We start from the raw sequence: 64,659 nt of genomic DNA, 5'->3' as shown, positions 1-64,659 counted from the left end.
CCTATCGTTTGTAATGTATAGTTTGTATTTTATAAATTCAAATATAATTTTTTGCGCTAAATTTACGGTTGAATTTATTCAATTGGTCGAATATTCAATTTTTTAAATACACTTTTAAAATAAGAAGATAATAAGGATAAAATAAGAAAATGATATGATATGGTTTTTTGGTAGAAATAAAAAGATATTGAGGGCAAAATAGGAAAACACAAATTACACCATGATTGGTGGTTATTTTGTGTTTTCCCTTTATTAATAGTATAGATATTCAATTTTTGAAATACACTTTTAAAATAAGAAGATAATAAGGATAAAATAAGAAAATAATATTATATGGTTTTTTGGTAGAAATAAAAAGATATTAAGGACAAAATAGGAAAACGCAAATTACACCATGATGAATGGTTATTTTGTGTTTTCCCTTTATTAATAGTATAGATATCATCCACCTTTATAATATAATTTATTTCTTTATCTCTCAACATAACAATTTTCTTCACCTCTTATATATGATATTGTTGAAATAGTTCGAAAATGGGTATGATAATATACGATTTTAGGATGAAAATTGATGTCTTTGAAGTTATTGTAACATTAATTAAATACTAGAAGACTTGTGTGTTAGTTTTTATTTTAACTTTAATTTTTATGTTGCCCATTTTCAACTGCATAATGCTTTTTATGATTTTTGTCATGTATTTGTGATAGCTAATCGGCAACTCCAGCAATTAAAGTTGTTCAATATATTGATAACATAAAATTTGTTGAAATCATTAATTGCAAGGGTGTCGTTGATTGTGAATTTTGGAGTGATTGATTTTGAAAATGAAAATGATAATAACAAATATGTTTTGAGGAAATGAAAACATGAAAATAAAAATTGATTTTTGAAAATAGGAAATAAAGAACATTTCTTGAAACCAAACACATCCTAATAATTATGATTTTAACATTTTCTCCTTGATTTGAAAATTTTCTCCACAAATCAAAACATAAATGATTTCAAAACTCATTATTTCATCTTGACTCATTTATCATTTTTATCCTCTTTTTATGAGTCAGACAAAATTAATTTTTCATAAGTGTTTTTAAAACATCATATTGTTGAGAGTACTAATATAATGATTGATGATTCTCTAATTAAACCATATATATGTTAAGTTATATATATATATATATATTATGAAGAGAAATCACTTTACTTGAATTAAATTACACTTATTATTAACAATTGATTAGATTGGGTTGGGCTAGCACGAGTAGTGCATGCCCTTACTATTTGTGGATACCCGTGCGAGTATTCGCAGGTACCAAATAATTTTTCAATTTTAGTTATATTCTTATATATTTTATAATAATCAATGTATAAAAATAATTATCACTTGAATAATATGATATATATATATATATATGATAATTTTATGATTATAATACGATCACTAAAATTTATTATGAAATAATAATAAAATATAAAAAATATAATGTTTTTTGTACAAAAAATATAATGTTAAAATAATAATATAAAAATATATAATATTTAATTAAAATATATACGAGGATACTTACTAGACAGGTATTATGAAACTCATAAAAAATATAATGTTTTTTGTACAAAAAATATAATGTTAAAATAATAATAATAATATAAAAATATATAATATTTAATTAAAATATATACGAGGATACTTACGGTACAGGTATTATGAAACTCATTTTCACCTATAATATTTTTGTAGTTATTCATTATGAATATTTTGACGGATACTTACAAGTAGAGTATTTTTGTCATCCCTATTAGAGATGACAGTGAAAACCAAACTTGTAGGTACTTGTTCGAACTCTACCCAAATTTAATGGGAAAACGCGATGTGATTAGATTTGGATTTAGATTTTACCAAAGTTCAATTTTCAGGTTCGAGATTAGTACAGTTGATACACTACCCCAAATCCATCCTGAACTCATTAAAAAATAAAAATAAGAGTGTACAGTTGGCACAATTGGTAACTAAGATGATTATTCAACAGATTTTGAAACTAAGATGATTTTCCACATCTTTTGATACTAAGATGATTATAAAGCACAAGACAGTGAATTCAAAATCCAAAAGAAAGGGTTGAACACTATTGGAATTCATGGCTTTATTGAATTCAACATCTGCTAATAATACATAACACATTATTAAACATTTGATAACAATGATTTCTTAATTTAGTGGTTGACATCTTGGAAGAGTGTTTCAGTAATGATATTGTAGTGAATTGCAAGATCTCCCTTCTCATCATTTTTGGAGGGATATAGTTTTGAATAAGTAAACGTTTTCACAGGGAGGTTACCAAAATCCTACAGGAACGATACCATTGTTTTTAATCTCGTTGAGTTTAGGTTTGGATTATCTATTTTGGGTTCGAGGGTTGGGTAAGTACAAACCTGACCATAATCTACCATGTTGCTATTCCTATACCTATATGTAAAGTTAGATTTATCTTAAATCATTGATTAATAATAAATGTAATTAGTATAATTTAACTCAAGTGTAGATTGGTTTTTTCTCATATATTATAATAAATATAATAGTGAGGCAACATATTATTATATTTTAAAATATAATAAAAAAGCATATATATTATTTCATTATTATATTAGATATATTAATACACATTACGGTATTGTATGGTTGTTTGGGATGGAGATTTGTTGTCCCCAACCATGTCCCTAATCACATCATTGACCAATCATAATGAAGCAAAATTGATAAAATTATGAATATTTAATTTTTTAACTGACGTGACATAATAAAATTAGTCTGAAACAAGGTTTGAGATAGAGTTTAAAACAGCAGATCCTTGTCCGGTTGTTTGACTTAAGAGAAATCGGATGAACCAACCAAAATAGTGTGAACATGAACGGAAACTCATAAATTAGATTACACATCTGCTTTCTTTCCTAAGCTTTAATAACTATAACAAAAAAACAAATAAATAAACTGAAAATAATAATAAACAAACGAACCATAATAAGAAGTCATTAAAATTTTAATAGAATCTTTATGATTAAAATATGATATTATTGTTATAATATTTAGAAAGAAAAATTTGTTTATGCTTTATTTGGTTGAAAGAAGAAAGTGAGAAGAGAAAATAAAGAGAAATAAAAAAATGAAAAATTGAGTAGATTTAATATTGTTTAGTATGAGTGAAATAAAAAAGAAAGAGAAGATAAATAAATATTCTCTTCTCCATCTCTCTTCTTTGGTTGAATGTAAGATAAGAGGAGAGAAATATATAATATTTTAAAAGACAAAAATATCCTTAAAACAAAAAGAATAGAAATGTATTAATAAAGAAGAATTATTAGGATATACTTGTCATTTTACATCATCAATCTATTTCCACTCTACTTTCTCTCTCATTTGATGAGAAAAAAGTTATTAAATTTTTAATAAAATCTTTAATGACTAAAATATGATATTATTATTATTATAATAATCAGAGGAAAAAAATATGTTTTATTTGGTTGAGAGAATAAAGTGAAAAGAGAGAAACGTGTGAGAGAAATAACAAAAAGAAAGAAAAAAATGAGAAATAAAGTAGATTTTTATATTATTTAGTATAAGTGAAGTAAAAAAGAAATAGAAGAGAATGAAATATTCTCTTCTCTATCTCTTCTTTGGTTGAATGAAAAGTAAGAGGAGAGAAAAATGTTATATTTGAAAAGACAAAAATATCCTTACAATAAAAAGAATGAAAAATATTAATAAAGAAGAGTTATTAAGGGCACATTTGTCATTTTAACTATCAACCTCTTTTCACCTATATGGTGAGAAAAGATTTTCCATAGGTCCAGCATATTTTTATATATAAATGTTCTATTAACACAAGAATATATTAACAAAATTTTGTATCCTCTGTTTTGTTTTGAAAGGACTAATAATAATAATTAATGAGAATAATATGTTTTGTTATGAGATAATTTATGTCATCATCCAGTAAAATAAAAATACTACATGTATACTATTTTGTTTAGTTTTAATAATATTTATATGGATAATAGAATCATGTAGTTTCCATGGTTTAAGTTAGCTATTGCTATAACAAGTTCCCCACTGATTCTGTTTCTTCTTGACTTTTTGATTTTCATTCCCACCCTTTCCACTTTTCAGTTTCAAAGCTCATTCATTCTAGAAATTTTTGTCATTTCACTCATCTCAAGTAAGAATCTCTCTCTTCATAAAGATGTCTGATTTTTCTGAAATTGGTACTAACAGAGAATAAGCTTGTGATTTTTTTCATAAGCTTTTGTGAAAAAACAGAGCTTTGTGTTTGAGTTATCTTAGAGAGTTAAAGCTTCACAAGCTTGCAAGCTTTGACTTTTTATAAGTTTAAGCAACCCCAGATTTTTGTATGAGCCATGTTTTATTTCTTTTCTATTTTTAACATTTTATTGATGTTAAGGTTTCATGAAATTTCCAATAATATATTATTTCATTTTTATGTATATGATTATGGTATTTCTTTTAATGTTGAATGGTTGTTTGTTTCATTCATCCCTTCTTCAATTTTTACAGGAAAGTGTGATGCAAGGTCTAAGAATCCATGGATATGCCTTGGCTGTTTCGTTTTGTTTTATCATCTTCATAGCAGCCTCACAAAGAATACACCCTTCTGAAGGTAATTAAATTTGTACATTTGAATCTTCTGTTTTCACTTTGTATATTTGAATATTATATGTAAAAATGTTTCCATTCAGTCCATACCAGTGTTTCAAATTGCACACCACATCAAGTGATGCAGCTGCAATATTGCAGTTGTGGTGACCGCCGCAACTGCATCATACCGCAATTGCAATGTGATACCGAATCACATTGATGCGACTGCAACAGGCCACAACACAACCGCATTGAACCGCATTTGGATCGCATCATAACACTGACAATTGGAGTTAAAGTATAGAGACCAATTTAAAAAAAAATGCATGTATAAGGACTGAATTAGATTTTTTTATGTAGAGACTAAGTCCAAAATGATTGTAATTTATAAGGATCAAATGTATACTTTAACTAGTTTATGTGCAAGTTGGAAAATAGGAAGGGATTTGTTATCTTGATAAGACTACATAAAGTATGCTACATACAATCATATGATTTGGTTTACAATTGTTTCATTTGTAGGAAATGCACTGATTAAAATCAAGAAAAGTTTGATTGATCCAAAGGACAATCTGAGGAACTGGAATAAGGGTGATCCATGCAAATCAAACTGGACTGGAGTTTGTTGTTTAAATAAAGTAGGGAATGATGGTTACTTTCATGTCCATGAACTGTATGACTTCTTTATCCTTCTAAGTGCTTCGAAAGTTTTGTCACACCAAATAAGTGCTTCAAAGTTATAAAATGCCAACAAGGAGTGCAAAATTAAGTCCATGAAAGATTTAAAATGTCGCCAATTAAGTTAGAGAAGGACCAATGTGATGAAAATTTAAAACTTTTCACTTTTATCTTTGGAGTACTGAATCATATTAAAAAAATACTTTTAATTTAATATTCTAGGAATTTCTAAATTCTAATTGTTTTTCTGTTCTCTCAATTTTACTGAAGCTACTTAATGACTTTGAATCTCTCTGGAAGTCTAGCACCTCAGCTTGGTCAGCTATCTCATCTTGTGATACTGTGAGTTGTGTCATTTTATATAGTTGTTCTTCTCTGGAAAAAAATGCATCAGAAGAGTAAATGATACAATATGTTAATTGTTTTATGCTTCAGGAATTTCATGTGGAATAATCTGACAGGCGCCATACCAAAGGAGATTGGAAATCTTAAATCATTGAAACTGTTGTACGATCTCTTTACAAAAGAAGAATTTTCAGAATTTATCCTCGTAAATTTTTATTTGAGAAAGTCATGTGTCTGGGATTTGTTTTAAGAGGTGATCTTATTTGCGTAAGTATGTGTGTGGAATTAACTTTGATCTGCTTATGATTCTGATGAGTTTTAGATAAACTAAATGCGTCTCTTTGTATCATAAATTTGAAGTTAGATGAGAAGTTTAATTTCCTGAGTACACAACGAAGACATATGGTACAATAAGAACTACTCTATAATCCGGAAATTTTCTGACGTTTTTCTTTATGTTAGTGTTCATCATTGAAGAGAAGTGAACATGCTAAGGTAGGGTTTGGTGCACAAAAATAATTGGTTGGAACATGATAGAGTATGATATAATGTTCTATTATCTTTCGTACCACCCTTCTCAATAGAACAAAGATGTTCTACTTTTAACTATTTTTCATATTCTGTCCCCATCATAGAATACATCAAACACAGAATATAACCCATGTTCTATTTGGTCCAATTCTAACATGTCTTCCAAACGTTACCTAATGAAGCAACACATGAACTTTTGTGATTCATCAAGCAAAATAGTAAATATTGGTTCTAACATATATCTCTTTTTTCTTTTAACTATTATATTGCATATGCAGGCTCCTGAATGGCAATAACTTATCTGGTAAACTACCAGATGAGCTTGGCAACCTTTTGAAGTTGGATAGAATCCAAGTCGACCAAAACCAGTTGTCAGGTCCTATTCCTGAGTCATTTTCAAACTTGGTCAATGTTAAACACCTGTGAGTGTGTATCTCCAAGCCAAATGCATCATGAACTCAGGTTAGAGCTGGATTCCTTTAGCATGCTGACATATGTTTGGTTTATTTGTATCTTTGCAGCCACATGACTAACAACTCTTTCAGTGGTCACATTCCACCCACCCTTTCAAAGCTACGTAATCTTAGGCACTTGTGAGAACTTAAGCCTTCATTTTATGTAACATTTCCTTTGTGGATTAAATTTTTCATTGCGATCTAAGATTTGTCAGTGTCTGCTTGTTGGAATGAATTTACAGGCTTATCGACAACAATAACTTATCTGGATATCTTCCACCAGAATTCTCCATGTTACAGAATTTGCGCATAATGTTTGTTCTACTTCCACATTGTTTAGTTTGGCAGCATTTATTAACTTATTCATTTTATTTGTATTTATTACAGTTATTGACATGCAACTACTTGATTGGTTCCAAGTATTATTGACTATTTGATCATATAATGCGACAGTCAGCTGCATTATCGAAGTAAGGGCTCGTTTGGTGGACAAGGATAACAGAAACATGATATGATAGTATGTCATATTCCATTGCAGTCCAGAGTTTGGTGGGCCAGTCGGATAGGGTAGGGCTATCCTGTTAGCCTATCTTAACTGATCCTCTTCACCTAGTGTAATTTCTATCCTATATGGTGAGTTGGGTTAGAAATTATCAGGATAGTATAGTTTCCCCCCTCATATCCTTACACCTTAACACCACTGTCACCATCAACACAATAACATTGCCGCAGCCACCACATCAATGCCATCATTTTCTGATGCGCACCAAATATTGGACAAAATAAAAGCTTATCTTGCTCGTATCGTATGTTGTTCTTATGCTTCTCTCTATTCTATCCTGTCCACCAAATGGACCCAAAAGATTAAGTTTTTTTCTTGCTTTTTTGGTTTGGAAAGATGGTTCTCACTTCTTCTCATTACCTCACAAATTGATGTGTTTAGTGGCTTCTATGCACTCTAGTAAGAACTTCACATACATTCTTATCTTTTTTATTTCCACATTCTTCATTTGTTTCCCTTGCAGCCAACTCGATAACAATAATTTTAGTGGGAATGGAATTCCTTCTACATATGCAAACTTATCCAAGCTAGCAAAACTGTAAGTTCTGTTAGTGATAGATACTTGTTCTTTTGTTTGTTTTTAATGTAAAATTTGATTTTACATAAGGATGCTTTTATGTGGTCTGGTATTGTATACCTAATTCTTTTGTCCTCAAATTTATGTTATGATATTAGATACGAAGTGAACTTTTCCATGATTCATGGCCAATTATGAACTCTAGTAGGATTTGAAGGAACATAAACTTACCATTAAGATTTGAATTATGACCTCAAGGATATATATATATGATTTTTTTGAGCTAATGTTTCCTCTTTGAACTTTAACAGAAGTCTAAGAAACTGCACTTTGCAAGGAGCTGTTCCAAATTTCAGTTCACTACCCAAGCTTAAATTTTTGTATGTTTTAGTATATTGTTCCCTATGATGGTGAAATTATTTTAATTTCTGTTATGGCTACCAACTAATCAGTAATTGTTTCATGTTTTAGAGACCTTAGCTGGAATTGTTTTACCGGACACATACCATTAAATAAACTTGCAGATGGAATGACGACCATGTATGTAATTAGCGTTTTTTATTTACAAATTTTGTATCTATCATGTTCTTGGTTCCTTATCTACTTCACAATATCTATTTTTTCTTAATACAAGCCATGATCAATTTGAGTTTAGTATGGTATTTTTATTGCTATTGCAGTGATCTGTCCAATAATTATCTCAACGGAACTATTCCTCAAAGCTTCTCATATCTTCCTCATCTTCAAAAATTGTGAGAAAATACCTCATAAATCTGTAATTTGTATATAGTTATTAAAATACAATATCTTGGGGTATCGTAAATATAAATCTATTATGAGATGCAAGTAGCTGTCTAGAATCTAGTGAGTCTTTAACCTTCTTTGCATATTGGTTTTGACATGTTTTTGTTATCAATGACAGGTCACTCAAGAACAATAACTTGTCAGGGTCCATCCCTGCTAGCATGTGGCAGAACATAACCTTCATTATGAGCGCTAAACTTTTAATGTAAGTTCTCAGTTCATATCACTACTTCTCCCTCAAAGAGTATGATTATTTCTTCGAGCTAATATACTTTGACTATATTTTTTCCAAAGTGTCTTCAATATGTTTTGTCTTACCTATGCAGTGACCTCCGCAACAACTCACTTTTAGATGTTTTGGGAAGTCTGAACCCTCCAGAAAATGTCACCTTGAGGTATTCCCATCTTATATGTTCAGTAATGCATTCCATGCAACCACCTCATATGATACTCTCTCTATTCTTCAATTTATATCCATAATGTAGCATACATTCTATTTTCAATTTTATTTCATGGACACTTATGTTTTGAATTCTTTAGTTACGTTCCTTAGTTACATTCTTTCTGATTCATGGTTATCATGGGAAAAATATTGATACAATTATGTTTTGCCTCCTAGTTTTTATAAATTAAAAAATAAAGAAGTTCTCATTGTTTCCTTTGCTTTTACCATGAAGGCTTTCTGGAAATCCTATTTGCATCAATTCTAACATGCAAAATATTGGTCAATATTGTGAACCGGAAGAACATGTTTCTGTAGAGTTAACAACAAATTCAACAGTTGTATGTCCGGTTCAAGCTTGTCCAGTGGACAATTTCTACGAATATGCTCCCTCTTCCCCAGTTCCTTGCTTTTGCGCAGCCCCTATAAGAATCGGATACAGGCTGAAAAGTCCGAGTTTTTCTTACTTTCCAACATATAGAACTTCTTTTCAATCGTATATAACTCAGTCCTTAAACATGGACTTCTATCAATTATCAATAGATTCGTATTCTTGGGAAGAGGGACCTCGTCTGAATATGTACTTAAAGTTTTTCCTAAGTACAATGAGTCACACTCCAGTGTGTTCAATGTAAGTGAAGTCCGTCACCTTGAAGGCAAATTTACATCATGGAATTTTCCTCCAAATGATTTTTTTGGACCATATGAGCTCCTCAACTTCACTCTTCTGGGACCTTATGAAGATAGTGAGTTTCTTAATCTCCGCATCTTATTATTCTATGTTATCTGATACCTTGAGTAACTAACTTCTGCCAAATTTACTATATTCTTACCATTGCATCCCATCAAATATATTTTCACCTCAAATCTGAAAAATATAAATTATTTTCTTCCAGTAAAGTGATTAATAATTTAACATGCATAATGCATTGAAATTTCACACTAGTGATTTTATTGTTGTCAATCTTTACATTATTATAATTTGTCTCTTTTTTATACCACTTAACTGTGATAGTGACAAGGGGAATGAGGAAATCTGATGTGATCTAAGATGTAGTTTGTTTCATTCTTCGTATCTATGAAGCACAGATACGGATACATGCGTCAGATACGATACTATCCAATACGTTGACACGCATTTTTTCTAAAATTAGGATACAATACGTTCAGGGATACGTGTATAAAATAGTAAAAAATACATAAAATATGATAAAATTATAAGTGTAAATCAAAATATCTAAAGTAGAAAATATAATGGAAATTGTAAATCATTGTCCTCCAAAATTTCAAGTACCAAAACTGGAAAATATAGTAGAATAATTCATAAAATTGATAAAAGGTATCCTATCTTATCCTATTTTTTTGTTGAAAATGTATCAGATACATATCTTCATCTTTATTTTTTATTTTTAATTTTTTTAATTTTTGGATACTCTAAGGATACGTGTCTGACACCGACACGTGAGGGTGTTCAACGTATCTGTACTTTAGAGCTTCCTATAATTAGCATTTTTGTTGATGAATCAGATAGAGTACATCTCACAACTGATATAACTTCTGTTATTCAGAATTTGGTAGTAGAATGTATTTCCTGTGTTGAAGTTCTCTAATTTAACTCCTTTTCTTCTTCTTAATGTTATTGTAGTAATTATTGATACAACAAGGAGAAAAGTTAGTAAAGGTGTATTGGTTGCTTCTACACTAGCAGCTATTGCTTTTGTTTTAGCAATATCTGCATTAATCTTTGTTCTGATTTCTAGAAGGCATGTCAAACGCTTCCATAAGCTTTCCAGAAACCATACATGTAAGCATTCATTCTAAGGCTTTGTAGAAGAAGATGGGAATTTGGATCATCTTGGAATAAGGAGACTTATATGCTTATTTTTTTTTGCAGCCTCTAGCATATCTATCAAAATAGATGGTCTGAAAACATTTACTCTTAAAGAATTGGCTCGTGCTACTGACAAATTTAATGATACAAATAAAGTTGGTCAAGGAGGTTATGGAAATGTCTATAAAGGCATTTTATCTGATGAAACATTTGTGGCCGTAAAGCGAGCAGAAGAAGGCTCCTTACAAGGCCAAAAAGAGTTTTTGACTGAGATTGAGCTTTTATCAAGGCTACATCATCGAAATCTTGTCTCACTGATTGGATACTGCGATGAAGCTGGAGAGCAGGTATATAACTTGTAGCTGCACGTTTGTTATGCATAGAGTAAACCCTGAATATAGTCCTTGAAAATGATGTGTGTTGAAAGATTGGTGTCACAAAATAAACCCCCTTAGGTTTTAAAATGTTGGTGACATTTTAAAACTTTCAGGGACTTACTGTGCCATACAATGTGTTTACATTTCAAAACTTTCAAGGACTTACTGGGCGATACAAATCCTCGAAGGACTGAACTGGTGACATTATTTTTGGAGGACTTAAGTAATGGTTTACTCATATATATCATCTTTCAATTAGTTCTGCATAAACACAAATGAGAAAAAAATTTGTTCTGCATGGTGATTAAACAATGCCGCAAATTAATATAAATGTTAATCTAATTGTTAAGTTAGAAGTGTTAACAAGATAGAAAGCAATTTTTATACTAATTCACATCCTGTTTGTTTCCTTTGGTCTGTTGAAGCCTCATCTTATGTTGGTTCTTTCTGTTGATCTTGTTTGGTCTGTCTGTTCTGTTCTGTTAAACCCAAATTTGATATGAGCATATCACTAATAAAGGCTACATACTTAATCACTCATGCAAATGAATTGCATGCTGTAACAGATATCTATACTGAATCTATCAATAGATATGCACGTTATGACAATATGAAGAAAAACAGCTTATCTTTGGAACTCAAACATGTAACCTTAGTGCAGACATAAGTTTTGTTGAGAATGCAATTATTATTGTTAACTTGGCATGGAAGAAAATTTGAGTTGTTCAATATGGAGCCACCTTGAAGAAACTTTTAGCATAAGATATTTACACAGCTTGCTTTATTAGTGATAGCCTTACTTTGCTATTAAGTTTGAAAAAATTTATTATTAGTTGTAGCCTATAAAAGGCTTGCCCATGTACCGAGTTTATTATTCCCACAAAATAAATGAAATACAGTTATCATTTGTATAGGCCGAAAGTGTTGTGTGGGTGTGTTTAGTAGGTCAGCTAGTTTTGAGTTCAACAAGTTTTTCCGTATATATTAGGGTGACAGCAATGCAACTCTCATATACTCTTTCTTCTGTTTCAGATGCTGGTTTATGAATTCATGCCCAATGGCACCCTGAGGGACTGGATTTCTGGTATGTAATTGTTAGCATATTTTGTATTAAAAATGTCAATGTTGTCTATGCCAAATATAAATAGATAGATATCTACAATTTTATTTTATTTGTGCATATTAATCTCCCTTTTCATGTATCATGCTCCAAGTTTTGGGCTTCATGTTTAAAAATATTGTATATGCTCCAAGTTTTTGGGCTTCATGATTAAAAATATTGGATATGCTCATTCAATTTTGAAATCGTTTTGGTACATGATTAAGGTCTCTTTACTAAGGTTGATAGCTTTTTCAGATGTAGAGTCTGATGTTTTGATACAAATGGTGATGATTTTTATGGTTGAGGAAAATTAAGACTTTAATAAAGTTATGAACTTCAATCTGCATGAAAATGTTCTTAGAAACTCAAAAGTCTCATTTTAATCCTAAATTTGGAAGTAGTAATGTAGAATAGAAGAAATCATGATTATAGGTGCAGACTCACTCTAATTCATAACAGTCTTGTCATTCCATCCTTATAAATAAAGAACAAGAAGATAGAAGCTATGGTCTAAGTGTATGGATTCTGTGATGTATCAGGTAGGAGGGAGAAAAAGGAAAGCCTAAGTTTTGGTATGAGGTTGCAAATTGCAAAGGGTGCAGCCAAAGGCATACTATATCTACATACAGAGGCCAACCCTCCTATATTCCACCGTGATATCAAAGCGAGTAACATACTCTTGGACTCCAATTTTATTGCTAAAGTGGCCGATTTTGGACTGTCACGGCTTGCACCAATCCTAGATGATGAAGGACATCTACCTAACTATGTGTCAACAGTTGTGAAGGGGACACCGGTAAGTTTGTTAGAGAAAATTTGGAATGATATCATATCCAATATTGAGTTTTTGAAACTTATTCTGAGAATTTTATGATTACATATATCATGCGGCTAACACCTTCTATGCAATTTAATTATGAGAGTTTTCTGACTTGTTATAGAGCTGACAATGAGCTAAGGTGAGCCAAGTTTGGCTAAACTCAAGTTCAGTTCGATGAAATTTGCTTAGCTCAATCTTAAGTTTAGTAAGAACACGAGTTCATTTTGTCTGATGAGCCGAATTTATGAAAGTTCAAGCTTTGCTCGTTTATGAAAAAGAGCCTGGCAGTGATATAACTTTTGCATCACTTTACTGTTAAAAGCAATGCAGTGTGAATATAATGAATACTTGGTAATTTGCTTGCAGGGTTACCTGGATCCTGAATATTTGCTGACTCGTAAGTTGACAGACAAATCTGATGTGTATAGTCTGGGAATCGTGTATCTGGAGCTTTTGACAGGCATGCAACCAATATCACATGGCAAAAACATCGTTCGCGAGGTACTTATTTTGTTCCAAAAAAAATGTTCATCTCACCACTTTCAATACCTATATCACAACCATCTATAATGTTGTTTTCAAAGAAAAATTCTCGATTACATCATAATTTTATTCTTATAGTGCAACCACAATGTGCACAAAAGGGAACATTTGAATTTCCTATAGGTTCTTAAGTATAAGTTGTATAACAATAGTACATGTTAAATTTAGTTGTCGAAATAAGACGATATTGTGGTGATGTGTCAGGTTAACATGGCTCGTCAATCGGGCATGATATATTCCATAGTAGACAGCAGAATGGGTTTCTATCAATCCGGTTGCTTGGACAAGTTTCTAAATCTAGCACTCAGTTGTTGCGAAGACAATCGGGAGTTGCGACCATCAATGGTAGATGTTGTTAGAGAACTTGACGATATCATTGCAATGTTTCCAGAAACAAATGATACTAATAGTTTCTCAGATTTCACTTCCGATAATTCTTTCTGTAAATTACCACCTTCATCCTCATCATTGGCTTCAACATCATCAAATGTGACTCGAGAGGACGAACAACAACAACAAATGACTTGGTATGTGTCCGGTAGTGATCTTGTTAGTGGTGTTGTTCCCACCATTGCTCCTCGCTGATTATTCCCCATTGCATTGTGATTATTCTTGGCTTAAACGATATTGTATTATGTGAAGGAAACTTAGGCTTCATTTCCTTGCATAGAAGAAAATAAGAAAGAGAAAGAGATGAGTAAGATAGTCCAAAGAAAGAGAAAAAAATAGATTTTTAAAATGTTTAGTATAAGAATGTTTAAGTATAAGAGAAGAATAAAAGGAAAGTAAGAGAAAGAGGTGTTTTTTCACTCAATCTTTTGTTTGTTGAGTAGAAGAGAAAAAGATATGTTATGTTTCAAAGGATAATAATATCTTTAAAATAAAGAAAAAAGGGATCTTTTTGTTTTATTATTGTTTAAAAATAAAACATTAATTTTAGATTATAAATTTTATTAAATATTTTTATTATAATTTCAAGTAAATTTTCAATTACTATTATTTTTATATTAACTTATATATGTCAATAGTAGTTAAAACTTAAAACCATGTTAATAGTAGTTAAAACCAAAAGTGGAGAAAAAATGAAAGATAAATTTGACATTTCATGCAAAATCACTATTTTCTATCCGCTTTCTCATCAAAGGTGAAGAGAAAGAATTTATGGTGGACTTCACACAATTTTGAATCTCTAATTTCTTTCTTTCTTCACAACCAAAGAGAATAAAGTCTTTATTTCTTTCCAAACTCTCATACTATTTTCTCTCCAATTCTGCTCTACCAAATGCAAGCTAATATAGTCTAAGATATAAATAAAAATATTTAAATAAAGAGAAAAAAATATATGCACTAATAGTGTAATAGTTTTATACAATGTTAGTTCATCACTCACTATTCATTTTCAATCATCAATGACGTTTCAAATAAAAATAATACAAATGAATGGTGAATAATATATTAATTGTGTATAAATTTTTATATTGATAGTGTATATATCAAATTTTTATAATTAACGCTCAAAACCACAATATTATGAGCATTAAAATAAAGGTGTTCTCTAATCTTGACTAAAGCTATGAAATCAGTAGTTGATCTTGGCTCAAACATGTTGAGGCATTCTCTTCCGCTTTAACTTAGTTACTAACATGTTTTTGTTTGAGATAGTTTAATCAAAATATATTATTTTACATTGATAATCAATATATATAATAATTGCCTTAATTCATGCACGTTGTGTTAAAGTGACAATTAAAAGGGATACTTGAAATATATTATAAAAAAGTATTTTACAATTGTAATATTACAAAGGTTACTGGCACAATGATTTTGATAAGCTTAAATGTCTTTATAATATATTCTACAAACATGATTTATATTCTTTTTTATGTTGAATGCTAACTCATATTTGGCTTTATAAGAAGAAGAAAATGAAAAAGAAAAGTATATTATTAGAGTTTCAACTTAAACACTTAAGCTTTATATTCTTTCTTTTTTTTGTGGTGAAATGTTTTTTTGGGTACTATTAAAGGTATTCCTTAACTCTAAGGAATTTATCTCTTTCAGGGTATGTAACTATAACTCTCAACCAATGTCGCTATTAAGAATTGAACCTTTGAACATTTAATCTTTCAAAAGATCTAGCAGAATCTTATATTACAGAACCAATTTCTTGTGGGTTATCTTGAATGATTTGATTCAACAAGGAGGATAGACACAAAGGTTCATTTGTGGTATAACATTATCTCAATTAAGATGAATAAATTATACGGTCACTATGACCCGTTAATCCTTGCAAGGAAAACAACAAGACTATTATATTATGCCCCTTATCCAAAAATATGGAAGGACATGTGTAGTTGGTCCATGCCAATCTCCACAAAAGTAAGGGGTCATGTGGAAGTTCGGTGAATTAATGATGAAATGTTGTATCAAGTTGATGAGATATCACATGTTCTACCAATTATTGGAGTTGAACCATTGCATACTTTACTCGATGAAACAATAAATGAGTTTGAGCGTATAGTTGATGTGATTAAAGAATCAATGGTTGTGGTTGGAATGATCAAATGAAAGACATTTCTACAAAATAGAGTATTTGGGAGGGAAGCGGGACAAGGACTATAATGAATATGATAGTCATAGGTGTGATATGTTAGAAATTTAGATAGTCATAGGTGTGATATGTTAGAAATTTCCTTTTCATTAGTAAATTACAAATGTTAGGATATTAAATCTCATGACTCTCACATATAATATAAAACAATGATATAAAGTCATATATGAATTTATGTTTGTAGATCTATTCCTTTCGTATGCCTTTTGGAGAGAGTTTTGGTATGATGATATTCCTCAACCAAATCCTGAATTCCTTTTGGGACCTTCATTTTCTCTCTGGTGGGGAGATGTGAAAACTATTTATGATTTGGTTTCTTGGGGACCATAATCATTCATTATGCGTTAACTTATAGGTTCTCATTATCCCCTTTAGGCAAACTATTTGGGGATCCACTCTTTAAGCTCATATATTTTATTTGTTTTAGAAGTCACATGGATTGTCAGAAATTAGATCTCTTGTTTTGAAACCTAAAAATAAATAGCTGATATAATTGTATTAAATATATGATGTTCACCTTAATTAGAAATTATGAATTTTTAACAATCTCTCACTCAGACTTCATATTTTTCCTGAAACAATTATATCACATATTTTTTAGGTATGCATTCATATGCTATTTATATTTAGACTTCTCCTTAATACAATCTGGTTCATCTCATATATCAACTATGGAACCAACGCGATATTCATCACATTCAAGCGTGACTGACCATGATGATCATCATATTAATATACTTAATCACATATCAAATATGGATGAGTGACATGAAAATTTTATGCAATGTGATCTCAAACATGCCTATTTCAAATGTGTCTTTCTTTATTATTTAGTGAGATCAATCTAAGATATTGATAGTGTATATATCAAATTTTTATAATTAACGCTCAAAACAACAATATTATGAGCCTTAAAATAAAGGTAATTGTGTATAAATCATTGCAACATAATAGTTACAATACACAAGTTCAAAATAGAACAATAAACCATCAACCTTTTTATGCATAAAACTATATAATATCCAAAGTAAATCATAAAACATATAAACTCACACTGAACTATGGTACCCTATGGAACAACACACATATAAGCAACATACTCATGAAAGACTTTAGGTATCAAACCCTAAGTTATTAGATCAGTTAGCATAAAATTTGTTCCTATATGTTGAAAGTGCAAGTGTCAAAGTATTGCACTATTAAATTGCCTGTGTTTTGATGAAGAGAAAGATTCATTGTAAGCTTGAAGATGACTCAACAAATCCACATGTCATGGACTCAAGGATCTCATATCTAGACTAAGTCCTACAAGAGTCATTTTTAGAGTCATAGATATGTGTCTTAGATATTGAGTCTAGGTTAGGTAAACATGGGTGCAATTCTCACAAGTCTTAAAAATAATCAAGTCATTTACATGAGACATGTCATCTAGACTATTATATGTTCATGTACTAATCATACATGTTATTTGTGCATTATATGCATAATATATTGGTAAATCATGTATAGTTGATAAGCATAACATATAGGTAGTTTACCATTTTATCATTTAACTGAAAAATATGCCAGTTAATCGATTAAGGAATGAGTTAATCTATTAACGTGAATTCAGTTTTAACATATAACTGAAAAACTGAAATCAGTTATTCTCAACAGCCTGTTAATCGATTAAAAGAGCACTTAATCGATTAACTGGGTCTTAGAAAGCTTTTCTATATAAACTGTGTTTTTAGGTCTTGCACCATACATCATATCATTCATTTTAGAATTGCTAAGTTGCACATTTTTCGTGCTCATTTGTATCATTTTAGGTAGAGAGAAATACATTGTGAGATAGAGAGATAGTATCATGTTTAGAGTTTAATTGTGATCTAATTACATGTGTTAACATTTGCTATCTTCTTTTGCATGATTCTTGCATTTTTTTAGAAGAATTCTAGGATAGAAATTCTCCTTATTTGTTTTCGCACATTAATTAACTCATACATATTCATGCTCATTTGTGAGTCTTGTATAGGTTTTTAGTCGAGATTTAATTGTGATATTTTGAGCTACATTGTGCTTGATAATACTCTGTTTTTTACACTGTTTTTGTGTTGTAATAAGGGAAATCGTCTATTGGTGTCGTACCACCAAAGAGACTCAATGAGTCTTCATCAAGACTTAGAGGTCTTGAGTTTAGAACGTTTCTTGGCTGAGGCTAGATCATAAGAAATGTTTTCTTAGGCGATTAGGTGAGTCAAACCAAGAAATTGGGTTCTTGGATTCAAGAAGGGGGCATCTAAGTTTGTGTATTGGAAGTGTGTATGTAAATACATTCATTTCAATATTAGTGAAGAAAATCTCTCAAGATCAGAAGGGGAGGTCTGGATGTAGTTTACAAGTGGACACGCAAACAAACCAGGATAAAATTCCTTGTTGCAGACTCTTTCTATCCTTAATCTCTTTAATTTCAAGTTGTAATATTGCCTAATTTTAGGTGATAATTTGCATACTGTAAAATTGACATATTGAGTTTAATTATGTTCAAGTATATTTACTTTATCTGTATCTGATTATCGGTGAGTGGCTGAGTGATAAGCCACTTTGCAACATGTTGTTTTCTGTGAGTTAATCGATTAAGACAAAGTGTTAATCGATTAACTGGGGCTTTTTCCAGAATAGGGTTTTGGTGCAAAAAGTGGTAATTGGTAACCGCGATACCTATTCAACCCCCTTCCCCCTTCTAGGTGTGTTATGTCCACTGATACCTAACATATGTTCTATGGAAATTTGTCCATTTTGAACACTTTCTTTAACAACTAAAAACTTGATGTCAATAAATTTTGACTTTGTATAACTCATATTATTGTCAGAGTAAAGAACCGCGGACTTGTCATCACAATAAATTCTTGGTGGTCTTTCAATATCATTGACTACACATAAGCCAATGACAAATTCAGCAATCATATGTCATGGTCTGATGTTTCAAAACAAGCCATGAACTCTGAAGTCATGGTTGAAGGAACTATGAGCGTCTATTTAGCAGACTTCCAAGATATAGCACTTCAAGCCAATGTAAACACATATCTATAGGTGAAGTGTCTTTTGTCTAGACATCCAGCAAAATCAGAGTTAGAGTACTCAATAATCTCTAAATTCTCAGACCTCCGATAAGTGAGCATGTACTCCTTTATTCTCTTCAAGTAACACATAACACGTTCGACTACCTTCCCGTGATGCATTCCAAGATTACTCAAATATCTTCCCAAAACTCCCACGGCAAACACTATGTCAAGATGTGTGTAAACTTGATCATACATTAGACTTCCTATTGCCTATACATAAGGAATCTTTTACATCTTGTATTTTTCAAGGTCATTTTTGGGGCATTGTTCGAGACTAAACTTGTCTCCCTTAGCTATAGGAGTATCCCTGGTTTATTGTCTTTCATGCCAAATCTATATAGTACTTTATCAATATAGTTTTCTTGTGACAACCTTAAGATACATTGAGAGCGATCTCTTAGTATCTGAATACCTAACACAAAAGAAGTTTCCCCAAGATCTTTCATTTTAAAATTCTTCATTAGAAATCTCTTGGTCTCATGTAATAGTCACATATGGTACATTGACATATAATACCAAGAATATAAACTTACTCCCATTGAACATGCGGTTCACGCAATCATCAACTTTATTTGCCTCAAAACCATATGAGGTAATAACTTGATGAAACTTGTGATTCCATTGACGAGAAGCTTGTTCAAGGTCATAGATTGATTACTTTAATTTACATATCATAGACTTTGAGCCAATTGAGGCAAAGTTTTATATTTTTTTTCATATATATCGTTTCTTTAGTGTCACCATTTAGAAAGTAGTCTTAACATTCATTTTATGTAGCTCTAAATCAAAATGAGCTACTAGTGTCAATATTATTCTAAAAGAATCCTTCGAAGATACTGGAGAGAATGTTTCTTTATAATCAATGTCTTCTTTCTGAGTGTAGCCTTTAGCAACTAGATGAGCTTTATATTTGTCAATGTTATTCTTCAAATCCCTCTTGGTTTTAAATATCCATTTGCAACCAATAGGTTTCGCACCTTCAGTTAATTCGATAAGACCCAAACGTCATTATCATGCATAGACTTCATCTCATCCTTCATGGTATCAATCCCCTTTTGAGAGTTAGAACTTTTCATGGCTTGACAGAAGTTCAATGGATCTTCCTCTATTAATCTGATGTCTTCCTCATATTCTTGAAGAAATACAATATAATCATTAGGAATTGCTCTTCTCATCTCTCTAATGGATCTCCTTAATGACACTTCTACTTTTTGAGGTTGTTGAATTTATTCTATAGGTACTTGAGGGAGAACCTCATTGTTGTTTTGTTCTAGAATATTGTCAAGAATAATATTCTGAACATTATCTTCTATTGTCGAAGTTGTTCTTTGAATAGTAATAGGCAAAAGAACTTGTTCACCATTAGCGAATAGTTCTTCCTCAAAGACAGCATTCCCTATGTTCTCTTCTTTCCCAAAATCAAATTCCTTAAGAAATCTTGCATTTCCCGTCTAAAAAAAATTCTTGAAGTGGAGTCAGAAAATTTATAGCCCCGGAAGCGTTCAGCATAGCCAACAAAATAACAGCTAAATATTCTTGAGTCAAGTTTTCTTTCATGTGGCCTATAAGGCCGCGCCTCAACTAGACAACCCCAAATGTACAAGTGTTTTAAGCTTTGTCTTTTAATAGTCCAAAGCTCATATAAAGTTTTGTTAATTGCTTTACTTGACACCCTATTATAGATGTAAATGGCGGTCTATATGATTCCCCCAAAAAGACCCTGATAAGAAATAATGAGTAATCATACTTCTCACCATATCCTTAAGAGTTCCATTTCGTCATTCAGCAACACCCTTCATGCTAGGTTTGTCTGACATAGTGTATTGTGAAACAATTCCACATTCTTTGAGGAAAAGCGCAAATAACCCTTTCACATCATCCTTATTGTTCTTTCTTTTCTTATTCTGAAAAGTCATAGCCAAATGAACACTTTGAGTCTTATCTTTCTACAATCTCTCTTCCTCTTACACACAATGAGATCTAAGCTTATTGAGAGATCATTTATCCTTATGAGTGTTATAGCTCACTTTCGATTGCCCAAAGTATGCAGGAAGTGTGATAAAAAATAAGTGCACAAGCAAGACATCACCAAGCTCTAACTTAAGTGACTTGAGTTTGGATACGAGAATAGACATCTCAATGATGTACTTTCTTATGTTCTCTATGCTTTATACTTCATGGCGATGAGTTTAGTCAAAAGACTACTTGTCTCCGCCTTTTCATTGTTGGCAAAGTATTGTTCTATTTCTTCAAGGAATTTTCTTACATTTTTTTACCCTCAGAAATAGAACCCCAAAACGCTTCTGGAATAGAGTGTTTCATGATCATTAGGCACAATCGGTTAGAGCGTTCCCATTTCTCAATTTTAACCTCGTCGAGGATTTTCGGAGTAGAAATAGAGTTCTCCATCATAAGTGTCGGATCTAAATTCACACAGCCGAGAATAATTTATACGACTTCATTCTAGGCCTTAAAGTTTGTCACATTTATCAATGAGATTTTATTAATTTGAGCAGAAATATTTACAGTACTGGTAAAATAACATAAAAGTCAATAGAAAAAATAACAAAACAAATTGTAATCATTCTTACAATTAAACTCACAATCAACTTTAACTCTTAAATTCAAATAATAGTGGGCACATCAGGAGTTACCTAGCACAACATTAATATTCAGTCTTTGGATAAAAATATTAACTTGTAAGTGGTACAGTCAATGTAATAATCAAATATTGATAATCGGACATTTCAAACAATATGTCTTTATTTAGACAGACTTACTATTCACGTGAAAGACATATGATTGTGATATATTTATTACCACAAATATATTTGTAATTTTATCACAACAGTAATATTCCTTTGGGTCGATCACTATTCACATAAATTGCAAACATACAATTGGTTTGATATTTCATATCAATTGTTAATGATACTCTTGTTGTAATAATGAAACATTGATCATAATGCATGTCATATAATAAACTATTCTTTGGATTGATTTATAATTTACATATGCAACCTTATAATAATCACATGTTTACTATCACATGTGTGTATATAATCAGACCAAATAATAATCTTCATTTGAGTCGATTAATACTTGCATGAATATATATATATGCACTAGCATTTGACATTTTTTGTGAACAACTTACATAAGAGATGTCACTTTGGCGACTTTTTGTTTAATAGGTTCACTTAAAATGTCAAACAATTTTATAGTCCAAAAGAAAAAACTATTTAGTTGAGTTTGATTTAACATTAAATCCAAAATATATATTATTTATATGCACATATAAATACATATATCCACTATAGCTTATTTGCAGCATTATATCATTCCCACCACAAGGATCTGTGTTTCAAATTCCACTTATGGTCATTTTGATTTTTACATTAAAATGATGTTATCATTTTATACATGACTAAACATGGTAGGATACACTGTCCAAATGGAAATAATGCTTTAATTATAACAACCCCTTCATAATGCAATCATCCACCAACCAGTGCAACAAACAATGAAACATTGTAACCATTTCCGGCATATAACAACTAATACATATATTTGTAACATGAAGTGTTATAACCATTCAATGTCTCTTGAATTAATAACATGTTCACATTTACAAACAAGCTATATAATATATAAAACAAGACATTCACGTAATAAACTCATCACAAAATACCTAGCACAACATCAATTTTTAGTCTTTGGAAAGAGAAATTAATTTGTAAGTGATACTCTTAATGTAATGATCAAATATTAACATTTAGTTCTATCAAACAATAATCTACATGGAAAAAACTTTGTAATTGTTACATATTTATCATCACAAGTATGTTATTATTCAGTCAGATTGTATCTTCCTTTGTGCCCAACACAATCCGCATAAATAACTTCATATTCATATGTGTAATTTTAATCAATTTCCACAATAGGTGTTACTTTGGCAACATATTGTATCGATTATTTTAAAATAGTTACCAAACAACATGAGTCCATTATAAAAAAAATTAATCTTCGAATTAAAACGTTTAAATTTAATATTTTTTATGATTAACAAATCTAATCCCACAATATAATTCTAAATTAAATATGCTCAATTTAAAACTTAAAGAGCATATCTTATGTATATATTTGGTCAATTATTTCATACATATATGTACACTTTAGCACAATATATATTTAATTGTAAGCATTACGCTTAAACATAATATATATAAATTAACGTTAATCCTTATTTATGTTTCTTAAATCACATCAAATCACATATTTGTTGCTTATGATGATAGACACACGTTTTTGATGCAATAATCATATTCAACCAAAATTGAAAACAGGAAGTACAATACATAAAACCTCAAATATACATGAACATATTTGATCAAATCATAATTATAGAACATACATGCACATATTCAAGATTGCATAATACTCCAACGTAATATATATATATATATATATTTATATTGCTCACATAATACATATACTGCAATATAATGCAAAAACACGCAACAGTACATTCACAGTGTAACAAATCATTAGTAGTATTATTGGCAACAAATTAATGAAAAGTGCTTCAGAAAAATGACGAACAAATGCAATCTACACTGTATTATATATTGCCAAAAATATGATTGAAGTGATTTTCACAACATTATCAATTAGGAGAGTTTATCATTTTATATTTAAGCATAAAATTCTCAAATTAAAATTAGGATTTATACAAAATTTGGAAAGATACTCATTATGGAAAATCATAAAATTCAGAATCTTCCTCAATTGAGTTGTGAATTCCTTTTGGGAACTTTGTTTCCTCTCGGGTGAGGAGAGGTGAAAACTATTTGTGATTTGATGTCTGGAAATCATAATTGTTCCTTATACGTTATGTTCTAAGGTTCACATTATCTCCTATAGGCCAAACAATGGGTATCACTTATTAAGCTTATTTTCGTTATCAGTTTTAGAAGTCTTATGAATTGTTAGAAATTAAATCATTCGTTTTGTAACCCAAAATAAATAACTGTAAAATTGTATTAAATATAAGATATGAATTTCGAAGATCATATTTAACAAGATTCAATGTGTATTTAGTACGTATTGATGTTTTATATTTGTTGCTGCCATTTATTTATATGTCTGCTAGAAGGTTTGTGATTTTCATTATTATATTATGCTCCTTGTTGTTTGAACAAAATTGTTAATAGTTATCATCTTATGCTAGTTGAGTTAACTAAGTTTCATGCAAATTGTAATGATGTTGTTCCATTCCGATCCAAAAGCCACGTCATGGCTGGTCGAAATTGTTAGACTTCGACTAGGTACCGAGTAAGATAAGTTCACTTCAAGCACCTTTAAATTTAGATCAGTCAACTAGACAATTCAAAAAAAATATACTATTGATTAAATAAGATCTAAATGACAATATGAGGAACAACTACCTATGCCATAAGACTCTTTGTCCAACAACCGCTCATCCAACCCAACTTTTCCTATCCAGAGGAACAAATGTCTTTGTTTAATTCTATTACATGTTTATTACAAGAAATCAACTAGAAACAACAATGAGACCACACCAAAAATAAAAGAAAGGGATGAGACATCTATTAATATCATAATAAAAAAATGTCTTTTCACATTATCTATTATCACATGTCAGTTTCTTATTCATTTTTTCCTCCAAAATGATCCAATCTCCTTCATGTGTATATTCTAACATTATTTTTTTCTTTCCTTATTATAATAATATTTAACTCATTATTGCATTTTGTACCTATCTATCTATTAATTACATAATAAAAAAAGGTCATCTCACATCATTTATTGCCACATGTCAGCTTCTCATTCATTTTTTCCTTCCAAAATGGTTTCAGCCTCTTCATGAGTACATTCCCACACTATATATTTTATTTTCTCATTATAATAATATAATAATATTAAATTCATTATACATTGTTAATAATTTCAAAACAAAAAACATGACATTGAATCTTTATCTATGATGTCTACATTGTATATTCCATTTCCTTTTTATAATAATATAATAATACTAAATCCGTTAATGCATTTCTTAATAATTTTAAAACAAATTCAAATTGTAAATTGTCATTTATTTTTCTTATGTATTTGAACAGGTAAATACCCAAGTAACACATATATTCTTATTTCTTGACAATGCAACTGTAAATGTAACATGTGTACTTTAACTACACAAATGCACATGTGTTCTTATCAATACAAATGTATAGATAACATGTGATTTTAACCATGCGAATGTACGAATAACATACATGTTCTTATCCGTATGAATGCACATGTAATATATACTTGTATTCTTTTGTCATGCAGCAAAAAAATACTATCAAGTATTAATACACGAATAACTTATATAAAACCATATATTGTCCAATCTAAAAGAATTTGCACAACATTTTATATGTATCATTCATCATAAATAAACAAATGGCCACACAAATGGTATCATGTTCACTTGAGATGATAATTCCAACAAATGCTGCTTGTGACAAACAACTATAAATATAATCCAGTCCTATGCTTGTTAATTAAAATAAATATTAAAATACCATGAGACATATGACATGTTCACAACACTTTCATCATCTTACACCTATAAGCTATAACCTCACCATCACCACCACATGTATGTATATATATATTCCACACTTCTCAAAACTGAGTAATGCAAGAATAAATCCAATGGTTGAATTTCAACAAACCTATTCTCAATACTCCCAACTATATAATCTTTTTTTCCTTTTAAAAAAAGTAGGGAGAAAATAGGAAAACCCACTAAAATGCTAACCAGCAAGAACTGTTACCCAATTTTCCTTGTTTGTTTCATAGATTCTTCTTCATCATTGATTGATATAACATATTTTCATTGAATTTACACCTTTTAGCGTCCGGTTTTGGCACGTTTCATTCCACTGGAATTGAACGGAGACACACTACCGCTTGGTCCGGGACTCTCTTCCCTCAAATTCGAATTCAGCAAAGCTAATTCCCGCAACTGCTGCCTCTTGATAAAGTCCTGTGACTCCTCCTGCGCATCAAAAGTTCATATCCAATACAAATTTTGTAAACAAAATCATAACTGAAAGATATTGATCTCCAACTCAATCTCAAGAAATTGATTGATTCTAGGAAGCATGGATGTTAATATGGGAGACGGATACAACACGATACAGTTAAGTTCATATAGAAAATTTTTACAGAATAATACGACAATCATTTCTAAGTAGTGCTACATAGATTAATTCGGTATTATTTTTTGTGCAATGATGGCTCATATTCCAATGGACATGACATTTTCTCAACAAAAAAACAACATAAGTTATCAGTTTGGATTGGCAAGAGAATTATATATTTATGTGTTATATAAACCTAATGAGAAAATAACAATAGTCACAAACATATATCATTATTCTCTAATACATAGAGTAATCATTCAACACTCGCGAGGACATACACAAATTGACTGAACCTCGTTGACAAATTCTTTATGTTATTCTTTCTTCTTCATATTCTCTTTTAATATTTGATTGTTTGCTTGTTCACAACAATTGATATCAGATGACTATTAATCAGGTGCCAAAATCAAGGTGGATAAGTTCTATGGAACTAGTAATGATTTGCAATAACATCTCTACACTTTTAATCAAGTAATCAACAACTTGTATAAACTTGATATGAAGGTTGATGATGATGTCTAAGCGATACTTTCACTATGTTTTTACCCAATTCTACGAACACTTGGTGACAACATTGGAATAACAAAAAAACTCAATCAAACTGGAAGATATCACGACCACACTTCTGTCATCCATTCAAAGAAAATAGAATATGGGGAGGGTCTCAGCCATTATTTTTGTGTGAAAGGGAGCTAAGTATGTGGGATGAAGCAATGCAGAGGAGGTCCTGAGAGAGGGAAAAAACATAATTCCAAGGGCAGAACATTGGTACGATGCTATAAGTGGAAAAAGATTAGATATTACAAAAAGAATTGTCTTAATTAAGGAAATCCTAACAAGTTGGGTGGGAAATATGGAGCATCTATACTTGTAAGCGTCACATAGAAAGATGACTCTGATTACAATAGTAAAGGTGATCTACTATTTATATCATCAAATCAAAATGCAGATTAGTGAATAATAAAACAGAGAATGGTCAACACTTACAGGACATGCAATTTTGGTTTCATGTATCTAAGTAATAATAAAACATGTGCAGTTGTTGGCATGAGAGAAATCATAATTATGATGAATGATGGTAGTGGGACTTTCTGTGAGGTAATACACATACCAGACTTGAAGAAGAATTTGATTTCTTTGGGAACATTACAAGCCAAAGGATTCAAGTATTCAACTATAGAGCTCATGGAGATAGTAATACTCACCGAGCATGCAAAGGCGCTCTAACTGTAATGAAGGGCAAAAGGACTGTTAGGAATACTTACAAGTACGTGGAGTTGTTGGAGTGTATGAAGAGATTCCAGTATATTCATATCATGATGCTACCATATTGTGGCACATGTGTTTAGGTCATATTAGTGCCCATGACATAATATCTATACAAGAAATGACTGTTCAATGGAGTCAGCATATACAAGCTAGATTTGTGTAAGTATTGTGTGCTTGAAAAACATACACGAGTTAGTTTCAAGAGTGACCAACACAAAACTCAGGGCATTTTAGATGTTCAAGGTTTGGAAGGCAGATGTAGAGAAGCAAATAATACAAAAATCAAATACTTGAAGTCAAACAATTGTATGGAGTACAAAGACTTACAGTTTTAGAAATTTTGTAAGGAACATGGCATTCAAAAATACTTTCCAGTTAAGAAGATTCCTTAGCAAAATGGTGTTGCAGAAAGGAAGAACAGGACCTTCCAAAAGTTTTTGGGCAAATGCATTTAGTATGACAAGTTATGTCATCAATATATTACCACAGGTTTCATTGGATAGTAAAGTTGCAGAGGAAACATGGACAAGTAACCCAGTTAATTACAACATTTTTGCATATATTTAGTTGTCATACTTATATACATGTACCTACTAATAAATTGTCTAAACTTGATATTAAGTCAAATAAGTGTATATTCATAGAATATGCCAAAGGTGTGAAATAGTTCAAGTTCCGAGATCCAATTTCCATAAAAGTGGTATTGAGTTGAGATGCAATATTTGATGAAGATTATATACTAAAACAGTCAAATTTGATAGAAAGGCTCGGATAAAATGGAGAAACTTTGATATCAAATATGATTACAGTTAGCAATGAAACAGTTCAAGTAAAGAAAGACATGGAATCATGCATTAGTTCAAATCAAGAATATGATGATCCTCAGACGGAAAATTCAGGTGTGCAAAAATATCTACATGCCATAGACAGGAATAGAAGTCCTATGAAACAGTCGGAACAAAGAACATGCCTTCAGTTGCTCTCCATATTAGCTTAGGAGGTCCATGTAGCATTCAACAGACTGTAAACAGTCGGAACAAAGAACAACAAATGAATGTTAGGAGATAGAGTCTTTAAACAAGAACCAAATTTGGGAGCTTATCTCACTGCCCCAGACAAGCTGCAATTGGTGAAAGTAGGTGCACAAGAGGAAGACAACAATATAAAAAGAAGAAGGAAAGTTCAAGGCTCATCCCATAATAAAAAGGTATTCATCACAATAGGGAAATCGACTACAATGAGATTTTCTCCCAACAGTGAGACACACTTCTATTAGGGTAGTACTTGCCTTGGTAGCCAGACCGGATATGCACTTACAATAAATGGATGTTAAGACTATCTTTCTCCATTGTGAATTAGAAGAAAATTTTACATGACACCACTAGAAGAGTTTAGTGCAGCTGGATAGAGTCATTTGGTTCGCAAGTTGTAGAAACTTGTATATGGGTTGAAACAGTCTCTTAGACGGTAGTACAAGTGGTTTAACACTTATATGTTAAAGTTTGGTTACAAGTGTTATAGGTATGATGATGTGTTTATGTGAGAAGCTCTGATTATCACTCTTATTTTTCTGCTACTTTATGTGGATGATATGTTGATTGTTGTTAATCACTTGATTGTATTAATGAGTTTAACATGAAAATTTAGAGGTTGCTAAGAAGATTCTTGTAATGAAGTCTCATAGGGAAATAAGAGCTAGAAAATTATGGCTCTCCTAATAAAACTATGTCGAAAAGATCTTAGATAGATTTGATTTGAGCAATGCTAAAGAAATGAGCAATCCATTAGAAAATCACTTCAAACTTTCTTTAGACCAATGTCCAAAAACATATGAAGTGAAGAAGTACATATCAAAGGTTCCATATGTCAGTGTAGTGAGTTGTTTAATGCATGCTTTAGTTTGCACTTGACCAAATTGGCACAAGAAGTTAGTCAAGTGTGCAAGTACATGTCAAAACCAAGGAAGCAATATTGGGAAATAGTCTCCCAGACAGGTACAAGCAGTTTGACACTTCTATGTTAAAGGTTAATTACAAGTGTTATGAGTATGAATGTTGTATTTATGTGAAAAGTCTTGATGATGACTATTTTATTTTCCTGCTACATTATGTGGATGATACATTGATTGTTGTTAACCATTTGAATGACATTAATAAGTCATGTTGGGCAAGGAGTTTGACATAAAAGATTTAGGGGATGTTAAGAAAATTCCTGGGATGGAAATTCACAAGGACATAGGAGCTAGAAAATTATAATTCTCCCAACAAAACTATGTTGAAAATATCTTACAAAGATTTCATATGGGCACTGCTAAAGAAATGAGCACTCCATTGGCAAGTCACTTCAAGTTTTCCTTAGACTAGTGTCTAAAAACAGATGACGAGAAGTATATGCCAGTGCAGTGGTTGATTGATGTATGCTATAATTTGCACTATACCATATTTGACACAGACAGTTAGTCAAGTGCACAAGTACATGTCGAAACCGATGAAGCAGTCAAATGAATTTTCAGATATTTGAAAGGGACTACAAATCTCGATATCATGTTTCACAACCAACAAAGTAAGTTTTATAGTTGTTGGTTATTGATTGGACAACGCATAAGACTTTGATGATAGAAGATCCATAACAAGGTTTGTCTTTACCCTTGTAGGCAGACCAATTACGTGGAGATTATTAATTCAATCTGTTATAGCCAACTGAAGCAGAGTATATGGAGTTTTGTTGTATTGTGAGAACCAGAGTGTTATCTTCTCAGTAAAGAATCAAGTGTATCATGATAGGACCAAACATATTGATATGAGATTTCAGAAGATCAGAGAGTTGGTAGCTTGTGGCAGATACTAATGCAAAAGGTTCACAATTCAGAAAATGCAGCTGATAGGATACTAGACCATGGAGCATCCATAACCCAACCATGGAAAATGTAGTTGATGATATTCGCCAGGGCGGAAATTGTTGTCATATAGAAGAGCCGGAAAAAACTAGACTAATTCGGCCTAAACTCGTGCAAACCACCTGAACCATACTGCTCTGAACTGTCTGGAAATCCATGATGAGCAGAATGACCACAAATTGACCGGTTGACTTGCCTTAACCTTTCATGGTTGTGGTTCAAACCCAGCATCCTTAATGCTTAAGGAGCACACTTTACCACTAGGATAGTGCATGTTTGGTGTTATAAAGCTTCAATCATATATTTACTATAAACATGCATCATTTTCCAAATTTTATTGTTATATTTCACTATATCTTATTATATTCAGTGTACAAAGTACAAACTAATATATAATAATCTAACCAATATACAATTTAACTTGCCCACTACTAGTTGAACCATTAGTACCTTAAACAATTTCATGATCTACAACAATAAAGCCGCTATACTACAAAGTGGGGTCGGCAATATAGATTGAACGACACCATAATACTCTATTGTAAATCATGTTCATTAACAAAACATTGAGTTCTAAGTACTTTTTTATCATTCCCCCTTTTTGATTTCTCTCGTCCTTTAAGAATTTGACTATCTTCCATTTAATCTAGTCTCATTACAGAGGCTTCTATCAGTCTCCTCCCCAATATAAATAACATTGGAAGAATTTCCAAAAAATTGTGCCACAATGTATGTTTCTTACGGATGATATTGTTCAAATGGGAGACTCGATAGAGGGATTAAATGGGAAGCTAAAAATGTGGAGGCAAAATTTAGAAGCACATATTTTTCGCATGAGTTGAAGTAAGATAGAGTGTAAGTTTAGCAAAAGACGGACAAACCTACTGTAGAGGTAAAGATTGGAGACTATATCATACCACAAGTCACTAGATTTAGGTATTTTGGGTCAATCTTTCAAGGCAATGGGGAAGTTGATGGTAATGTAAACCATAGAATTCAAGCGGGTTGGATGAAATAACGAAGTGTTTCATGTGTCATGTATAATACAAATGTACCACTAAAGCTTAAGAGGAAGTTTTACCGCACGACTATAAGACTCATAATGTTAAACGAGACTGTTGGGTGATAAAGTGTCAACAAAATAACAAACTTCATGTAATAGAGGTAAACATGTTGCGTTAGATGAATAGACACCCTAAACAAGATAAGATTAAAAATTGTTGCATTTAGGGAAAAGTTGGAGTAACTCCTATTATAGAAAAGATGGTAGAATTGTGCCTTAGGTGGTTTGAACATATATGGAGGAGACCGTTAGATAAAATGGAGGTTAGTCCAACATATAGAGGAAAGAGAGATAAAAAAAACCTTAGGCAAAACGATGTGGAAAAATTTAGATATCATTGCTTTGCCAATGAACTTCATATAACAAATGTGAACGTGTTGTGTTAGATGAATAGACACCCTAGACAAGATAAGATTAAAAATGGTTGCATTTGGGGAAAAATTGGAGTAGCTCCTATTGTAAAAAAGATAGTAGAATTACGCCTTAGGTGGTTTGGACATATATGGAGAAAACCGTTAGAAGCTCCAGTGAGGAGAGTAGATAAAATGGAGATTAGTCCAATATATAGAGGAATGAGAGATCAAGAAAAACCTTAGGCAAAACGAGTCGGAAAAATTTAGACATCATTGCTTTGCCAATAAACATGATACATGATAGATCATTATGACATTGTTTAATCCATATAACCGGCCCCATCTAGTACAAATTTAGGATTAAGGCTTGTTTGTTTCATAAGATGTACTTTGGAGTTTAGAATGAGGTCGTGTTTGGTTTAACAAGGTGTTCTTTGTTTTTTTATTAATGATTGCAAAAATGACAAAATGTTTTCATTTTTGTTTCAAGTGTCTTGTATAAGTAATTGAAAAAACCAGGAAACAAGATAACAGCAAGGTGGAATTTTTCCAACAATTTATTAAAGGTTTGGAAACAGATAACGTTTTCTGATTTCTCAAACTAAACAAGCTTTAATTAATCAAATTTGTAGTAGCTCCAGTAATTCAGCCAAAACGTATTTCATTCCTCTAAAGCACAAGGCACACTTTGAGGAAAATATGTAAGTGGAAAATTGTTAATGAGTTATTATCCAGTCACCTACTTTATTAAATATACCGTGAAAAGTTCTGTTCATCACATCAAAGAAGCAAATAATGGCATATTCACATAAACAAACAATCCAAATTGTAAAGTTCAGAAAATGAAGGTAAGTTGCACCTTTATGTTCAGTTGAGAATTTAAAGCTTTTGAGCATGAACGGGTCACTTTTCTGGATATGGTTACTGCCTGATCTTGGAGAAATATAAAAGGGTGAAAGAACTTACCACGGGCTTGAGGAGTTCTTCTATAATTTCCTGAGCCTGTCTGAGCCTCATGTCAACAACATTAGCAGGTAAATCGGCCTCAATCAAAATGTGCAGCGGTTCATTGAGATGCTCATAGCCTGGCCTTCCTCGCAATTTCTCTTCCTTAAGATTGAAAGATTGATCATCTCAGTTGTAGATTGAAGTACACAGACCAATCACAAGACACAGAAAATGATATGTTTGTGTTCATTACCTTGTCTGCATCCTTTATCGATCCTTTTCCTCTAACAAAAACACGGCAACCAGTAGTAGCTTCTACCCTTTTCAAAGAATTACCTCTTGGTCCCAGAAGTCTTCCAACAAAATTGAACTGATGCAAGAAGGAGCAATATGTTTTTATTACTTTTAGTTGACAAGTCGAAAGAGCATTAGTTCCGGAAAAGATGAAGTAAATTTGCTGGTATCATTGTACAAAGCTTACATTGGGGTATGTATCAACTGGAATCTCCAAGCGCAAGATTCTCTTAACAGTGTATGAACTAGGACTTGCCGGTGCACTTTGCCAATCCATTGTCATGTTTGGGGGTCCAGAAAATCTCTGATTTTTAAAAAGAAAAGATGTTACGGTATAAAATATACAGAAGAAAATGAACATGCTAAATTGCAAGAACAAATGATGAAGCCTTTCATTATAGAAATGAAATCAAGAAGCAACTAGCATTCGATCTAAATAAGCAAAGCAATCAGGAGGTTACAAAATCTGAAAATGAAAAGGTTAAATATCAAAGTTCTCTTCATGTCATATAGTTCTCTTCAATTTTCATGGATAACAATAAGAACAATACAATAATAAGTTGCTTTGGAGGCACTCGTTGACTTCATGAAATTGTTTGCAGCACAAATTATTGTTACTAGAAGGAAATACTGGATCCTTTAGTTATTCTGTTATGCATTGTTTCACTTGTATATATATTTCTTCCAATCTTCGGAGCATGTATAAACTTCTAGCCCGATATTTGTGTCTAGTGTTTTATCATGAAAGACTAATTACAAAAATATTAACAACCTCAGCATATCATTATGGCATATTACTTTCTCACATATACAACAAAAAACATATAAAAAGGTACCAATATGTTATATAGAAAGACAGGAACAGACCTTACACAAAAAAGGCGTCATTCAAACTAAAATGACAAAACATCATCATGGCGGAGTTCATGTATATATGAAGGTCATTTGACTACTGTAGTATAAAGTATCAACACGTGAAATGTTGAATATCACACTAATGTCAATATATAAGACAGATTTATGACTTGGATCTCATAGAAGATTGGATGACAGGAATTGTCATCTTCTATGCCAAAACCTCAATGAAAGAGAAAGTGCAAAGTTCGAAGCCGGATAGAAAGGTTTGTTCTTTAGATCCCTCTACAGTCTTCACTTGAAAATAATAATTTCATATCCCTTTTGAAGGTGAATTTGAACTACTGTGCATTATAAGATTAATACCAAGACCATCATCTGATGTATTAAGACTGCAAGCTCCACAAGGCTCTATATCTCTCTCCCCTAAAGGCCACCTTTATGTGTTCCCTTTCATCTGAGACTAGCAGACTTTTATTGCCGCAGGGTTCAGCTGAAGAATATATATGGTGTAAGATTTTCGGTACTTTTGTAGAGTCAACGGCTTGTGAAGGAGTTTAATGCTAAATTCTCCATGCCAGCCACTGACATTGGTATCTTGTATGGGATAAAGTGATTTTATTTTCTTTCTTCCTTTGTGGTGCTCAGCTAATGCCTAATGGCTACTTTGAAGGTGTGCACCGCAAATGAGTATTTGCAACTACCTATTTCTTATATACATGAAATTTTTACTTTGTGGTGCATAGGCAAAGAGAAACCTTTACTTAGATGAAACGTTTACAAATCAATTATTACTTGTTTCTAGGAGGATATCTTATATTTCTAATATTTAATCACACGCATATGCGCGCACAGGCACACACAGACATATCAAGAAAATTATTGCTTTTATTAAGATATTCAAAATTCGTAAATAATGTATGGGGTTAAAGTTCAGTAATGTCCTTCTCTCCTATCATTTAGCATTCCTTGAATTTTAAGATCTTTCCACTACTTTAAGCTGAATAGCCAAGCATCCTGCTCAATTGTACTGTTTTACTATTATCAGAGAATGAATACAGCATTGAAGAATCCATGTAGCCTACCCTACTAAGTGATAATAAGTCTTCATTTTCTTGACGGTGATGAACTTTTGAAAATCTCATAAAAATCAGACAAGCATTATGTAAGCTTTATCATAGCTAATATAATGCAGCACGGATAAAATGGACATGTAAAAGACTACATGTACAAACAATATTTCTCAATGATAGAATCATAATATGATTAAAGGCAGTAGTCACCTCCTGCTGAAGACTATTCCATCCGCCTAACCCTGTCCCGGTAACATTTGACATGAGATTTGAAGAAGCCATAGGACTAGGGCTTCTATGCCTAAGTCGGTCGAAGTCACCAAAACCTTGGTTTGACAGCATTCCAGAAACTCTTAATATTTCTGCAGATAGAGAAAGCAATGAAAAACCATATGTAATGAACAGAGAAGGAACTTTAAACAGAAAAATGCAGGAACGAAGAGATGTTGAGTGATGAACTACATCAGAAAAGATATCATTTGATAATAAGAACAGTATTATAGAAGAGAGGGCTACACAGTCATAAGTACAAGAAGGTCTACTGAAGTCAACAAACAGTCCTTGGCGTACTATGTATCTGGTTCACCTTGAAACGGGTCTTCTAATAATGATAATGTAAAAATTGACAAAAATCAAGGTTTGTGATGAACTGAGGATGCAAAATTGTGGTTTTAATAGTCTTCGCAATTGTATTTCCCAGCAATAACACACAATGTAATCGCAATTTGCAACTGCAATTTAGAACCTTGCACATAGTATACCCAAATTAACCGCATTCCTAATAACTGGTAGTTCGTTTGAAGGCCCAAACTGTGAGTCAGCAAAGATAGATTTTATCAAATAATTAAAATCAGAGATTTAGAGTAAAAAGAAAATGGATTAGAGAGAAAGTGAAAGTAGTAAATGAATGATGAAACCGCGATCTAAGCACATCAACCATCTCCATAGTGATATACACCTCAAATTGAAAAATAAATAAATAAATAAAAAGATCTACAAGGGTATGTTTGCGAGTTGGATTTTGGAATGGAAGAAAGGGAAATAGAAGACTTCAAAATCGTCTCACATGTGTATTTCATGGCTCTAAAGCCTTTCATTTCCCTCCCTTCTATTACAATATCCAACTCACAAAAGGACCCTAAAGAGAAAGTAACCTTGATTCAAGAGGCGAGTGCATATTGGAAGAACTTGCAAGAAAGGTCCAAGCTTTTGATGTTCAGCCAGCAACTCAGAAAGGTACTGACTGCAAAAACATTCAAATCAAATGAAACAAAAAGTGTTAAATCTTGATCAAAAACAACAACAACAAAAACATAAGATAGATGCATACCTGTCCACATCAGCATGGGTTCTAATCTGTGGAGAAGCAGCTCTAACTGGGGAGAAGTTGTTATTATACAATCCTGACATCTTTTTTTCTCTCTTAAGATTGATTGATTTTATTCAACAAAACCAAACTAAACAAAACCTTAAAAATATAAAAACAACATCAAAAGGAGATTGAGGGTCTAGTTCAGTTCAGTTCTTGCAGAATAAAAAGTAGGGAAAAACAGAACCATGAATCAATCAATGAACTACCCTCACTTCTCTATCAATTTTACACAAAATGGAAACCTACCCATTTATATTATTTTTATTATTTTTCTCCTCATTTTCTCTCTGTCTCCCACCCTTAATATATTTTTTTCTTTTTTGTGATTATTATTTTATGCAATTTCCTTTCTCTCACCGGTTGAGTTGTAAAAATAGAATAAGGACAAATAATATTAATAAATACTAAATTATAAAAGTTGAAGACAGTGGACTGGAACAGGAAATAGCACAAGTGTGCACCTAAAATTAAGGTAACAATTGTAAAATATAGATATTATACTTGTATGATTTAATTTATTTTATTTTATTTATACAATTCAATTATAATTAAATTTAGAGGAAATTGTAGTCTTCTTAACTTTTAGTCGAATTACACAAATCATCTCTACATTCTTTAAACATACACAAATCATCATTAATTATATACATATATTATACTGGTCATCATGTAGGAGAAATAAATGTAATTTCTTAAACAAAAAATAGTGACAAATGTAATTAAGTCAAACAAAATATAGTATATTGGGAAGGCAAATCCAAATATTATAACAGTCAATGTTTATTCATTATTTTTGGTTTATTACAGAGTGCATCGATAATTCTAATAAGATATTTAAATCACTATTTTACTTAACTTAATTACATATATCTCTATTTTTTATTTAAGAAATTATATTGTCACTCTTATATGGGTGATTAGTGTAATGCTATATAATTATGGATGATTTGTGTAAGGTAAAAAAAATTAGGGTGATTTATATAATTTCAATAAAACTCATGAAGTGTATTGTAATTTATTGTGGATTGTGACAAAATTATTCATAATCTATAATCATTCAAATCGAAGAAAATTAAATCATCCAAATTCTTAAATTAGAGCTAATGAATTTAAATAAGTGTAATACAATGGATAAAAATAATGATGGATGAATTTGAATCTATCTATTATATTCAATCGATACTCGTGGAAAAATCTATTTGAATAGATATTCAATCTATCCACAAAAAAACAAACATTCAAAATTGCTTCTTTATTTTTTCAATTTCATTTAGTATCTCAAATCTCACTTTTTGTGTGATTCTCACTCCCTCTATGAATTTTTTTATATTTTTCATTATTATTTTGAATTTTTTATTAAATTGAGATGACATGTGAATCCAATTAATATTAAACATTTAAAAAACACATTTTAGAAAATGATTTTTAAAAGTGTTTTTTTAAATGATTTTTAGAATAGATGAATTTGATAACTTAAAATATAGATTTATGTGAATTATTAGATGACTTTTCATATTTATTATAATTAATTCCAAATTCATCCATTTATTACTCATAGTCTTATTACATATAGAAGATCAAGTCCTAAAAACATACTTTTTGCTCACAAAAATAAGTAAAGTTGTGTCAAACCCTGTTGTGTGAGAATTTCGTGTAGTTAGTCACCTTTACTCCCAACAAATCTGAGGTAAGGGATCTAGCCCATAACAAAGCAAAAAAATCTCAACATCCACTAAATAATTTGGGCCTTGGTCTTAAGTTCATATATCATTCGTGATTTGGAGTTTAATATATTCTTATCCACCGCAAATACGGGTCAAGGTACCTCATCTTAAAAATATTCAAACGGGTCATAAGTTATAAGTGGGTGCAAGGTTACACACATAGAGTGAACTCGAGATTTTAAATTGAAGGGCTCTAAGAAAATAATGATCATTTGATTTATGATCCACTACATGCACATCTTATAGAACAACCAAGGAAAGCATTCACAACATGATTTCTTTGTCTCTTTCGTAGTAGTCAATACTCTAAAGATCCCACATGATTTTTATGAAATATTTATATCTATATCTATACTATATATAAAGTCAAAACTTGAAATAATGAACACCATGATAAAATCATATAATCCTAGATGACTATAATTAATATATCTCACTTTAAGTTGAATATTATAATAAATACAAAAATTATAACATGAAGTACATCCAATAAAAACATTCTAATTTTCTAAAATAAAAAATACAAACTTAATAAGAATGTGAGTCGGCAGACATGAAGTTCTGTCGACACGGTAGTATATATACTATTAATAAAGCCAAAATAAATAATAACTATTATAAACTTCCACATGTTACTTCCATTGCTTTCATTTTTATATTAATAAATATATTATTAATCTTTCGCACATTTTCTTATTTATATTTTCACTCTCTATTGAGTTTATATATTGCATTTCTTATATTTAAATTATTTTTTCTTAAATAATATAATATGAAGATAATACATTCTATATCAGAAAAAAATAAAAATGCGGATATATATCTATATTATATTATTAATAAAGGGAAAACACAAAATAACCATCCATCATGGTGTAATTTGTGTTTTCCTATTTTGCCCTCAATATCTTTTTATTTCTACCAAAAAACCCATATAATATTATTTTTTTATTTTATCCTTATTATCTTCTTATTTTAAAAGTTTATTTAAAAAATTGAATATTAGACTAATTGAATAAATTCAACCGTAAATTTAGCGCAAAAAATTATATTTGAATTTATAAAATACAAACTATACATTACAAACGATAGAAAAGCGGGTTGACAGGCATGACAGTACATGTCAACACGCTAGTAAACTATAAAGTCAAAACTACAAATAACAATCATGACATAATTTTTCACATTCCAAAATTATCATTTATAACTTCTCCATTAATAACCATCATAAACTTACAAATATTACTTTTTTTTTCTTAAAAATACATCATTATTTTTCCACAATTTTTTTTTCTTCAATTCTATATTTGCTTAATCTTCTTACGTTTTTTGTCTCTATTGAGTTTCTGTGTAACATTTCTTATATTAAATGATTTTTTTTAAAAATGTAACACACAAATAATATATATCGAAAAATAAGAATGCGGGTCGATACGCAGTGCTGATCGATATGCTAGTATATATTAGAATAATATTATTTATAGTTTCACCTCCTTAAACCAATCCATGTGAGTTAGTTCGTGTTAGAATGTGATTGGTAATATAAAAAGTAACTTATAAGTTATATATTTAGTTTGTTAATAAAAATAAGTTATGTGTTTGGTAGTTTAATTTATTTCAATAAACTCAATTAATTTGATTTAATTAGTAAACTTATAATGATCTTCAAACTTTGTCTCTTAGGTTATAAGCTTATAAGCTAGTTATGTTTCTGAAGTTGAAATTTAAGATAACTTATGGTCTAGGAAAGGAAATTAAAATTATATTACATACTTATAATTATAATTATGATTAGGTAAAATCCCCTTAAAATAATAATCTTACAACTCAAAGTCACAAGTAAAATTTGTTGAGGGCATTAACACTTATTTATTTTTTTCAAAAAATGTTAATCAATTAAGATATTGATTAATCCTTTACATCTTTGCAAATAAACCTGTTAATTGATTAACGACATGGTTAATTGATTAAATCAATTTTTGTTTTGGAGTATTGGACGTTTTAAAGAAATGTTAATCAATTAAATAATTATAATCGATTATCCCTAACAGAATGGTTTAAAATTGAATGGTATTTTACCACGCTTTCTCATATGGAAAGGTATCTGGGTGATACAAAAACTTGATGCAAGATTGATATCCATTTTTCAAGAGTGATTATATGAAAAGAGAGGAAGAAACTTTCATGTGAAAAGAGAGTTTTATGAATTTTTGAAAGAGTTTATTTTCTTACCTTTAAAGTTTTCAAAAATTTTCCTTTTGAGAATCTTAATGATTCATATTCATCTTTGAGTTTGTGAGATTCATTAAATGGTAGTTTGTTTTGATTGTTAGTGTATAATTAACATATTTGTGAACACCCATTTTTGTCCAACCTAGAAAAGTTCAAAACTTTTTTTTTAAATAATTGATTTCTCCAAAAATTATAAGCAAATGAATTTTTGAAATAAAAAGTAAAACAAGTACTAAAATGGTTTAATGGGTATTAATGGTTCAATAATGGCCAATTATTATACATTTTTAAAAAAAATTATTTTAAAACAATTTTTAATGACTTAATAGTCACCTCCAATCCTAATTATGGAAGGATTCTAATTTCTAAAATAAATCAAATAACAAAATCCTTATAATTTTCATTTTCTATTTAATTATAAAATAAAAATGGACTCAAAAAATTCTTTTTGACATTTTATAAAAGTCAAATGATTAATCTTCACCTATTCATAGGTAATGTGATAATTTTGAGATTTTATGTTGTCACTACAATGTTTTCTATCCAATAAGAGATTTTCAGCCAATGTTATTAAAATCGTACCAGTTAGCAAACCAGTCAGGGTACTGGTATAAAGATACAGTAGTTCAACCGGTGCTTCAGTAATTAAACCACATGTTGGTTAAATCGAAAATATTTGCTTACATTTATTTATATATATATATATATATAAACCTATAATATGGTAGATAATATATTAACAATATATATATATAGTATAGTATAAACACATTTTTCTCATATTTTAAAATCTTTTATATTATTACTATATATATATATATATATAGTATAAACACATTTTTATTTTATATTATTTATTAATGTCTTAAAATGTATAGATAACTTGGATAAAAAATGGTAATATTGTAATCTGATAACATTGTCTTTTCACTAATTCCATCAAAACCAAATCAAACTCAATATATAATTTAATCTTTATCCAAATGAAATCAAGAGGATAACAAAGAAAAATATTTCCTCCAATCAAAACCCTCCACATGTCAAACACTATAACTTTCTCTCTCTCACTTTGTCCTTCCCCCCAAACTGTCTCTCTCCCGTATTTTCTAACTTTGTTTTTCAAACAACTTCTTTCCCTTCTCTCATTTTTTTCTTCTTCATCCCTCTCTCCAAATTCTTCAAATCTAAAACTTCATCAAAACCATACCATGTTAGATCAATGCCAACTCATTTTTATCTTCCCCCTTAACTCATTTTTTTTAAATGCAACATCCAACTGATTCAAGGCCAACTCGGCCGGTTCACCGATTTTGAGGAATACCGGCCGGTTTTGGTCGGTTTTCACCAGAACTACTACATACTCGGTACAACAACCACCGGTAAGGGGTCCGGTTCGTCAGTTTTTCAGTTGAACTACCCGTACGGTACGATTTTATCAACATTGTTTTCAACTACTACTATTTTAAAAAATCCAAAAATTACAATATATTTTTCGATTTTATAAAAGATTTTATACTATTTTTAGAGCAAATGTATATTTTTTAGATGTCCCAGAACTCAAAAATAATATAAATTTGAATTATAATTAATTTAAAATTTGAATTTCAAAATATTATGAGTGATTAAAATCACTTTTACTATTAGTTAAACAAAATTTGACTTTCTTTTCCCTTAACTTCTTGTAAGAGATTAATGGGGAGATTCTCTCTGTATTTGCGTATATGCAATTTCAAGTGCTATAAATAGGAGGTTAGGTGCATCGAGGAAAAGGGGGAGAAAAACATTCTAGAAAAAAGCAAAGAAAAAATCCAAGACAAAATGATTCATGAAATTAAAAAAAACAATTATGAAAAAAGTAGAAAAGTAGAGAGTAAGAAAGAAGAGAATTTGCCTTGGGAGCTTTGCAGAAGGAAAGGAAGTGGAGACTGGTTCATATGATCCCATGCGGACGAGCGCAGCGGAACCAATATGCACTCATCCTTCCATAGTGGATCGGCCAACAGCTCTAGCATCAACTTGACGTTCATCTGTAGCCAATAAAGTATCTACATGTAGTCGCGTTTATGTGAGTCTGCCCGCAGTGGAACTGAGCCTCCGTGTAGGCGTAGGATCACATGTGATCGAGCACACCGCATCTTTTGTGCACCCGCTTTCCAGCCAATATGCGGCTTCCACCTGGATCCCGCATGCCGCACATGGATCTCCGCTAATCAAAACGTAACATGTGTCCCATTTTTCTACACCTGTAGTACACCATATCCTAGCCCAATCACGTATATCATTTTTCTTTTATTTTATCTATTTCATTACAATGTTTTAATAAATAATAAATTATTTTCTATAAATATATTTTGTGACAAAAAGTAATAAATTATTTTGTGACAAAAAGTAATAAATTATTTTTGGCAGTAGTATAGGTTTTGCAATAATATATAAAAGGATATAAAATAACAAAAAGTTAAGAAAATATCTTTTATATAGCAATAATGAACAAATTTCCAAATGGAATAAAATTGTTTCTAATTATAAACTTCAGAATCACATTACTAAAAACTCAAATAATAAAAATTAGTTACTTGAAAAAAAATATTTTATATGAATTTTTTTATAATGATATAAGTTTTAAGGATTAATCAAAGATGGAGGAGGGTCACGAAAATGCTTCTTGTCCTCAAATCATCTTCAAATAGTCGCATTACGACGTTTCTTTTCATTGATTAATTCCTAAAATAAAAAATATTGTTTTTAATTAAATTAATAATTAATAATAATAACAGTAAAATCATTTGTACTAAAATAAATATCGAAATCAATACTTTACAAAAAAAATTGCTAATCACATCCAGGATTGAAGGATGGTCACCACTGATGACTTCTTTCCATCAACTCATCCTTCAGACGGTCACACTACACTGTTTCTTTCCCTAGTTAAAACACTCAACCAACAATCACACTCCACCTAAGACCTATGTAGCATTGATTCTCTATTGACCATAGAGATACGTTGAAGCAATGTCTCACATTGTCAAACACAACAAAATAATAAATAAATTTTGTCCTCTTTTAATAATTAAATAAATAATCAAATATTTTTAAAGTATAAAATAAGTCATATAACTTAGTGAGAGATACCACTTAGAGCGAGCGAATAGCATGCTAATACTTTTCCTATGCCATAACCGACTTGCGAACCTATATATCAAAAATCCAAAGCCCAATCACATTATGACCATAAAATATAGTGTCAACTCTAAGGAACTCGTGCAGCCAAAAATCATGGCGCGACAATTAGCAACTCCACTAAGGATTGTTTTTAAGATAGTCTGGCCTATAATCACTACAATATGAATAATTACACTTTTAATTATCACTTTTAGAGAAAGGTGTTTCGAGGTAAACTGGGGTAGATTTGGATGGGTGAAAATCTATAGTATCAATCAACAACAGACAACAAGAGTCACTTCAATCGAGTCCATAAAAGTTGGTAAATTTCGTTCACAAAATATAAAAATAAACCATGAGTGATGCATTAGAACATTTGTGCAAGAGTCTTACCCCTCATTCGATTACATTTAAAAAAATATAATACGCATATCATATATGACATAAATACACTAAAGCATTACTATATCAATCAATATATAGTCACATTCATACATTAATTATTAAACTACAAACATGAACATGAACTTCATTCATCGCAAATATCCAAACAATTATATCATTACAATTATATTTAAAATCAAGCTTTTTGGGTCTTGTACCTCAACGAACATTAAAAATCAAGTTTTTTGGTCATGTACCTCGATAAGCATTTAAAATCAAACTTTACAGGTCCTGTACTGTGATGAGCATTCAAAATCATGCTTTCCGGGTCCTATACCTCAATGAGTATTTAAAATAAAGCTTTTCGGATCTTTTACCTCGATGAGCATTCAGAATCAAGTTTTTTGGGTCTTACACCTTGATGAACATTCAAATCAAGCTTTCTGGATCATTTACCTTGATGAGCATTCATAATCAACCTTTCCGGGTGATGTATCTCAATGACCATTTAAAATTTAGCTTTACAGATCCTATACCTCGACGAGGATTCCAAATCAACCTTTTTGGGTCTTGTACCTCAATGAACATTCAAAATCAAGCTTTCATATGCATGTACCTCCACGAGCATTCAAATCAAGCTCTTCAGGTTCTGTACCTCAATGAGCATTCAAAATCAAGGTTTATGTGTCTTATACCTCGATGAGAATTCAAATCAAGCTTTTCGGGTCCTGTAACTTGATGAGCATACAAAATCAAGCTTTCCGAGTCATGTACCTTGATGAGCATTTAAAATCAAGCTTTACGGATTCTGTACCTCATTGAGCATTCAAAACCAGGCTTTTAAGGTCTTGTACCTCGATGATCATTCAAATCAAGCTTTACGGGTTCTTTACCTTGATGGAGATTCAAAATCAAGCTTTCCAAGTCCTGTACCTTGATGAGCATTGAAAATCAAGCTTTTCGGGTCATGTACCTCGACGAGCATTCAAAATTAAGCTTTCCGTGTCCAGTACCTCGATGAGCATTCAAATCAAGATTTTTGGGTCATGTACCTTAATGAGCATTCAAAATCAAGCTTTTCGGGTCGTGTACCTCGATGAACATTTAGAATTAATCTTTCCGGTTCATATACCTCGGTGAGCATTCAATCATGCTTTTCGGGTCTTGTACCTCAATGTCCAATTCAGACTTTCCAGGTCTTATACCTCGACATGAAATTCACTCCTTTCCGATCCTCTACCACGTTGTGAAGTTCAACCTTTTTGTGTCTTGTACCTTGACATGAAATCCAATCTTTTCGGATCCTGTACCTCGACATGAAATTCAATCTTTCCGGGTCCTATACCTCAACGTGAAATTCAAGTTTTTTGGGTCCTATACCTCAATGGTTCCTAATGGCAAGCGCGTGAACTACCTCAACAAGTCCCTAGTTCATCATGACAAGCATGTGAACCGCTTCAATAAATCCTTGGTTCATCATGACAAGCACGATAATTGCCTCAACAAATCCCTGGTTATCATGGCAAGCGCGAGAACTGCCTCAACAAATCCCTAATTCATCAAGGCAAGCGCAAGAACTAACTTCAATAAATCCCTAGCCCATCATCATAACCTCGATCTGCTTCATCAAAATTCGGTACATTCTCAAATGGTTCTTTTTAGCCTTGACAAAATAGAGTTCATTTCTTACTAGTTACTTACCATGATTTCTTGCAAACCATAGTTTGCTTACTATCATGTAAGCAATAAGTAAAAAGAGACAGTTGTGAACAACCATTTTTGTACGGCCGAGAAAAAACCTATAACTCTTTTTCAAAAAATAATAATAAAGTGATTTTTTTTTCGAAATTATATTGTAAATAAAATAAAATATAATTAAAACTATTTTTATTGATTTTTATAATTAAATTCGAATTTATAAAAATAAAATAATAAGAGTCAAATGAAATATTCTTTGAATTATGCTTTTCATATTTTGCAGGAAAAAAAAGTCAAACCAAATTTGTGAATTGGGATTAGAATCCCTTAAAAGATGCTACCAACTTAATCCAAAAATATTTTTAGTTTATTATTTCTAGAATTTAGGTTATATTGATTATAATATAAATAGAAAGTATTAGGTTTCATAAACTCATTCCACAAAATTCCAAAAAAGTAAAAACAAAAAAAGAGGAGGAAAACAATTGCCTCGGAAATTGTGCAGGAAGAAAGAGAAAAACAACCAGGTTTGTGTGATTTAGTGTGGGTAAGGGCAACAAAATCAGAGTGCACCAGTCCATCTCACTGTTAGATTGATCTTCGTCACTAACATTCGTGTTGACCATTGGCTGCATGCAATAAAACATTGCCACACAGTCTCCTTTAAGGTATTAGGTTTCATAAACTCATTCCACAAAATTCCAAAAAAGTAAAAAAAAAAGGAGGAGGAAAAAAGATGGCTAGGAAACTGTGTAGGAAGAGAGAGAAAAACAGTGAGGTTTGTGTGATCTAGTGTGGGTAAGTGTAGTAAAATGAGGGTGTACCAGTCCATCTCACTGTTAGATTGATCTTCATCAGTGACATTCGTGTTGATTATTGGTCACAGCCAATAAAACATTGCCACATAGTCTCCTTTAAGTGTGCCCTTACGTAGCGGATCCAGACCCTTGTGCAGGTGTTGGATCATATGCGGTCAAGTACACCACTAGTCTCTGTAGTCACTCTCTCTCCACCATTAAGCAACATCCTCGTGGACATCTTTCCTACACAACGAATCGCAGCGTCATGTGACTTTGCATTCGACTCTTGTTTCCACTAAATCCCAACAGTCACCAGGATTATTTTTTTATTTTTGTTGTCGTTTCTATTTTATTTGTATATGCTAATTGCATTATTGCTACGTTATTAAACTATAATCATTTAACAAATAAAAATGTAATTATATTGTAATTTTTTTTATAATATCAACCATAAATCCAATCATAGAAATAAAAATAAATATCAATAATATTTTATATGTAGATAAATACTAATAATAAAAAAAGTTAAAAAAACCCCTTTAATATAATTAATCACCAACAATTTATTTTATGATTTTTTAGCAACTAATAAAATTTATTTCATATGTAATTAATTAAAGTTAATATTAATAAAAAGTTGGAACGTTGTACTAAAATGAAACATGACAATATTATTAAAAATATGTATTATGCTGAAATAATTTTTTGGGGATTAGTCAAAGATGAAGGCGGATCACAGAAACATTTCTCATGCTCAAATTATCTTCGAACAATCATATTACGATGTTTATTTTCACTAATAATGGATAACATTAATAATAAAATTACTTTTCACTAATAAATAAACACCAAAATTAATATTTCACCTAAAAAATAAAATGATTGCCCATTCAAGGATGGAGGGACAGTCACTCATGAGGGTTTCTTTTCCTCAATTCATCCTTTGGACAATCACGCTATGCCACTTCTGTCCTTAATTAAAATACTCAACCCACAAATAATTTTATAAGAACTACGAAGCATTGATTATCTATCTAATATAAGGAATGCAAGAGCAAAGTCACATTGTGAGGCACAATAGTAAATAAATAAAATTTTGTCCCCTTAATAATTATTTAAATTACCAAATAACTCTAAAGTATAACATAAACCGTATAATTTAGTGAGACGTACCATTTAAAATAGGCGAATTAGGTGCTAATACCTTCCCTATGTCATAATCGACTCCCAGAGCTGGATATAATAAATCCAAATCCAATCTAATTGGGCTAAAAAAAGTTCTAAATTTTTTACTACAAAATGTAGTGGCAACTCTAAGAAAGTTTGACAACCAAAAATCGGTGCACAACAATATTATAGGTGCAATAGAACTTTGTACATATCTTTTACAGCTGGTCTGTAAATTTGTCTCTTCAAGAGTGAGGTATAACCTAGGAGGAAGAGAGAAATTTATAAGAAATCCTTGGCTATGGTTAAGGTTCAAGAAGAAGTCTCATTGAGTATACTTGGTTAGAAGTGGTGAGGAGTCATTAGAAGTTAGGTCTACGAGAATTCCTGGGGGAAGAAGTGTTTCGTTTAAACATTTGATTTCTTCTAGTAAAGCAAATTTCCCAAGATCAAAATGGGAAGACTGGATGTGGATTGACTATCGAAACACAATAAATAGGTTTTGTTATCTTCTCTCTTACCCTACTCTTTTACTTACATGCAATTATCATATTTTTGCTTTATTTGATAACTCATTTAGAGATCATTGCATAAACGAATCTACTCTGTTAATCAAATTTTTATTTTTATTTTGACATTTATAAAAATCTCAATCATCATAGCATTCTCCTAAATATGAGAAACCTTCAAGTTCAATTCAATTCTACAAGACTTTATATAATTTTAAACTCTTTTCCTAGAAGTTAGATATAACTCTCAAACATTTTGGAGTTTTATAATGTCAAATATAAATCAATTATTACATCCTTCGCTTACACATGTGAGAATCCTTTCATTAAAATTCTATTGTGCAATACCTTATTTGGCTTGAAACCTTTTTCCTATGTATTAGACTCTCAAACATTTTTTAGTATTATGAAGTCAAATACAAAGTTTCACAATTCAATTTTACGAGACCTTATGATGTCAAATACAGAGGTTCGAAATTCTCATACCATTCTACCACAGTATAAGAATCATATTTAGTATTATTCAATTCTATAAGATCTTATTTATTTTGAATCTCTTTTCCTTGATACTAAATAATTACAATCTCGAACGTTTTTTTATTTTTATTTTGTAAAATATAAATGATTACAATTGATATACAATTCGCCTACCCTTATGGGAATCTTTTCATTACAATCATACATGAACTTATATGACTTCAAACCCTTTTACTCTTCTAGTCAAATCTCCAATTCGAATTTCATAACATTGCCCTAAACACAACTTATTAAATTTCAATAATATAAATCAACCATGTATTATTATGCCCAAGCAAAAAAAGACATGCAATGACATTGAAGAAAATTATGTTTGGGGATTGATATGTTTTAAAAACGAGGATATAAAATGGGAGGTTTTTTTTCTTCCGATGTTGAGCTTTAAGCACCAAGTTTACTTGTTTTTCATTAGTTTTTTTATTCATAAATATAGAAAATGTGATCAATCATTTCAATTATTCCACACGTGTGGCTGTAATTAGAAGTTCAATGAAATAATTTGATTACACTTCCTATCTATTCATGTTTTTAAAAAAGAATAAAATATCTTCTCATATCAGGAGATAAATTATCTCCTCCAGTCATTAAAATTATGACACATGTCCTTTTTTTTTAGTTTTTAGAAATAATATTTGTAAAAAATAGTTAAATATGACAATATCATAGTTTTAGTGGTTAGATGAAATAACTTATCTCATAAGATACCTTATTCTCTTTTCAAAATACATAAATGTCTCAAGTTTCCTTTTTATCTCTTATATTTTCTAAAAGAGGAAGGTGCAAGATGTAAGTATTAATGTGAATATCTTTTTTGTTGTAGCAATATTTTTTATGAAGACACCTGATAAGGCCTCCCATTAAAGTGTTGTGGTGTTTATGAAAAATGAGTAATTCTAGGACTATGAGTATGCTTAGAATGATATATCTTTCATCCTTGTTCTGCGATACTTTATGATCAACCAAATTTGTACAAGCCCCGGTCAAACACTGGACAAAGAAGGTATGACATATATAATTGTTGATCATGCTTGGATAGCCACCTTAGCTATATAAAGGACGATAATTTTGAGACAAGGCTTAGTCAGTAGTATACAGGACCATCGACTTCCGTTACATGACTTTCATGTGTCCAGAATAACACAGACCTCTATCACAGAGCTAAACAAGATGTTTGTACCTTGTAATACCCCTTGCCTGTGTGCAGTAAAAACAAGTATAATATACGACCATAATAGTTGGGACAAACTAAAAGTCAACTTACCCTAAATAAAACACTACATTAGCTAGGGTACGAGGTAGTCATGCCAAGAACATCTATTAGTGTATATATATATATATATAATTCATATACTCTATAAATAGAGGAGATACCCTTCATAAGGAAATTAATACCTAATACTCTATCTTATACTCTTGCATCTGATTCTCTCTAACTTCTTCATATATTGGCTTGAGTATCAGAATATCTTTTCAGGTAGCCATCAACAGACTTTCATACCATACTCAAGCAACATCATGCCCGAATAAAATTCACAAGTAAAAGTTATTGATAAACATTATCTTTTTTCTTTAATAACTATTTTTGGGTTAATACATACTTATATTTTAATTCTGAAAATGAGCAATAAATATAGGAATAAAAATAGCGTAATTAACATTTTCACTATGATTGTCCTATGGTAAAATACATAAAGTTCACTAGAGAAGAGGTGGTGAAAGATTATATTAGATTGGAACAATGTAGAGAGAAAAACAAGATATGATGATACAACAAAAAACACGAGGAGTGTGTGAACGCATGTCCAACATGCACATAATATAAAAAACAAAGGAATGTTGTAGTCCCTATAATTTTAATATGGTAACTTATGCAACCAAACTTTATAGACATGAGAAAATGCAACCAAACCTTATAGACATGAGAAAATGCAACCAAACCTTATAGACATGAGAACGGTTCCATCTATAAAGAATGACATTGAATGAAAAAAATGTAGGAGCAAATTATACTAATATCCCTTGAGTTTTAGTAAAATTATATAAATAATCTATCTTTTTTTGTATTTACACAAACTATCCTCCTATTTATATTTAAAATTACTGCTAACCAACAAATTGGTATATAAATAAGCAAACAATGTTGCAAACAAGTATAGAGAAAGAGATTGTCGAACCCACGACGACTTATGTGTGGAATCGAAAATCATACAATTCTTCTACATCCATGAGAATTCTTTCAATACAATTCAATTCTACATGAACTTATATGGCTTGAAACACATTTCCTAGATACTACATTACACTCTTGAATATTTTGGAGCCTTATGATTTCAACTATAAAGATTCACAATTGTCATATCATTCTCCTACACCTACAAGAATCATATTCAATACAATATGGCTTGAAACCCTTTTCCTATATACTATATTACACTTGCTAACATTTTCTAGTCTTATTTTTTCAAATATAAAGGTCCACAATTGTCATGCCATTCTCTTACACCTATCAGAATCATATTCACTACAAATCAATTATATTGTACTGTATATGACTTCGAAATCTTTTCCTAGATACTAGATCTCACTCTCTAACATGTTTTAGTCTTATGATGTCAAATATAAAGGTTCACAATTGTCATATAATTCTCCTACACCTATGAGAGTCATATTCAGTATAATTCAATTATACAAGACCTTATATAGCTTGGAATCTTTCTCCTATATACATCATTACATTCTCTAGCATGTTTAGTCTTATTTTCACAAATATAAAGGATCACAATCATCATATAATTCTCATACACATATGATAATCTTATTCAAAACTACTCAATTCTACACGACCTTATAAGTTTGAAACCCTTTGCATATATATTATATTACACGTGTGAATGCAAGTACGCAAGAACTTGATTTTGGTGAAGACAAAACATAAAATTTAAAGACAATGCTATATCAACAACAACAACAAAGACTCATATTCAAGCTTCAAGAAAGGATCATCAAGACTAGAGTAATCTTTTTATTTTTATATCCTAAGATGCTTTGAATGGATAGAGTCATGTTGGATGAACCTTATAATAAATCTCACATAATTAGAGTATGAACGTATTGCATAAAGAGATTTTCATAACATAATAAGACTTGGGTGCATTTAGCATGCATACATGATTTTGGGCATTAATACTTATATCTTTTTCAAAATCATGCATCATGTATTAATCATTCATGTTAGAGGTTCATGCAAAATTAACTAAGTCTTTTCAGAAAAAATGCTAATCGATTAAGACATTTAAATTGATTAAGTTTTTGCAAATGAGAAACCTGTTTATCAATTAAGGACACGATTAATAAATTAAGTCAATTTTTGTTTTAGAATCTTGGATGTTTTGAAGAAACATTAATCAATTAAGTAGTTATTTAATTGATTATCTCAAACAGAACAGTTTGAAACTGAAATGTAGTTTAAAAGAGAGAGCTTTCTTAATCTTTGAAAGAGTTTACTTTCATACCTTGATAGTTTTCAAAGATTTTCCTTTTGTGAATCTTAATCATTCATATTTATCTCTAAGTTTGTGAGATTCATCAAAGAGTAGTTTGTTCTGATTGTTAATGTATGATTCATACATTGTAGGTACAATAGACTTTGTACACATCTTTTACGATCAATTTATAATTTTGTCTCTTTGAGGATGTGAGGTATCACCTAAGTGGGAGATAAATTTAGGAGAATTTTTAGGTTGTAGTCAAGGTCCAAGAAGAGGTCTCATTGGGTATATTTGGTTAGAAGTGATGAGGACCCATTAGAAGCTAGATCCAAAAGAATTCTTGATGGAAGAAGTGTTTTTTATACACATTTGATTTCTTCTAGAAGTAGATTGCATGTGGATTGACAATCGAACTAAGATAAACTGGTCTTGTTATCTTCTTTCTTATCCTACTCTTTTACTTACATGCAATTGTCATATTTTCGCTTTATTTGTATTTAGAGATCATTGCATAAGTGAATCTGCTCTATTAATCACTTTAAGTACTACTTGAAAAGGCAGAGACATCTTGTTGTGACAAATCGAGTTTCAAAAGCCCATTTATCAATCACATTTTCAGTATGTTTAAGAGCATATTAGATTAGTTTAATCACTGCTTTCTTGTTGCATCAAGAACCAAAAGATTTTCAAGAAGACCAACATGTTAACCGATTAAGCCTTCAGTTAATCGATTAAGTCCAACTTTCTATTAATTGATTAAGCAATAATTTAATCGATTTAAACCAATAGTTTTTGAGATCATCTTTTGTATTTTGAGTTGAGTTTAATTGTTAATTGAACCACCTATTCACCCCTTTTAGATGAAGCTAAAGCCCTTGTTAACCAACAACACACTCAAAATTATTTAGTGTTATTTGTCAATTATAAAGATCTGAATCATCATAGCATTCTCCTATACATATGAGAAACCTTTAAGTTCAATTCAATTCTCCAAGACTTTATATGATTTCAAATTCTTTTCCTAGAATTTAGATATAACTCTCAATCATTTTGGAATTTTATAATATCAAATATAAATCAATTGCCATATCATTCTCTTACACATATGACAATCCTTTCACTAAAATTATATTGTACAAGACCTTATTTGGCTTCAAACCCTTTCCTATATATTAGATATCACTCTCAAACAATTTTGAGTATTATAATATCAAATATAAAGGTTCACAACTTAATTGTACAAGACATTATAGTGTCAAATACAAAGGTTCATAATTGTCATACCATTCTACCACACTATAAGAATCATATTTAGTATTATTCAATTCTACAAGAGCTTTTATATTTTGAATCTCTTTTCATTGATACTACATTACAATCTCAAACATTTTTTATTTTATCAAATATAAATGATCACAATTGTTATACAATTTGCCTACATCTACGGGAGTCCTTTCATTACAATTATACATGAACTTATATGACTTGAAACCCTTTTACTAGATACTACATTGCACTCTCAAATATTTTTTAGGCTCGTGATGTCAAATATAAATGTTTATGATGGAAATATCATTCTTCCACACCTACGAGAATCATATTTTATACAATTCAATTCTACGAGATAGTTTAACATGTTAAACCTAATATAGAATATCTTTTAGTTAGATGTCCGACTCGAATTTTATAGCAATTACGAAATGAGAACTTATTAAATTTCAATAATATAAATTAGCCATGTAATATTATGTCCAAGCAAAAAAGAAGACATGGAATGACATTGAAGAAAATTATGTTTAGGGAATGATATGTTTGAAAAATGAGAATTGAGGATTGTATCCTTGTGAGAGTATTCTCCAAATCTTCTTGGCTGAACCAATATTAGAAGTTCTTATCAAGAATCAAGTTCGTGCGACGAGCATCACTTTGGCTTATCAATACCTTATAGTATTGTGGCACCTTTCATCTTAAGTCTCTTTCATCTTCTTTTATCCAATTTTATATTTCTATTTCCATTTATAACAAAAGCTCTACTCAACCGTGAGCTTGACCATACACCAACCAAGATAGATCATGTAAAGAGCCTTTGTCCAAGAGGTTCACATCAAGTGGCATCAGAGCTAATCTCTTGCTTGGTGCTCATCATTATTTCTTGGCTATGAGCATAGTTTTCTTTCTCTTTCAAAATCAAAAATCAAAACGTGTTAAAAGTGTCAAAGTCCAAAATCAAAATCGAAAAGTGTCAAAGTCCAAAATAAAAAAGTGTCCAAAAGTGTCAAGTGTCAAATTCTTTCTTTGAGGTATAACTCAAGTCACAACATTTCCATCTTGAGAAGTTGGGGTGATTTTCTTTCACAAATTCTTGGTTCAAACTTGGTTTACTTAAGAAGGTCGTGGAGGATAGTGTTGAGTGATACACAATTTCTACATTTTCCACAAATAAAAAGTGAGTGATACACATGAGTTTGAGTGAAATTTCTAACCATTCTAATCACGAAAGTGATAGTTCTCCATTGTCCCCAAGGGCAGCAACCCTACATACAATAATGACAACATCGTTTCAAACTCTCCAAAGACAAATGGAGCAAATGAGATTAGGGTATAATATAAGGCTTGACAACTGTGCCTATAGGCATTCAAGTGTCTCGGATGATGAAGGAGGCATGGGTAGGCAAAGAAGTGAAGAAAAGAGGGGGAGAAGAAGGGAGGATGATGAGCTAGAAGGGATCAAGATAATGGTGCCAACCTTTATTGGCAAGAATGATTCGAAGGCTTACCTTGAGTGAGAATTGAAAATTGAACAAGTATTTGATTGCAATTCTTAAAATAGGGAGAAAAGGTCAAGGTCGCATCCTTAGAATTCAAGGAGTATATCATGATTTGGTGGGATCAACTTCAGAAGGAAAGGAGAAGAATTGGTGTTGAACTAATTGATACATGCGATGAGATGAAGTTGATCACGAGGAGGATGAGGTTTGTTCCTAACTCCTATCAAAGAGATATTCACAACAAACTACAAAGACTAACACAAGGGTCTAAGAGTGTTGATGGGTATTTAAAGAAAATGGAATTAGCCTTATTGAGGTCTAATTTCCATGGAGACTGAGAAGCCACTATGTCAAGGTTCTTACATGGATTGAATCAAGACATTCAAGACATTGTTGAGTTATAACACTATGTTGAGTTAGATGATCTGGTTCAACAAGAAATCAAGGTAGAAGAACAATTGAGGAGGAACAAATAAAATTTTCCTCGGGGTCTAGTTCTAAGTATTAAACATCAAAATGGGTGGACAAATTCAAGAAGGAGGGTCCATCAAAAGATACTACACCTAGTACTAAGGGAACCGTGACTACAACCCAAGGTAAACAACCCATGGTGGCTAGCCAAAGGAGTAGAGATGTAAAATATTTAAAGTGCTTAGGCCTTGGACATATTTCTTCTCAATACCCTATAAGGAAGACAATGATCATGATGAATGGAGAGGTAGAGTCTCAATCTGAGGCTTCAAGTGATGAAGAGGATGATCATGAGGAAGATGATATTATTGTTCCTGAAGGTGAATTACTTGTGATGAAGAGGCTCTTAGAAAGTCAAGTCAAGGACCATGAGATAAAACAAAGAGAAAACATCTTCCATATAAGGTGTCTAGTTGGTGGCAATGTTTGTTGTTTGATTATTGATAGTGGAAGTTGCACTAATGTGGTTAGTACAAGATTAGTGTCAAAACTCAATCTTGAGACTAAACTTCATCCCACTCTTTATCGTTTGCAATGGTTGAGTGAGGTGGGTGAGATGCTTGTAGACAAACAAGCTGAAGTTCCTTTTACCATTAGGAACTATGAAGATTCGGTCCTATGTGATGTGGTGAATATGGAGGCTAGTCATATGTTACTAGACCGGCCATGGAAATATGACAAAAGAGCTACACATAATGGACGTACAAACAAGTACACATTGGTACACAACAAGAAGAGGGTGATTTTTTCACCATTGACTCCTGAATAAGTCATTGAGGATAATAAGATTTTGAAAAGAAAAATAGAGCATGAGAGAAAATAAAATGAAAGAAAAGTAAAACAAAAGTGAGACAAAAACACACAAAAAAGAGGGAGAGAAAGCCACTATACCTAATGGGAAAAGTGGAAGAAAGTAGGGTTACCCTAACAAGGCAACTATCAACACCTCTATTTTGTTGCACAACTAACTTTGTTTTGCCAAATTATGTCTCCAAATTTTTTTAGGAACTTCAGATAATCAAGAGGGTTGATGACCAGCGGGAAGCCAAAACTGTGTTGACTTGCCTTGAGATAGGACTCATGGATGGTTTAGACAATCAAGTTGTGTTTACTAAGGATTGTGCCGAAATTCCTACCTAAAAATTCCACGGTAAGTGTTTTTACAATAATGGTCCAATAAGGATGTTTACTATGTTTCCTTTTGATGTAGGTGATGGAGATACAATTTCGAGGTCGAAATCTTCTCAAGAAGGAGGGGACGATGCAATACCCAAAGAGCCTAACATTGATCATGATAGCCTTGAAGGTATTAGTGGTCCTATGACTGAGGCAAAAAGGGCTCAAAATGCCCTTGGACAACTCATAGGGTTGATCCATGATGGTGAGTCAAAGTTAGCCCAAGGGGTTTAAAGATGCTCAGTAGCATCTTGGTCCATAGTTTTGACCGAGCCAAGGATGGACTAGGCTATGCGCATGAGACAGACCACGGGTCTGACCAAGGCGCTAATTTTGACCTTGGCACGGAGTCAGGTGCATCAGACATCAAGCCTGACCGAGGCGAGCCTGACCGAGTTGAAGTTCCTAGCGCACCAAGTGCGGAGCCAAGCGCTGGGCCAATATGGTCTGGCTAGGAAATCTGACCGAGGCGCATGCGCCTAGCCTGCTGCATCAGGCATTGGGACATTTTTATTTCAATAATAATTGTGTGGGCCAATTTCTGATCAACACTCAGTTTAATTTAATTTAGTGTTTATTTAATAAATCTGCCCATAAATAATACTTAGTTTGAAAAATGGCTCGTGAGACTTAAACCAAACCTAAAAATATAATTGACACTTTAATGCTTGGATCAACCTATAATTTTAATGAACCAACGGTATCCTAACATAGTCTAATTTTATTTGGCAGGTGAATAAAAGTTGTTGTGGCCATTGGAAGAGGAATGCTCAAAGGAATGAAAAATATGACCGTGGGGTGGCTTAAATGGGGCATTTGTGGTGCTTAAACACCTTGTTTGGACCGTTGGAGCTTATCTCACCTGTGCACAAATCATCCAGGGGAATCCTAAGTCATTTTCAGAGCTGTTGGAACAAAGTTGCTCGTGGGAAATTGCCATGTGCTCAATGAAGACTTTAAGTGTGCATTAATGGGGGTAATGGCCATATTCCAGTCGTTTGAGGTTTGGCTTGCTGGGCTACTCCAAGCCAACAACATCCTAAGCTATTTAACTCATTATCTATCACCTTTCTACTGAGGGAATTCTCTCCTTGGACGAAGAGAATCCTATGCCAACCTTAAGTGAACCCACAAGCCATTATGGAGATAATAACTCCAACATTCTACCATGTGCTGAAATATAAGTCAAGACTACAAGAAATGCAAGCATCCTATGTAACTCATCAAATCTTTCCATGAACTTTTTAAAGACATTAAGTCTTATTCAACATGTGCCTAAAGGATGAAGTCGTGCACTTTAAGAAGAAAGGAATTCTAAGCTAACGAAGTTTCAACTGTGGCAACCGAGGCATCCTAGGCCAATATCTTTATGTTTTCTTTTAATGTAATAAAGCACACGAAATACATGTGCTAAGCCAATTACCAACCGAATGTAGTCTAGTTTAGAAATAGATTCATTTGGCTCATGGTATCCTATGTTAAAGTACCATGCATTAGCCTTACTTCTTTGTCTTTACAAACCGTGGGAGCCTTGTCTATAAATGTAAGTCTTTTGTAATGGAATAAACAAGTTAAGTTGAATCATGATTCTTTGTGAACTGAGGATTGTATCTTTGTGAGAGTATTCTCCAAACCTTCTTGGCTGAACCAATATTAGAAGTTTTTATCAAGAACCAAGTTCTTGTGGCAAACATCACTTTGGCTTATCAACACCTTATAGTGTTGTGGCGTCTTTCACCTCAAGTCTCTTCCATCTTATTATATCCAATTTTATATTCTCGCTGCCATTCATTCATAACATAAGCTCTAGTCAACCGTGAGCTTGGTTATACACCAACCAAGATAGATCGTGCAAAGAGCCTTTGTCCAAGATATTCACATCACCTTCATAAGGAAATTAACACATAATACTATATCTTATAATCTTGCATCTGATTATCTCTATGCATATCTTCATATACTGACTTGAGCATCAGAGTATTTTTTCAGATAGTCACCCATACACTTTCATATCATACTCAAATAACAACTTGCCTGAATTCTAGAGTTCGAGTATGACATCCTCCATACCAAAGAACAATATAAAAATATTATTTTATTTTTATTTAATGCATTGCCTTATTCTTCCATGGAGCATTTCTAAGGATCATATTCCTAACCTTTTTTATTTTACAGAATCAAATATTAAGTTGATAGTTGGTTAACAAATATGATAATTTCTGCTTGTTGATTCAGGTGGTAAACAATTAGTTTTTTTTCTTTAAGTAAAATAGATATCATGTTTAAGTGTTGTGAGGGGGATTTTGTCCTCCTTGCTCAATACGGGACATCTTGTCCTCCCAACTTATTCAGATTAGACATGACTTATATATATTGGAAATCAAACAACAATCTCTTCCTTTTCCAAATACATTTGATATAGTAAAAGAAGTAATCACATTCATAATATGTTTACATTAATAAAAGAATTTATCAAACCAATCATAACATGCAATTGAAGTTACAAATTAAATAATAAATATGGATTTTTCTTCAAGAACCCAAACCTTCTTCCTCATATTGGCAATCACCCCCTTTTAGATGAAGCTAAAGCCCTTGTTAACCAACAACACACTCAAAATTATTTAGTGTTATTTGTCAATTATAAAGATCTGAATCATCATAGCATTCTCCTATACATATGAGAAACCTTTAAGTTCAATTCAATTCTCCAAGACTTTATATGATTTCAAATTCTTTTCCTAGAATTTAGATATAACTCTCAATCATTTTGGAATTTTATAATATCAAATATAAATCAATTGCCATATCATTCTCTTACACATATGACAATCCTTTCACTAAAATTATATTGTACAAGACCTTATTTGGCTTCAAACCCTTTCCTATATATTAGATATCACTCTCAAACAATTTTGAGTATTATAATATCAAATATAAAGGTTCACAACTTAATTGTACAAGACATTATAGTGTCAAATACAAAGGTTCATAATTGTCATACCATTCTACCACACTATAAGAATCATATTTAGTATTATTCAATTCTACAAGAGCTTTTATATTTTGAATCTCTTTTCATTGATACTACATTACAATCTCAAACATTTTTTATTTTATCAAATATAAATGATCACAATTGTTATACAATTTGCCTACATCTACGGGAGTCCTTTCATTACAATTATACATGAACTTATATGACTTGAAACCCTTTTACTAGATACTACATTGCACTCTCAAATATTTTTTAGGCTCGTGATGTCAAATATAAATGTTTATGATGGAAATATCATTCTTCCACACCTACGAGAATCATATTTTATACAATTCAATTCTACGAGATAGTTTAACATGTTAAACCTAATATAGAATATCTTTTAGTTAGATGTCCGACTCGAATTTTATAGCAATTACGAAATGAGAACTTATTAAATTTCAATAATATAAATTAGCCATGTAATATTATGTCCAAGCAAAAAAGAAGACATGGAATGACATTGAAGAAAATTATGTTTAGGGAATGATATGTTTGAAAAATGAGAATTGAGGATTGTATCCTTGTGAGAGTATTCTCCAAATCTTCTTGGCTGAACCAATATTAGAAGTTCTTATCAAGAATCAAGTTCGTGCGACGAGCATCACTTTGGCTTATCAATACCTTATAGTATTGTGGCACCTTTCATCTTAAGTCTCTTTCATCTTCTTTTATCCAATTTTATATTTCTATTTCCATTTATAACAAAAGCTCTACTCAACCGTGAGCTTGACCATACACCAACCAAGATAGATCATGTAAAGAGCCTTTGTCCAAGAGGTTCACATCAAGTGGCATCAGAGCTAATCTCTTGCTTGGTGCTCATCATTATTTCTTGGCTATGAGCATAGTTTTCTTTCTCTTTCAAAATCAAAAATCAAAACGTGTTAAAAGTGTCAAAGTCCAAAATCAAAATCGAAAAGTGTCAAAGTCCAAAATAAAAAAGTGTCCAAAAGTGTCAAGTGTCAAATTCTTTCTTTGAGGTATAACTCAAGTCACAACATTTCCATCTTGAGAAGTTGGGGAGATTTTCTTTCACAAATTCTTGGTTCAAACTTGGTTTACTTAAGAAGGTCGTGGAGGATAGTGTTGAGTGATACACAATTTCTACATTTTCCACAAATAAAAAGTGAGTGATACACATGAGTTTGAGTGAAATTTCTAACCATTCTAATCACGAAAGTGATAGTTCTCCATTGTCCCCAAGGGCAGCAACCCTACATACAATAATGACAACATCGTTTCAAACTCTCCAAAGACAAATGGAGCAAATGAGATTAGGGTATAATATAAGGCTTGACAACTGTGCCTATAGGCATTCAAGTGTCTCGGATGATGAAGGAGGCATGGGTAGGCAAAGAAGTGAAGAAAAGAGGGGGAGAAGAAGGGAGGATGATGAGCTAGAAGGGATCAAGATAATGGTGCCAACCTTTATTGGCAAGAATGATTCGAAGGCTTACCTTGAGTGAGAATTGAAAATTGAACAAGTATTTGATTGCAATTCTTAAAATAGGGAGAAAAGGTCAAGGTCGCATCCTTAGAATTCAAGGAGTATATCATGATTTGGTGGGATCAACTTCAGAAGGAAAGGAGAAGAATTGGTGTTGAACTAATTGATACATGCGATGAGATGAAGTTGATCACGAGGAGGATGAGGTTTGTTCCTAACTCCTATCAAAGAGATATTCACAACAAACTACAAAGACTAACACAAGGGTCTAAGAGTGTTGATGGGTATTTAAAGAAAATGGAATTAGCCTTATTGAGGTCTAATTTCCATGGAGACTGAGAAGCCACTATGTCAAGGTTCTTACATGGATTGAATCAAGACATTCAAGACATTGTTGAGTTATAACACTATGTTGAGTTAGATGATCTGGTTCAACAAGAAATCAAGGTAGAAGAACAATTGAGGAGGAACAAATAAAATTTTCCTCGGGGTCTAGTTCTAAGTATTAAACATCAAAATGGGTGGACAAATTCAAGAAGGAGGGTCCATCAAAAGATACTACACCTAGTACTAAGGGAACCGTGACTACAACCCAAGGTAAACAACCCATGGTGGCTAGCCAAAGGAGTAGAGATGTAAAATATTTAAAGTGCTTAGGCCTTGGACATATTTCTTCTCAATACCCTATAAGGAAGACAATGATCATGATGAATGGAGAGGTAGAGTCTCAATCTGAGGCTTCAAGTGATGAAGAGGATGATCATGAGGAAGATGATATTATTGTTCCTGAAGGTGAATTACTTGTGATGAAGAGGCTCTTAGAAAGTCAAGTCAAGGACCATGAGATAAAACAAAGAGAAAACATCTTCCATATAAGGTGTCTAGTTGGTGGCAATGTTTGTTGTTTGATTATTGATAGTGGAAGTTGCACTAATGTGGTTAGTACAAGATTAGTGTCAAAACTCAATCTTGAGACTAAACTTCATCCCACTCTTTATCGTTTGCAATGGTTGAGTGAGGTGGGTGAGATGCTTGTAGACAAACAAGCTGAAGTTCCTTTTACCATTAGGAACTATGAAGATTCGGTCCTATGTGATGTGGTGAATATGGAGGCTAGTCATATGTTACTAGACCGGCCATGGAAATATGACAAAAGAGCTACACATAATGGACGTACAAACAAGTACACATTGGTACACAACAAGAAGAGGGTGATTTTTTCACCATTGACTCCTGAATAAGTCATTGAGGATAATAAGATTTTGAAAAGAAAAATAGAGCATGAGAGAAAATAAAATGAAAGAAAAGTAAAACAAAAGTGAGACAAAAACACACAAAAAAGAGGGAGAGAAAGCCACTATACCTAATGGGAAAAGTGGAAGAAAGTAGGGTTACCCTAACAAGGCAACTATCAACACCTCTATTTTGTTGCACAACTAACTTTGTTTTGCCAAATTATGTCTCCAAATTTTTTTAGGAACTTCAGATAATCAAGAGGGTTGATGACCAGCGGGAAGCCAAAACTGTGTTGACTTGCCTTGAGATAGGACTCATGGATGGTTTAGACAATCAAGTTGTGTTTACTAAGGATTGTGCCGAAATTCCTACCTAAAAATTCCACGGTAAGTGTTTTTACAATAATGGTCCAATAAGGATGTTTACTATGTTTCCTTTTGATGTAGGTGATGGAGATACAATTTCGAGGTCGAAATCTTCTCAAGAAGGAGGGGACGATGCAATACCCAAAGAGCCTAACATTGATCATGATAGCCTTGAAGGTATTAGTGGTCCTATGACTGAGGCAAAAAGGGCTCAAAATGCCCTTGGACAACTCATAGGGTTGATCCATGATGGTGAGTCAAAGTTAGCCCAAGGGGTTTAAAGATGCTCAGTAGCATCTTGGTCCATAGTTTTGACCGAGCCAAGGATGGACTAGGCTATGCGCATGAGACAGACCACGGGTCTGACCAAGGCGCTAATTTTGACCTTGGCACGGAGTCAGGTGCATCAGACATCAAGCCTGACCGAGGCGAGCCTGACCGAGTTGAAGTTCCTAGCGCACCAAGTGCGGAGCCAAGCGCTGGGCCAATATGGTCTGGCTAGGAAATCTGACCGAGGCGCATGCGCCTAGCCTGCTGCATCAGGCATTGGGACATTTTTATTTCAATAATAATTGTGTGGGCCAATTTCTGATCAACACTCAGTTTAATTTAATTTAGTGTTTATTTAATAAATCTGCCCATAAATAATACTTAGTTTGAAAAATGGCTCGTGAGACTTAAACCAAACCTAAAAATATAATTGACACTTTAATGCTTGGATCAACCTATAATTTTAATGAACCAACGGTATCCTAACATAGTCTAATTTTATTTGGCAGGTGAATAAAAGTTGTTGTGGCCATTGGAAGAGGAATGCTCAAAGGAATGAAAAATATGACCGTGGGGTGGCTTAAATGGGGCATTTGTGGTGCTTAAACACCTTGTTTGGACCGTTGGAGCTTATCTCACCTGTGCACAAATCATCCAGGGGAATCCTAAGTCATTTTCAGAGCTGTTGGAACAAAGTTGCTCGTGGGAAATTGCCATGTGCTCAATGAAGACTTTAAGTGTGCATTAATGGGGGTAATGGCCATATTCCAGTCGTTTGAGGTTTGGCTTGCTGGGCTACTCCAAGCCAACAACATCCTAAGCTATTTAACTCATTATCTATCACCTTTCTACTGAGGGAATTCTCTCCTTGGACGAAGAGAATCCTATGCCAACCTTAAGTGAACCCACAAGCCATTATGGAGATAATAACTCCAACATTCTACCATGTGCTGAAATATAAGTCAAGACTACAAGAAATGCAAGCATCCTATGTAACTCATCAAATCTTTCCATGAACTTTTTAAAGACATTAAGTCTTATTCAACATGTGCCTAAAGGATGAAGTCGTGCACTTTAAGAAGAAAGGAATTCTAAGCTAACGAAGTTTCAACTGTGGCAACCGAGGCATCCTAGGCCAATATCTTTATGTTTTCTTTTAATGTAATAAAGCACACGAAATACATGTGCTAAGCCAATTACCAACCGAATGTAGTCTAGTTTAGAAATAGATTCATTTGGCTCATGGTATCCTATGTTAAAGTACCATGCATTAGCCTTACTTCTTTGTCTTTACAAACCGTGGGAGCCTTGTCTATAAATGTAAGTCTTTTGTAATGGAATAAACAAGTTAAGTTGAATCATGATTCTTTGTGAACTGAGGATTGTATCTTTGTGAGAGTATTCTCCAAACCTTCTTGGCTGAACCAATATTAGAAGTTTTTATCAAGAACCAAGTTCTTGTGGCAAACATCAC

General features: G+C 31.7%; 1 protein-coding gene and 1 pseudogene across 2 annotated transcripts; one reads left to right on the top strand and one right to left on the bottom strand.

Moving 5' to 3' along the window:
- LOC109360690 lies at positions 4,078-14,430 on the top strand (annotated as a pseudogene).
- On the bottom strand, positions 13,435-36,985 carry LOC109360691 (KH domain-containing protein At2g38610-like). Of its 2 annotated transcripts, XM_019605747.1 has the most exons (8): positions 36,670-36,985; positions 36,494-36,582; positions 35,550-35,701; positions 33,599-33,715; positions 33,371-33,487; positions 33,136-33,279; positions 26,280-26,440; positions 13,435-13,464 (listed from the first exon to the last, which is right to left on the bottom strand). In XM_019605747.1, the coding sequence occupies exons 1-7, from the start codon at positions 36,747-36,749 to the stop codon at positions 26,294-26,296; spliced, it is 846 nt and encodes a 281-aa protein (XP_019461292.1). In that variant the 5' UTR covers positions 36,750-36,985; the 3' UTR covers positions 13,435-13,464; positions 26,280-26,293. The 2 variants fall into 2 exon arrangements, with proteins under 2 accessions (XP_019461292.1, XP_019461291.1); XM_019605746.1 differs by lacking the exon at positions 13,435-13,464 and having other exon boundaries at positions 25,912-26,440.

Source organism: Lupinus angustifolius, chromosome LG11, assembly GCF_001865875.1.
Source record: "Lupinus angustifolius cultivar Tanjil chromosome LG11, LupAngTanjil_v1.0, whole genome shotgun sequence".
NCBI classification, from domain to species: domain Eukaryota; kingdom Viridiplantae; phylum Streptophyta; class Magnoliopsida; order Fabales; family Fabaceae; genus Lupinus; species Lupinus angustifolius.
This window is presented reverse-complemented; position numbering and strand designations above follow the sequence as displayed.

What these genes read in the sequence shown, in the direction of transcription:
- LOC109360691 (XM_019605747.1), bottom strand. Translation starts at nt 36,749, where the DNA reads ATGTCAGGATTGTATAATAACAACTTCTCCCCAGTTAGAGCTGCTTCT. An exon ending in ACCCATGCTGATGTGGACAG is followed by an intron (nt 36,583 to 36,669) that starts GTATGCATCTAT and finishes ATGTTTTTGCAG; the next exon opens with TCAGTACCTTTCTGAGTTGC. An exon ending in CAGTTGATACATACCCCAAT is followed by an intron (nt 33,488 to 33,598) that starts GTAAGCTTTGTA and finishes TTCTTGCATCAG; the next exon opens with TTCAATTTTGTTGGAAGACT.